Source organism: Enhydra lutris, unplaced genomic scaffold, assembly GCF_002288905.1.
Source record: "Enhydra lutris kenyoni isolate GAN:26980312 unplaced genomic scaffold, ASM228890v2 scaffoldscaffold9, whole genome shotgun sequence".
NCBI lineage: Eukaryota > Metazoa > Chordata > Mammalia > Carnivora > Mustelidae > Enhydra > Enhydra lutris.
The window spans coordinates 16,313,907-16,383,917 of record NW_019154093.1 but is presented as its reverse complement, the minus strand read 5'-3'; the positions used below and the strand labels follow the sequence as shown (position 1 = coordinate 16,383,917).

The following is a 70,011-nucleotide window of genomic DNA, read 5'->3' as shown; positions in this document are numbered from 1 at the left end:
TTCTATGACATAGAAATCAGTTCCATCTCTACTGATCAAAATTCAATTACATTACCATGGCTAGGAATCATTTGCATTGCCATTGGTTTTCTACAAGTTTACCTTTACCCCTACAAAGTTCTGCAGTAGCCTGGTCAATATAAAATCTATAAAAGGTGTACCTTAGCACTGTGGTGAAGGAGCCCCCAATAATTCTCTTCTGCCCATTTACAAGTTCTGGACAACTTTTCTTACTGTTTTTCCCCTTACTAGAATATAAGATTTTAAAAATTAAGGATTTCGTTTATTCATTGTTGAATTATCAGCACCTAGGACTCTGGATGGCACATATTTGGGTCTCAGTAAATATTGATTGAATGAACGAGTGAGTGAAAGATGAGAAGTTTGTTACAGGGACCTAGCAGTTGTAAGATGGAGGGAGATACATGCATAGAGAAAAGGCTTTTTTTAAAAAAGTTCGTGGCAGTTCTTTCTCCCCACCAGTCCTATCCCCATGCTATAATAAAAACACCTTTTCGCACCGAAATAAAGATGGAAATAAAGAGAAAGAGAGAAAGAAAGAAAAAAGAAAGAGAAAGAGAGGAAGAAAGAAAAAAAAGAAAAGAAAGGAAAGAGGGAAGAAAAGGAAATGAAAAAAAGAACTGCTCATGATATTTAAATCCAGATTAGGATCCAGGGAACAGCTCGAATACACTAAACAGGAGGTGTCCCAGAATACCTGTTCTCAAAGGTTTATACCAAATATGGAGTGTCAGGACCACAATCACCATTCCCTGTGAAGGACCCCTCCCAACCCCCAGCCTCCTCAGTTTGCCCATCTATAAAATAAGGGATCAAGAGAGAGAGGGTTGGACTATATCAATCATTCTCAAAATTTTGGTCTTGGGACGCCTTTACACTCTTTAAAAAAAAATTTTTTTCCAAGATTTTAATTTACTTGAGAGAGAGAGAGAGCATGAGCGGGTAGGAGGTGGAGGGGCCAAGGGAGAGGGAGAAGCAGACTCCTCACTGAGTAGGGAGCCCTATGCCTGGGATCACGACCTGAGACCAAGGCAGACGCTTAACCAACTGACCCACCCAGACACCCCCCCTTTTACATTCTTAAAAATTAAGAATTATTAATTTTTATTTGTTTCGTCTATCAATATTTGCCAGATTAGAAATGAAAGCAAAAAAATTTTAATATTCATTAAAAATAACAATAGTAAATCCATTGTATGTTAATATAGATGTCTTTATGAAAAATAGAGTTTTCTAAAGAATTCTTTTTTTTTTTTAAGATTTTTTTATTTATTAATTTGACAGAGAGAGATCACAAGTAGACGGAGAGGCAGGCAGAGAGAGAGAGAGAGGAGGAAGCAGGCTTCTTGCTGAGCAGAGAGCACGATGTGGGACTCGATCCCAGGACCCTGAGATCATGACCTGAGCCGAAGGCAGCGGCTTAACCCACTGAGCCACCCAGGCGCCCCGAAAAATAGAGTTTTCTAAAAGAAGTTTAGTCAGAAGAGTTACAGATTCATTATTTTACAAATCTCTGGCAAATTAATGTCTGGCTTAATAGAAAGTTAGATTCTCATTGTTGTTCTAGTGGAAGTATATGTAAAAAATCCAGCCTCACACAGATAGATAGATAGAAAAGAGAGGGGTATTTTTTTTAAGTTTTTATTTGTGTTTAGAAATCTCTTCACCCAACATAGGGCTTGAACTCATTACCCTGAGATCAAGAGTTACACACTCTTCCCACTGAGCCAACCAGGCGCCCCAAGAGGAATATTTTATTTTATTTTATTTTTTTTTTTTTAAGATTTTATTTAGTTATTTGACAGACAGAGATCACAAGTAGGCAGAGAGGCAGGCAGAGAGAGAGAGAAAGGGAAGCAGGCTCTCCACTGAGCAGAGAGCCCGATGTGGGGCTCGATCCCAGGACCCTGAGACCATGACCTGAGCCAAAGGCAGAGGCTTAACCCACTGAGCCACCGAGGCGCCCCCAAGAGGAATATTTTAATAGCCTAGGTAGATAACTGAATATTCTTAGATGCTATGTCAAAATTTAACATATGGTAGTTTTCTTAAAAGTTAGTGGCAGTGTGGAATCTGAAACCATATCAAAGGACTTTTCATACTCTGTTACAGAGATCCATTGATCTGTCTTGTAGTTAGAATGAATCTTTTACCCAAGCTTGATTCTGTCACATCATACAGTGGTTATTTGGAAATTACCAAGTTCACTGAGTCCTGCTTATCTCCCATATGTTTTCACATTTCGTTATACAATATCAAAAACCACATTTGTTAATATCACTACTAATCTCATCAGAAAAGAAAAGTCTTGAAATATTAGAAAGCTGTTAAGTTCACAGTAATGGGTGCAAGTTTTTCAAAATCCTAATTTGTTTTATTTATTTATTTTAAATAATCGCTATGCCCAATATGGGGCTCAAACCCACAATCCTGAGGTCAAGAGTTGCACACACTACCAACTGAGCCAGCCAGGCACCCCTCCAAATCCTAATTTTACTTGAAAGCTCAATTTTTATCTCTGGCAACTAGTACTATCAATTGTTTTCCTTGAAGTGACAGGCTTACTTTGTTCATTTTTCAAGAAAATGCCATTAAAATATGATTGATTTTTGTCTATTGATCTTATATCCTGAGACCCTGCTAAGCTAAATTATGTTTTGGTAACTTTTCTGGAAATATTTTCACCTTTTCTATGCACGAGGTTATGTCTTCTATAAAGACACTTTTACTTCTTTCCAGTCTGAATTCCTTTTTTTTCTTTTGGATTATTTTACTGTTTATAATTTACAGTAGACTGTTGAATACAGGGGGTAATAGTAGACTGACTTTTTTTTTTTTTAGTAGACTGACTTTTGTGCCCATTCTTTGGGGGGAAACCATTCAGTAGTTCATCATTATATATGATGTTAACTATAGTTTTTTGTTTTTTTTTTTTACAACAGGTGTCCTTTACTAGATTGAGAAAGTTGCCTTCTTTCCTAATTTGCTAAGATTTTTTTAAAAACCATGAATGGTTGTTGACTTTCTTCTAATGCTTTTCCTGCATTTATTGAGTTGATCATATGTTTTTTCTGCTTTATTGTTAATATGTTAATATGTTAAATTATATTGACTGGTTTTCAAATGATGAACCAACTTTGCATTCCTGTAAAAAAAAAAAAGTACAAATTCATGATGTATTCTTCTTTTTATATATTGTTACATTCTTGCATCTGTGTTCATGGAAGATATTGATCTGAATTTTCTCTTTCTGTAATATCTTTGATTTTGATGTCGGGGTAATGCTGAACTCATAAAAATGAGTTTGGGAAGTATCCCTTCACTTCTATTTTCTGAAAGAATTTTTATAGAATTGGTATTCTTTCTTCTTTAAATAATAATAGTAATAACCATTATTATTATTATTTTAGTTTTATTTACTTAAGTAATCTCTCCACCCAACATGTGGCTCAAACTCACAATCTCAGGATCAAGAGTCACATGCTCTTCCGACTGAGCCAGCCAGGCACCCCTCTTTCTGAAATTCTTGTGAATTCAGCCGTGAAATCTTCGGGGCCTGGAGTTGGGTGTTTGGGTGTTTTTTGTTTTTGTTTTTATTTTGCAGGGGTGGAGAGTACAGGGTGAGGAGGAAGGGAAGGTTTTTAATTATGAATTCAATGTCTTTCATTAATACAGGGCAGTGATTTTCAACCAGAGATGATGCCCCCTTCCCCAAGGGACACTTGGTAACCTATGGAGATATTTGGGATTATTAGAACTAGGTGGTGCTTCTGGCATCTAGTGGGTTGAAGCCAGGAATACTGTTGCAAATCCTATCCCCCACCATAAAGAATTTTCTAGCCCAAAATGTCAAGACTGCTAAAATTTGAGAAACCCTGATATAGGGCTGTTTGGATTTTCTAGTTCTTGTAAGTTTTAACAACTTGAGACTTTCAAAGAATTTGTTCATTTCATGTAAGCGGGCACATTTCTTCCTTTTGGTGTTTAGGCAAGGGGTGTCAAACTACAGCACAGGCCAAATTTAGCCTCCAGCCCATTTCTGAAATACTGCTTTATTTTTACACAGCCACACTTTTCATTTACTGTGGTTCCTTTACTACTACAACAACAGAGATGAATAGTTGCTCTAGAGATCATAGGCCCCACAATCCAAAAGTATTTGCTATCTGAATCTTTACAGAGAAAGAGCTACTGACCTGATTTGTATAATCTATAGTAATGTCCCCTCTCTCATCACTGATATTGCTAATTTGTGTCTTCCCTCTTGGGTACCTTTTTTTTTTTTTTTAAGATTTTATTTATTTATTTGACAGAGAGAGAGAGAACGCACAGGCACACAAGCATGCACAAGCCAGGAGAACAGCGGAGGGAGAGGGAGAAGCAGGCTCCCGCTGAGCAGAGAGTGGGATGTGGGGCTCAATCCCAGAACCCTGGTATCATGACCTGAGCTGAAGGCAGACACTTAATGACTGAGCCACCCAGGAACCCCTCTCTTGGGTACTTTTATCAGCCTACTCTAGAGGTTTATTTTATTGAACTCTACAAAGAAAGTTTGTGGTTTTGTTGGTTTTCTCCTTTCTTTTCTATTTCATAGATTTCTTTATAATTTCTTTCTTCCTACTTAATGTGTTCTTTTTATTGCTAACTACTTTTTTTTTTTTTAAGACTGTATTCATCTATTTGACAGAGAGAGATCACAAGTAGGCAGAGAGGCAGGCAGAGAGAGAGGGGGAAGCAGGCTCCCTGCTGAGCAGAGAGCCCGATGCCGGGCTCGATCCCAGGACCCTGAGAACCATGACCTGAGCCGAAGGCAGAGGCTTAACCCACTGAGCCACCCAGGTTCCCCTATTGCTAACTACCTTTTAAATAAATTTTTTAAAATTAAATATCTATTTTATTTACCCATTTCTTTTCTTTTTTTTTTTTTAAGATTTTATTTATTTATTTGTCAGAGAGAGAGCACAAGCAGGGGGGAGCAGCAGAGGGAGAGGAGAAGCAGGCTCTCCACTGAGCAGGGATCCCTATCTGGGCCTTGATCCTAGGACCCTGGAATCCTGACTGAGCCAAAGGCAGATATTTAACAGCTGAGCCACCCAGGCACCCCTTGTTTCTTTCAAGTTCTTATTTATATTATATATATATATAAAATATACACATATAATGTAATATTGGCTTCAGGAGTAGAATTTAGTGATTCATCACTTACATATATAATGCCCAGTGCTCATCACAGCAGGTGCTTTTCTTAATGCCCATCATCCATCTAGCCCATCACCCACCTACCTCCCCTACAAGAACCCTCAGTTTGTTCTCTATCATTAAGAATCTCAGGGCACGGGGCACCTGGGTGGCTCAGTGGGTTAAAGCCTCTGCCTTCGGCTCCGGTCATGATCCCAGGGTCCTTGGATCAAGCCCCACATTGGGCTCTCTGCTCAGCAGGGAGCCTGCTTCCCCTTCTCTCTGCCTACTTGTGATCTCTGTCTGTCAAATAAATAAATAAAATCTTTAAAAAAAAAAAAAAGAATCTCAGGGCACCTGGGTGGCTTAGTCGTTAAGCATCTGCCTTTGGATCAGGTCATATTCCCTACAGTGGGCTCCCTGCTCGGCAGGAAGCCTCCTTCTCATTCTCCCTCTATGCATGCTCTCTCAAATGAATAAATAAAACTTTTTTAAAAAAAGTAATTTTGGGGGGCGCCTGGGTGGCTCAGTGGGTTAAAGCCTCTGCCTTCGGCTCAGGTCATGATCCCAGAGTCCTGGGATCGAGCCCCGAGTCGGGCTCTCTGCCCCGCAGGGAGCCTGCTTCCTCCCCCTCTCTCTCTGCCTGCCTCTCTGCCTACTTGTGATCTCTCTCTCTGTCAAAAAAAAAAAATCTAAAAAAAAAAAAAAAAAAAAAAAAAAGGTAATTTTGGTAAAAAAAAATTTTTTTCTCTCTTCCCTTCAACCACCCCTCCCCTCTTTTCTGGGCCAATTTGATATTATCTCACAGCTCACCTTTTCTTTTTTCATCTATTTTTAGTGTTTTTCTCTTATGTTTCAAGTTTTTATAGTTTCTGCTGCTGTGTCTTCAAGAACATACAAGTATACCTATTCTTTTTCTTCTTCAGTGTGTAATCTTTTCCAGTCTTAAGTGAATTTTAAATTTCAGATATTGGGGTTTTTTTGTTTGTTTGTTTTTTGAGAGAGAGAGAACACTTGAGTTAGGGGCAAGGTGAAGGGGGAGAGAGGGAAAGAGAGAGAATTTTTTTTTTTTTTTAAGATTTTATTTATTTGATAGAGGTCACAAGTAGGCAGAGAGGCAGGCAGAGAGAGGGGAAAGCAGGCTCCCTGCTGAGCAGAGTCTGATGCAGGGCTTGATCCCAGGACCCTGAGACTATGACCTGAGCTGGCGAAGGCAGAGGCTTAACTCACTGAGCCACCCAGGCGCCCCAAGGGAGAGAATTTTAAGTAGACTTGGCGCTGAGCGAGGAACCCATCTGGAGCTCAGTCTCACAACCCTGAGATCATGACCTGAGCCGAAACCAAGAGTCAGACACTTAACTGACTTGAGCCACCAGGATCCCTCAGAGATTGTACTTTTAAGCTCCAAAAATTTTGACTCATTTTATGTTTTCCACTTCTCTCATTATGTTCATTTCCATTAAATCCTTGAGCATATTTTTAATAGTGCTTTCAAAGTCCTTGTCTACTATTTTATCATCTCATCATCATGTGTCTGTCTTTATTGACTATTTTCCTTATGGTCACATTTGCCTCCTTTCTTTTGCATGTCAAGAGATTTTTTAGTTAATGCTTGGTTTTGTGAAATTTACATTGAAGGCTAGATTTTGTTGACTTCTTTTAAAACACCTTGGACTTCGTTCTGGCAGGCAATCAGGTATTTTGTGAATCAGCTTGATCCTTTCAAGGCTCCTTTTTAAGTTAGGGTATAGCCCATCTTTTTTTTTTTTTTTTTTAGATTTTTTTTTTAAATTAATTTATTTATTTGACAGACAGAGATCACAGGTAGGCAGAGAGGCAGGCAGAAAGAGAGAGAAGGAAGCAGGCTCCCCGCTGAGCGGAGAGCCCGATGTGGGGCTCGATCCCAGGACCCTGGGACCATGACCCGAGCCAAAGGCAGAGGCTTTAACCCACTGAGCCACCCAGGCGTCCCAGGGTATAGCCCATCTTGAGCAGCCTCTTTCTAGGGCTAACTTTACCCCTGCTGCTGATGCGCCCTCTTCTGGAGTTCAAGTTCAATGCTCCAGGTGTTCAAGTTCAATAGGAATTTCCCACATTAGTTGGTCAAAATTCAAACAGCTCCCAGCCTTCTGTTAACTTTGGAAATTATTCAGTTTATAGGTACCCAGTAGTTCATTAACTGGCTACACAGAGTTTTGCCCTATTCATTTGCAGCTTAATATTTAGCAACAGAGTCAAGCATCCTTTAAGCAGAATTCTGGAGCTATTTCTCTGGGTAATTCCTCCTTTCTCTGGTAACACTGATGAACCCATTACTAACCATTCACTAAAATCTGAGTAATGAGTTTAGGGATGTTCACCATAAATTTTCAGCTTTGTCATATGTTTGAAATTTTAATGAGATGTTTGAAATAATCAGATTATATACAACAAATACAATGCCACCATTTTATAAAGGTATTTGTGAGATTATACATTACCGTGAAATGGGTTCTAAATCAGCTATGGCTGGGAAATGCTGGCCATTCCTGTAGCTAGGACAACAGATTGAAAGAGCTTCTATGTTCAAGTGGCCCTTTACTGCAGTTTTGCATAGTCCCTCAAACTGTCTCCTTAGTGGCAATGTAAGCTTTCATTTATGCTATAGTATGTATATTCTCCTTCTGTAATTAGTATGTTATCACCTTCTTCACCTAACTTTTGATTCATTTATTAGTATGGATTCATGAATTATTATATTCAGTGAGTTTAAATCCAGACTATCATATATTTTGATGCTCCCATTGTTCTAGATTTGGCTAGTGGCATTTGTGTACTTCTGATGTGCCCCCATTGTTCTTTGAGCATTTTCTTCTTTCTGCAACAAACAACAAAACGTTCCAGGCTTATCTTGTACTTTGCCAGCCCTGGAATCATCCATTTCTCCAAGGAGCCCTGGTTCCTTTTATTAGAGAGTGAAGCCCTCTTTGTGGGCTGAGCTAGAGAAATATGTATTCCCTACATATACACTGGTCTCTATATTTACTTACATTGTAAGCTATTTATTTAGTCTATGAATACCTCACCACTGCTGTGTTCTTTCTGGTTTTTTTCCTTTCCCCTATTTGTAACTCTGTTCTCTGCTAGCATCTATTAACTTCCAGTATATTAACTTACCAGGTGACTCCCCACCATTGTACGTATGTAACCAATCTCCCATTGTCAGCACTGCCTACCCAGGTGATTTTTTTTTTTTTTTTAAGATTTTATTTATTTATTTGACAGATGGGAGATCAGAGAGAAGCAGGCAGAGAGAGGAGGAAGCAGGCTCCCTGCTGAGCAGAGAGCCCGATGTGGGGCTCAATCCCAGGACCCTGGGATCATGACCTGAGCTGAAGGCAGAGGCTTTAACCCACTGAGCCACCCAGGCGACCCCCAGGTGTCTTTTTCTGACCCTTCTTGGAATCCAGTATCCTACCCCTCACAAACCTATATCCTTCTCACTCCTTTTTAAAATGTGTATTTTTCAGGGACGCCTGGGTGGCTCAGTTGGTTGAGCAGCTGCCTTCGGCTCAGGTCATGATCCCAGGGTCCTGGGATCGGGTCCCGCGTCGGGCTCCTTGCTCCGCAGGGAGCCTGCTTCTCCCTCTACCACTCTGTCTGCCTGTGCTCTCTCTCTCTCTCTCTCTGACAAATAAATAAAATCTTTAAAAAAAATAATAATAAAATAAAATAAAATAAAATGTGTATTTTTCAAAAGCAACCTTGAGGGGTGCCTGGGTGGCCCAGTTAGTTAAGCATCTGCCTTCAGGTCACATCATGGTCCCAGGGTCCTGGGATGGAGCCTGCTTCTCTCTCTGCCCCTCCCCCCATTCATGCACACACTCTCTTTCTCTCACTCACTCTCAAATAAATATGAATCTTTTTATAGAATTTTTAAGATTTTATTTATTTGAAAGACAGAGATCACAAGTAGGCAGAAAGGCAGGCAGAGAGAGAGGAAGGGAAGCAGGTTCCCTGCTGAGCAGAGAGCCCAATGTGGGGCTCAATCCCAGGACCCTGGGATCATGACCTGAGCCGAAGGCAGAGGCTTTAACCCACTGAGCCACCCAGGCGCCCCTAAAAATCTTTTTAAAGAAAAAAGCCACCTTGGGGCACCTGGGGTGGCTCAGTTGGTTAAATGGCTGCCTTCTGCTCGGGTCATGATCCGAGGGTCCCACATCAGGCTCCCTGCTCAGTGGGGAGCCTGCTTCTCCCTCTCTCTCTGCCTGCCTGTCCTCTATCTCTGTCAAATAAATAAAATCTTAAAAAAAAAAAAAAAAAAAAAAAAAAAAAAAAAAAAAAAACCACTTCTGTGGTAGGAGACTTTCATATGGACTGGGTATCCAATGAAATTAAGCCATCACTGTTTATTTTAACTATGATAATGGCATCAAGGTAAATTTTTTCAAAGTCCTGATCATTAAGAGTTACATACTTGCAGGAGCCTAAGTGGTCAATCGGGTAAGTGTCTGACTTTGGCTCAGGTAACAATCTCAGGGTCCTGGAATGGAGCCCCGCATCAGGCGCTCTGCTCAGCGGAGAATCCCCTTGTCTCTCTGCCCCCTCCCCAGTACATTCTCTCTCAAATAAATAAATTAAAAAAAAAAAAAAAAAGACACATGCTTGCTAGGTGATGGGTACATGGGAGCTGATTATTGTTCTACCTAGTCTTGTGTTTGAAAATTTTCAAATTAAAAAAAAAAGAAAAGAAAAGGAAGCTGCAGGTCTGCAGATCACTGGACTTTATTAAGAGGAATCACAGCTAACTACATAGAAGTTACTTGCCTAAGCCAAAATCCATGAGGTTCACAGTTACACTTATAAGGAAGAAATGGCATGGTCAAAACCATGAAATATCCTGATGCTCGGGTGATGAAGGCTGGGGTGAAGTAAGCACATTTATTTCAAGCTGTTGAAGAGTTTGTGGGCCACCTAGATGAGGGGAAGAAAAGATGGTCATCAACTGCAGCTTTAATGTCATAGCTTACAAGGTCCTTCATGACCTTGAACACTACTGCGTCTCCTCTCTCCATAGCATTCACACACACCCATACCCCTCCTGAGCCCTAGTGACTACCTTCAGTTACCTGAATTCGATCTCCCTTCTACCCAGAACTCTCTACTTTTTAAAAAATCTTTTATGTTTCTTTAGAACTTAGTTTACATGTCATTCTTTGTAAGCCTTCTCTAAACAGAACTCCTATCCCCACATAAATCTGTCCCTCCTCATTCTTCCCCATAGGAACTTATACCTCCCATGTCACAATTTTTTTTAATGTAACAAATATTTATATAACATCTACTATATGCCAGCTACTCTTCTAGGTGCTGAGTGAGCTACAATGGAAACCAGGCAGTATTTCTCTTAGGAAACGTAGAGACTAATAAGAGAAATGTAATAGACACCTAAGGTAAACCTCTGACAGTGATAAAAGCTCTGAGGAAAATAAAAAAGGGGTTGGGGGTGGGGGGAAACAGCAGCTTTAAATAGAGGATTAGTGAAGGCCATCCTGAGAAGGTTATACACAAAGAGTTAAGTATTCTACTTGTCTCCTATGCTGGTTCAACTAAATAAAGGAAGGGACTGTGCCTGTCTCATTTCTACATTTCAACCCAGTGCTAGGCTCATGAAAGTATTTGAATAACATACAATTTACCATTTTAACTAAGTAAAGTCTATGACAAAACCCCGAGATTAAGAGTCACAAGTTCCACTGAATGAGCCTGCCAGGTGCCCTCATTTTAACTATTTTGAACTTTGTATTTCTGTGGCATTAACTCATACTGTCCAGCAATTATCAAGTTCCAGAATTTTTTCATCTTCCCAAATTGAAACTAAGTAATTCCCCATTTCCCCCTCCCTGAAGCCCCTGGCAACCACCATTCCACTGTCCATGAATTTGATTACTCTAGGTACCTCATAAGTGGAATGACATATTTGTCTTTTTGTGATTGGTTTATGTAACTTAGCATGTCTTCAAGGTTCATACAGGTTGTTACACATCGTAGTTTCTTCCCTTTTTAAGGCTAAATGTTTCATTATAGGTATATACCACAATGGATAGTTGGATCGCATCTACCCTTTGGCTATTATGAATGCTACTATAAACATGCATGCACAAATACCTGTTCAACTGAACAGTCTCCGTTCTTTCGGGGTATACAAGCAGAAGGGAAATTGCTGGATCATATAGCAGAGTTTAATTTTTTAAGTAAAGTGCTTAATTTTTTTCACTGCCAAATAATATTCCATTATATGGATATATTACATTTTATTTACTTACAACTAATGAACATTTATGTTGTTTCCACTTTCTGGCTATTATGAATAATGCTCCTATGAATATTTGTGTACAAGATTTTGTACAGACATAAGTCTTCATTTCTCTTGAGTATATGTACCTAGGAGAATTACTAGATCATATGTTAACTTGATGTTTAACTTTTTTTTTTTAATGAAGGTTTATTTATTTATTTATTTATTTGACAGAGACAGACAGCAAGAGCAGGAACACAAGCATGGGGAGTGGGAGAGGGAGAGTTGGAGAAGCAGGCTTCCCACCGAGTGGGGAGCCCGATGTAGGGCTCAATCCCAGGACCTTGGGATCATGACCTGAGCTGAAGGCAGACGCTTAACAACTGAGGCACCCAGGTGCCCCATGTTTAACTTTTTGAAGAACTGCCAGACTGTTTTCTATAGGGCTATACCAATCTACATCCCCAACAGCAATTTCTCCATATTGACAACACCGATCCGTTTTTTTTTTAATGATATGGAGAATTACAGATGCATGTTTTGTTTATAAATTTTCCTTCTTTCCACTAAAATTATGTTGAAAAAGAAATATAATGCCTTTATTCATATTTTATATTAAATGTATTTGGATTCCATTTTTGTTTTAAAATCTGATAGTATATATGAGAAAACATGGTTATCTCTAGGCAGTATGATTTCAGTTAGATTTTTCTATCTTTATAAAATATCCTCCTTGTCACAACGTGTTTAATGGGGTGGGGGTATATGTACATTTGTGTATTTCCACTCTATATCATAGAATTAAAACACCTATACTGGAAGTTGTTTTTTTTTTTTTTTTTTTAAAAGAAAGCTCTACACCCAATTCAGGGGCTTGAACTTAAGACGCTGAGATCAAGAGCTGCGTGCTCTACCAACTGAGTCAGCCAGCATCCCTGGGATTGTTGAAGCATAAAGTTGGTAGAGTGGAGATCATTAACTTTTTTCAGGGGGAAAAGAGTCATTTATTTTTCCCTTTTGACCCCCTTCATCCATTTCTCCCTATCTTTTTGATTACACCCATCCTAGCAGGTATGAACTGGTATCTCATCGTGGTTTTGATCTGTATTTCCCTGAGAGCTAATGGTGTTAAGCACCTTTCACATGCTTATTAAGCAGCCAATTGTTTTAATTAACATATATTATTTGTCCCAGGGGTACAGGTCTGTGAATCATCAGGCTTACACATTTCTTCACAGAATTCACCATAGCACATACCCTCCCCAATGTCCATAACCCAGCCGCCCTATCCTACCAATTGGTTTTAATATAAGCAATCATCAAACTTTTGCCTGCTCTGCAATTTATTTAAAATATCTGTCATATGTGGGGCACCTGGGTGGCTCAGTGGGTTAAAGCCTCTGCCTTCAGCTCAGGCCATGATCTCAGGGTTCTGGGATCGAGCCCCACACCGGGCTCTCTGCTCAGCAGAGAGCCTGCTTCCCCCTCTCTCTCTGCCTGCCTCTCTGCCTACTTGTGATCTGTCAATTAAATAAAATTTAAAAAAAAAAATGTGTCATATGTAAGTGAGTCAAATTTACTTAAAAAAAAAAAAATAATAATAATAATAAGGAGGCACCTGGGTGGCTCGGTCCATGGTCCTGGGGTTGAGCCCTGTCAGGGGTTGGGCTCCCTGCTCAGCAGGGAGTCAGCTTCTCCCCTATCCTCTGCCCCTTCCCCTGCTCTCTCTCTCAAATAAATAAAATCTTAATAAAAAAAAAAAAAGAAAAGAAAACTTTTTGGACCAACTAGCACATACAAGACATACTGGAGGATATAAATGATTTTAAAGAATAGCCTGTTGCTTAAAGGTACAAACTCCAGCTTCCCCAATGTTTTGCAGTCCAAGTTGGGACATCATTTCTCTTCTTTAAGCCTCAGTTTCTTATCTGTAAAATGGGGCTAATGAGACCTATCTCCAGGAAAGTAGCAGAATTAGGTGGATTATTTATGTAAAGTGCTCGGCACCGTACCTAACATATATGGGCCAGTAAGTAAATGCTTGTTGCTGGATCTGCCCCTAGTATGGAGAAGCTGTCAGCACCAAGTCTGCCTGGCCACTAAGCTTTCCCCTCCCTGATTAGGCTGACTTACGCAGTGGTCCCTTGCATGCAGGAAGTCAAAGAGCTCCTCCGTGCAATCCTCCTCTGTCTGTGACCTGGAGGATACACGCTGGTCACACATCTCTAGCCGCTCCCGAGCCTTTACACATTTCTCCAGCTGCTCGCATTGCTCTCTCACTGTTGTTAGGGGATCCTGAAGAAGAAACACAGAAAAGAACGGAAATGGGGGTTTTAGGAGGAGACCCACAAACCATCTGCTTTGATTAACAACCACCAAACCAAGGTGCTGCCTCTGAATTACCGTGCAGAAGGCCAGCTGGCAGAGCCACAATGCCGCCAGAAATGGGAGAATGGGGTCTCCCATTCAATTCTGATGCTAAGTAGTAGGGGAAAGTTTCACATTCCTGCCTTCCAAGGTTGCCAGTATGCACTGAAAGCCTCAGTCCTATCTGAAAAACAAGGTGGTAAAGGAAACCTAGCCAAACTTGAAGTATATCTATAGGAGGCCTTACATGTTAACACAGCATTTGGGGATATGGGATGTCTGCGAATCTGAATTCCCCTCATATGACAGCCAGGCCTATGTACCCTAGCTGCCCAGCTAGAAAGGCAATGTTAACATGGAGAAGGACTGTATAAAAGTTCCTTCCTGAGTCCTTTATTAAACCGCAAAGAGCAGACAGATAATTGAATACCAGGCCCTCAAGATGCTGCTCTGCTCCCTGACACCATGACTGAAGAAGCTCCAAACCCAGAAAAAAGACTCAGCTTCCCAGGCCCACACCCACCAAACACTCCACAGCACAAGAAGTATTAAAGGCTTTTTCCATTTCCATTCTCTTCAAGGTGTCAAATAAAGACTCCTTAAAATGCCCTTAGAGTTTCATTAAGTTCAAACTTCCTTTTACTGAGATGGTTCCAAACCTTAGACGGCTCTTACCACTAATTCCTCCTCCTCCTCTTCCTCCTACAAAAGGAAAACAAGATTAATGTCAGCAGCAACTTGGGACACATATTACTAATCATACTGATGTAATTACTGAGGATAAACACTGTATTAGTTGTTTTAAATTTTTCTGTTATTTTATGATGCTTTCGCATTTTAGGGGCTTTGCTAATCCGGGAGAAAGCCCCTGCCAGGGGATACACCCTTCATATGTGAACCAATCAATCCAAACCCCTATCACCAATCACTTCCTTTATCTCCTAAACTAAACCAATTATTGCTCCTGCCCTAAATACCCTATGGGCCAAGTACCAAACAGCTAGAGACCACACCTATATCCCAGAACCCACAGAAATTACCCAAATAATCCAATCCTAAACTTGCCAGAGCTTGCCTATCCTGACTCACCCACTCCTTCCCTCAGAAACCAAGAGTCTGGTTTCCCTTGCTCTTTCTGGTGGTGGGGGGGGGGGGGGTCCAGGCCCTTCTCCAGGTGGCTCTGATTGGTGTGGCCATCCCCGCCTTCTCTTGGGACTCATAATAAACTCTTCTTTCAAAAACAGTTGTCTCCAAAACAAAACAAAAAACAAACCAAAAAGCAGTTGTCTCCATGCCTGTAAACTTACCATACCTAATTAATACAAACCCTGAGTACAAGGACACACTCCCTTTCATTAGCAACAACCTAGTGTGTAGGACACTGAAGTTTATAAAGTAGGGCACGTGGGTGGCTCAACTAGTTAAGCCTCCACCTTCAGCTCAGGTGGGGATCCCACCGTCCTGGGATCCAGCCCCATGTCCAGCCCCACATCGGGTTCCCTGCTCAGAGGGAGTATGCTGCTCCCTCTCCTCCTGCTCCTCCCCCTTGCTTAGTTCCCTCTTGGTTTCTCTCTCAAATAAATAAAATCTTTAAAATAAAGTTTATAAAGTACTTTCATATCTGTAATTTGATTAATCACAACAGCTCCTTAAGGGCTCCCAGTTTAGAGTTAACAACATTAATTAGATATTTTCTTTCTTTGTTTTTAAAGCTCTACGATGATGAACGTGGAGCTTGAACCCACCACCCCAAGATCAAGAGTCACATACTCTATCGACTGAACCAGCTGGTGCCCCATTGAGAAATATTCTGATACAGATTCAAGCTGATATTCACATGGAACCTATATAACTTACTTTGTTTGAAATTCTGGTAGGCACTAGTATTATGAGAAACAGCTCAATTTAGTACTTACAAAGTACTAAGCAAAGTTAAGAGGAAAACTAACATTTTTTCTAGACTCTGAACTTGAACTGGGAATACGAAAATGGCCAAACCTAAACTTTTCTTTAGCCAGAGCTTAACTAGAAATGGTTAGTTTTTAGATTAGTTTACAGTCACTGCTTTTTGACTTGCTGAACTCCCAGAACTCCTAAGTAGATTATCAGCATTAAGTCAATCAAAGGTCTAGAGTACGCACTCCATTCACAAGTTTTCAAACACCAATTCCCACCTATCTACTTCTGATTCAAGCATACAACCTCAAATTTAGTTTCCTTTCTTCCAAGGAGGGCAGTGTAAAAAAGTCCCTGTGGGAGCATCATTATAGGCCAAAATCTGGGGCACAGGAGAATCTGATCAATATTTTAACCTGTCAAGAGTAAGCTGTTTGCCTGCCTGCACGTGCACATACCCACATCTGGGGGAAGAGAAGGAAAAGGTATATAGGAAAATAAAAAGAACTCAGCAATCCCTCATGTTTTCAAAATTCCAACAACACAATCTGCTTCATTCTCTACCATGCCCTTTGCGGAAGAGACCAAACCTCATGAAAGCTGGGAGGGCTAAGGCAAGTTCAACTATAATTCACGCTATTTATTCTCGCAATTAGCAAAGATCTCTTCTAAACATGAAGATTTGGGGGATGTCAAGCTCTAGTTTTTCATTAGTTTCTTAACCTTGCTCTTTAAAAAAACTCATACTGAAAAAGTTTTTCCAAAAAATTGAAATCATTTATTTTGCCTCAGAAACCTGAAATTAGAATCCTAGAAGCAAGACCTTTGTATCATTTCCCTATTAGCAATGCTACTACATTGATCATTTTGATAATTTTGTGTCAAAAGTATCATGGCATGTTTTGGAAAAACAACTCCAAATACCAAGTCTGAATATGGACTACTTCATGTAAAATTTCCAGTCAATGACACAAACCAAGGTCACACTAAATAAAAAGAATGCCCAAAAAGTATACGTTCTTCATAAAAGGTCTCAGTTTTCTTTTTTTTAAAGATTTTATTTATTTATTTGTTTGATATACAGAGAGAGGACAAGCAGGGGGGAGCAGCAGAGGGAGAGGGAGAAGCAGATTCCCCACTCAGCAGAGAGCCACATGCAGGGCTAGATCCCAGGACTCCAGGATCATGACCTGAGCCAAAGGCAGATGCTTGACTGAGCCACCCAAGCGCCCCAAAGACCTCAGCTTTCTTAATTTTAAAACTGACTATTTTCTTTTTTTCATCTGCTGTGGTGAGCCCTACTGAACTTTCCGGTATACTTCCTGCTGAACTTCCTGAGGCTGGCTCCATTTTGTTCTGGTCCCCTTTCTGAAAATAGTAAGACTAGGGAAAAATCATAGGATAAACTAGTTTCCAACTATTCGGAACCCATAAACCCGGAACAGCTGCCTCGAAGTGACTAGAGAACAAAGGATAGGAAATGTGATTGAAAACCAAAAGCTAGATAACCTCTAAAAAGCTGGGTAGCACCGTGGCTAAGTCTTGGCTCTGAAACCATGCTGCTTGGGTTCAACTCCCCCATCCATGATTAAAAGTGTGGTCCTTAGAGAAGATATTTAGCCTTTCTATACTAGTTTTTTATCTGTAAAAAGACCACAATAGTACCCAATACTTCTTCGTAGGACTATCGTCTGGCTTAAATGAATTAGTCATATAAAGACTTGGAATAGTAAGCAGTCAATAATTATCATACCGGTATTCTTATTCCGGGATAGAGCTCCCTCTTCCATCATCGCAGTTATACTGGCATATTCCCCAAATATACCTACCACCCCAACTCCTACCCAAAAAAAGAAACCACTTCTTCACAGAAACTAGCGTTAAGGCCAGATCTACGGAGCCTCCATCGAAGATGTGGCATCATTCCTGACCTGAGGGGAGAGAAGCACTATGACCGGTCGGCTTGACCCCTACACCTATCAAACCAGGGTCTTAGGTCGTCTGGTTGGCTAAAAATATACTGTTTTTACAAAAGTTTAGGCGACCCAGCATTTTCGCTGTTACACCTTCACCTCATTCACAGAATGGGGAAACCAAGCTCAGAAAAGGGGTGGTCATCTACTCGTCCAAGATGAGTAGACAAATTCTGGGGAAGGGTCGAGGGAACTAGCAATCGTGACCGTGAAAACTCTAGGGGCGAACCTAGGGCCAACAGGGCCCGGGTGTGTTTTGGCGGGGTAGGTCTTGAGCCTCAGGGCAGTGAAGAGAGTCGAGTCGGTCGCCTTTCCTTACCTCCTTGGGATCTCCGGATCCGGTCAGCACCTTTCGCTCGTCCTCCAGCCCCATGACCTGCTACGGTTCTGTACTCAACACCAGCAGCAACAGCGGCACCTATTCCACTTCAGATCAAGAAGGACTTGTAAGGGTCACTCAGCGGATATCCGGCGATCTGGCCGGAAGTGCGGCAGACTCGTCGTAGTCGCGAACACACGCTCGGATTGGCATATACTACCGTCCAAACGCAAGGGATAGGGGGAGCTGGTATTTGCACCTGAGGAGGAGTTGCTAAGTAATGTCCCTTTATTCGCCCCAGTGTCAACTTCATCGATCTGCACATTTATTTTAAATATTGGATTCTAGGAGACTTGGAAAGAATGCGGATTTATTCGATGTTCCTTTAGCGCAGTTCCCGGTCTTACCCACATCGCTGATGAAACCGTCCTAACTGCTGACCTTTTCAAGATGGCGGTCCGCGGGTGCCACTCTCGGGCTCGCGCACCTCCCCAAGATGGCGGCGCCCGAGGCCTGGCGCGCCCGGAGTTGCTGGTTCTGTGAGGTAGCGGCGGCAACGACCATGGAGGCCACGTCCCGGGAGGCGGCGCCAGCGAAGAGCTCGGCCTCGGGCCCCAGCGCTCCCCCCGCCCTGTTCGAGCTGTGCGGGCGGGCGGTGAGCGCCCATATGGGGGTTCTGGAGAGCGGGGTGTGGGGTAAGTCGCGGGGTGAGGGGCTACCTCTGGCAACGAGCGGAGGCGGCCCAGCGGCCGGGGGGCGCGGGGGGCGAGGCCGGGAGGCCTGGGGCAAGGCCCAGCCCGGGGCGCTGGAAGCCACACCGTCGGGTCGGAACATGAATTCCGTGCCTGACCGGGCTAGACAGAGTAAAGGCGGGGACCAAATCGGCAGGTGGACGCGCACTGCGGCCTGGCTGGGGGGCGCGGGGGGCGAGGCCAGGAGGCCTGGTCTGGTGCCAGACTGGCTGGGCCCGGGAGACAGAAGCTGGAATGACGGGCCGGCCGCGGGCACCGAACTGACGCTCGGGTCGGGCCGGGCTGCGGAGTCTCGGATGTCGAAGCGACGGGCAAGGATGGCCCTGCTGCTTGGGGGCGGGGGCCGAGCTTGGGAGGCCCGGCCTAAAGCAAGGAGTCCAGGCCCGGGGCCACCTAGCCTGACTGACGCGCGGGGCCTCCCGTGTCTGCTTGACAGACCGCGGGTACCGAGAATCCGGAGACTATGCTGATGGGCGAAAGCAGCCCAGTGGATTGGAGAGCGAGGGGCTGGGGGAGAGGCCGAAGGGCTTGGGGCGCCGAGGCCTGTCGGGCGACCCAGGGTTGAAGGGAGCGCACTGACGACCGGGGCCTCGGGTGCCAATTTGCTGGAGCGCTGGACTGACGGGCAGGGCAGGGAGCGCTGGAGGCCACTCGGATTGGCCTGAGCGGAGGAAGGGCCCGGAGCGGGTGAAGAAGGGAGGCTGGAGCGGGTCAGCAACCGAGGGAGGCTCGAATGACGGACGGGCGGGAAGGGCCAGGGAGGCCCCAGGCGGAGCGACGGCCCGGGGATCCCGAATGGGAGGGGGCGCGTCGCCGCTAGGAGGCCTCGGGCTGAGTGCAAGCGAAAGGAGGCCCCGGGCCTGAAAGCTGCCGGGGACCGACGGCCCGGCTCGGGCTCAGGGTGCCCAGGCCGAGCGGCAAAGGCGGGCCCGCGCCGCCGGGCCGAGGGGCCGGGGAGGACAAGCTGACGAGGCCGGCCGATGGGCCTGGGATTAGGTCGGGCCTGCGCGGGCAGGGTCGCGCCGGAGAGGAAGCCCGCAGTGGTGGGCACGCGGAGGCCCGGCTTTGGGGTGGGCGCCGCTGGACCCAGATCGGCAGCTGATGAGAACAACTCGGGTCGGCCTTGTGAACACTGATGGGGAGCGTGAAAGAGAGGAGAGTGAAGGGTCTGGGGGGTAGGCCTGCCCGCATAGGGGATGAGGGAGGCCTTGGGCCCGACAGACGGGTGGTGTGAGGGGGTGGGGTCCAGAGGCCAGGGCTGAAGTTGAGTGAGGAGATCCAGGCCGGGCCTAGGGCCCAGGGAAGCGGGAGGGAGTGGCAGGAGAGAAGGCCTCAGGCCTTGAGGGGGTGAAGGGGTGGGGTTCTGGAGAAGGCCTCCGGAGTGGTGGTAGTGCCTTTGCCAGGAGGGAAGCCCCGGTAAGGTCAGGAGAGAGGGTTTGAGGTCCTGGGATTGGGGATTTGGGGGGGTTGCACCCTGAGGAGGTGGTTGTGAAGAAAAGGCCCTGAAGTTTGGGGGGAGGGGGTTGGGCCTCCAGGAATAAGCCCCAAGGCTGTGGAGACTGGTTAAAGAAGGCCCAGGGATGTGAGAAGGCCCTTGGTGAGGTGGGGGTGGGGCACTGATCCTGAAGAGGCCCAAGTGTCTTCCTGCAGTGGGGAAGACTGTTAGAAGTCCTCAAGCTGGTAGGGGGAGGGGATTGTGGAGGCCCTGTGCCCACAGCTGAAAGGAGAAGGGTCAGGCTGACCCATGGGAAAAAGGAGTAGTCTCAGTGGAACTGGGCAGGGAGCTCAAAAAAGACCTCAGAAAAATGTGGAAGAAGGCAGAGAAGATTGGCTGTATCAGCCTGGAGCTTCTAGGATGCTAAACTTGGCTAGGAGGGAAGAGGACTGGGAGTGAAGGCCCGGAGTTGGGAAGAGGAAGCATTAAAGGTGTAGGCTGAAAAGAAGAAAGGAAGAGCCTGGCTTAAGAAGAATGGAGAAATGAAGAGAGGAGATTGTGGATCATAGGGGATGAGACTCCGCAGTGGCTGTGAGAGGGGATGGCTAAACAGAGAAGATTGGAGGGACAGAGGAGAAAGAGCTCCTATGGGCCTAGCCTAGGTAAACAGTCACAGAGAAAAAGCTGAATCAAGTTAGGCCTCTTAGAAGAGCCAAGTAGGAGGCCTGCTAAGAAGTGCTGTTTTGGAGGAAGGTCTCAATGTGGGCTAACAGCCAAGAAAGGCTTCCTGGAGGTGGTGGACTAGGGTTGCTTTGTGTAGGGAGAGAGAAGGGTAAAGTGAGTAGAGGGAGCAGGAAAGGAGAATACAATGAGGAAACAAGTAGAATAGATATGTTATACCTTGAATGCCAGGATATGGAGCTTGGACTTTATCCTGAATTTAATAGGGGCCTACATTAATGTAATAGTTTAGGGAATTAATACTTTCATTCAGCAGGTACATTGAGTACTATGCACAAAGAATTATATCAGACTCTTGGACATCAAGATTTAATTATTCTACAAGTAAAGATAAAGGGAGATCCTAGAAGTTTTTGAAAGATTTTCCTTAGATATAGTATACTCTAAGATCTAAGACTTGTTCTTGGAAGGACAGAGAGGCTATTGACAGATAAGAATAATAATAGACAACATTTAATGAGCTTCTTATGGCCAGGCAGTTCTTAAAAAGATTACAAGCATGATTTTCTTTAATTTTTAAATGATTTTCTTTAATTTTGATAACAATATTGTGAGGTAGTTATTACTACCTCCATTTTAAAATTGAGGAAATGGAGTCTTAAAGATGTGAATTTGTCCAAGTATTCATAATTAATAGAATCAGAATTTCACCCAGTTTTGTCCAATTCTAGAGACTGAACCATTTAGCCACAATATTGTAAAGCTTCTCAACCTAGACATCAGCAAGAAAAGTTTTGTTTTTATGATATGTTCAATTTAGAGTTAGGGCCTAATTATTTCTGTTGTTCATAGGAAAGGACTAGTTCAGGATATTGCAGGGGCCCAAAGAATGGGAGTCACCAGCCTGGAAGAGTGGGAAGGGAATTCAGGAAAGGCTTAATAAAGGGCACATGCTACTTGAAAGATGAGTAGGTGATATGCTGAAAATGGCAAGGACATTCTTGGTAGGGAGCAGCTCAAAAAAGGCACAGAGGTAGAAAGCAGTGTAATATGTTAGGTAAATGAGAAAAGTAGTTTAGTATGGCTCAACTAGAGGAGGCAAAGCTGGGAACTGGAGAAGTTCGTAGGGGCCAGATTATGATGGACGTCTTTAGGACACATATCCAGTAGGACCTTTTAAATGCAGTAAAATGATTAAAATGGTTCATTATGCTAGGCAGAAGTGAACTGACCAGCTCCTAAATGAGCATATCAGCTTGCTTTTTTGTCTCACCCTTGAAGATGTGAATGCCCCTGAAATTCCAGCTGCCACCGAAGTGGCTGAAGATAAGTAGACTAGAGTTTGAGTTAGACTTAGGTTAGCTTCTGTAGGTTCCATTTGCCAAATGAGAAGTCAGACCTTCTGTTTTCCTTTCCATTAAGATAAATAATGCTTGGAACTCTGGGAGAAAAAAGTAAATTTTGTGTTTTGGTTTTTGTAGCCCTCCCAGGCCCAATACTTCAGAGCATCTTACCTCTGCTCAATATATATTACTTGGAGAGGATTGAGGAAACTGCCCTCAAGAAAGGTAAGTGTCTTTCTCACTCTTTCTCAGTCAGTGATTGTAAGCAAGGCACCATGATGTCTTCAGGTAAATATTACACCTGATACCCACATAGAACTTCAAGCTTTTCAAAAAGTACCCTCATACCTACTTTCTTACATGATTCCTCAGAGTGTCCAGTGAAACACAAAGCAAGTAATGATCCCAATTATACTAATAAAAGTGAAACCACAGGCACACCACAATTAATAGCTAACCCAGACTAAAGCCCAGATCTTCTGAATCTTCGTTTTTCTGTTTTACCATGCTGTCTTCCAAACCTCTCATTGGACAGATCTGTTAACAGCTAACATTTATCTAACTAACCCTGATGTGACAAGTGCTGTCCTGTGCACTTTACCTGGAGAAACTCATTTAATCTTTTCAACAACTCTATGAAATAGCTATTATCTACATTTTGCAGATAAGGAAACTGAGGTACAAAAAAATTAAGTAAACTTGCCCAGGGTCACAGAGCTAGAGTGTGGTTTGTTGATACTTAAACCCAGGCTGTCTTTAGAGCCAGCACTCTTAACTAGTCTGCTCTATTGCTCCTGTGAACCCAGAGAACGACAACATTAAAGGCTGATATGCTTCACTCATGGTGGCCCAAGAGCAGCCAAGTAAATGTGATATTTCTCCCCACAGGCCTCTCCACTCAGGCCATCTGGCGCCGACTATGGGATGAGCTGATGAAGACAAGGCCTTCCAGTTTGGAAGTAAGTTAAGGCACCAGGTAGAACTCTGGCCTGACTTTGCTCAGTGGAAGTAGGAATAGCTTACAAACACAGACTGGGTACTGGTAAAGTGCAGGGACAGGGATGGAGTGAATTTGGGAGGAGATGGCTTGTCACAGGGTTCTTGGCTCTGATGGCTTGTCACAAGGTCTTTCCATTTGGCATTTGTCACTGACTTGATTGCTCACCATGTTTGCAGGTAACACAAAACAGGGAAAGGTAGTGATCACAATGGATGGCAGAACCCAGATTCATAGATGTCTGGACAGGGCTGGAGCAGTGGTCAAACCTGACAAATGAAATTTAACAGAATAAACCAGTTTTTCACTTAAGTCTAAAAAATTCCAGTTGTATGACCTCAGGGTAGGAGGTGGAGGGGTCTGGCTTAGCAACAACTTGTATGAAAACGATTAAGGGGGTTTGGTCAACAATGTGCTAAAGCTACTGATATAATGACTCTACTCTGAGCTATGTGAATCAATGTAACTATAATATAAGCTGAAGGACAAGGGAGATGATAGGCCTGCGTGGCTCTGCAGTGTTCAGGCTATCCTGGAATATGGAGAAAGAAGTCAAGGCCACATCACGTGAGTCACATTTGGAAGACTGGAGATGTTGTTCCTGAAAAAGAAGAGCTGGGAACATGAACTATTGGAATATTTGAATGATTCTCACATAAAAGAGGGATTGATAGACTTGTTCTGATAGAAGCTAAAGAAGAATAAATTTCTGCTAAACTGAATGTAGAATTTATAAGCTCTGAGCTTATTGGTGATGAAACAAGCTAATGCCAGAAGTAACCTTCCCATCTCTGAGTGTTCAAATAGAGTCTAGATAACTACCTGACACAAGGGTATTGTAGAAGAAAATCAGCATTTTAAGAGAGGTTGGACAAGATGACTTTAGGATTCCTTTTAACCCTGAGATTCTGTTATTCTTTGGTTCAGATATAACTTGCTCTTATTTAAGCAGAATTTCTTCTGCTGTTCCATAACTAGGGTGCAGCTCAGATTGAGTTCAATAAACATTTACTAAACTTCCCACATACCAGGTCTTATGTTAGGTATTGGAAGCACAGACACAGTCCCAATCTCTCACATTTAGCGGGGAAGCCTGCAAACAAATACATTGTGCATGGTGGGGAAAGTGGTGTGGAAGTAGCAAGGAGGTTGAGGTAGAAGGGAGCATGACAGTCTTTCCTGGGAAGTAGTATTTGAACTGGGCTTTAAATGGTGGATGAGGCCAAATGATAAGAAGACAAGTTCTTATCAGGAGATTTAATTTCTGGGGATGCACTGGATTCAGTAAAATTCAGCTCCATATCCTTCAGCTTTCCACTTCCAGATCTGGACACAACTCCTGAAGTTCAGTAGGATAATCCTAAGGCTCAAGAAAGTCCTCAGGCACTATGTACAGGAATTAGGCCTTATGAGGAAGAAAAGTGAATGCAAGATTAGAAAACACTAACAGTTTCCTGAAACTTAAAAGTGTATGAGATTCACTTCGAATCTCAACCATCCCAAGCAGTATGGTGGACTAGCAGATGATGGAGATCGGAACATCATCTTAGAGTAAGCTTTTTTCCTCCAATATTATCTCAGGCTTTCTGGTAGTTTGTTATCTTTTCTTGTCTCAGAGCATTTCAGAATGCTTGGGAAGCCCCAGGCTTGGTAACCTAACAGTCCCCTAGACAGAGGTCATTCCAAAGGATGCCTTCTTCTTTTTTACATGACAGTAACCTTAACTTCATAATTCAGAAACACTTATTGAGTGCCTGTTCAATTCCAGGCACTGTGCTAGGTTCTAGGGATACAGTGGTGAACAAGATAGAGATAGCCCTGATTGCTTATAAAGAAATAGAATTTCAGGGACGCCTGGTGGCTCCGTTGGTTGGGCAGCTGTCTTCAGCTCGGGTCATGATCCCAGTGTCCTGGGATCAAGTCCCACATCGGGCTCCTTGCTTGGCGGGGAGCCTGCTTCTCCCTCTGCCTCTGCCTGCCACTCTGTCTGCCTGTGCTCGCTTTCACTCCTCTCTCTCTCTCTCTCTCTCTCTCTCTCTGACAAATAAATAAATAAATAAATAAAAGAAATAGAATTTCAAACAGTGTAGTACTACTGTATGTGTATTAAGAGATCTGTAGAATAAAATAGATATTCTTGAGACAAAGCAATGGGGAAATGAAGGCTTATTCAATAAAGGATTCTCTGGTTATTGGTTAACTATTTGGAAAAAAAAAAGAGCCTCATTTTACAATATACTCAAATAATTTCTATATGGATTAAAGATTAAATTGTAAAAAGTAAAAGCACAGAAAAACTAAAAAAAGAATAAAGGTGATTGTTATTTAATCTCAAGTTGGAGAGTGTTAATTATTAAATGGATAGAATCAAAAAAGCAAGCATGGACATATTTGGCCATATAAAATGCCAACACAATTTAAAAGGCACATAAACTAAGAAAGAATGTTTGCAACAATATTTGGAAAACAAGAGGATAGAGGGAATAAGAAAAACTATCCTAGTAGAATAAGATTGGGACAAGTCACAAAATATACAAAAATCTTCAATAAAATATATTCAATCTCAATAGTAAAAAAATGGGAAAGTATATAACTCTTAAATAAGTATATTATATACTTATCATATAAAAATAAGTATATATAATATAAAATAAATATATATTTATATACAATATATATTATTTGGCTAGAAATTCTATTTCCTAGAATTTATAGTATATAAAAATTGAAATACTCATGAAGATTTATTTCAGGATGTTCATTACAGCAACTTAATATCAAAAAGCTAGCAACAGTTTATTCAATATGCAGGAATTATTGATTATAGTACATTCCTATTTTTAATAATAAAGTCATATTCTGCAAACATCTAAATACATGGTGGTAAAAATGTGATGACATGGTGGCATGATGTTTTAAAAGCCCAGCATTTGAAACTATTCAGAATTGTCTCACTGTTATAGAAACAATTATCTGTAGCTATTCACATTTACAAAATAACTGGAAAGAATGGGTTTACAGATTTTGTTTATCTTTCCACAAACAATGTTTCTGTTATCAGAAAAATAGTGGACAATAGTTTATGAACATTTGCTGCTCTGTTTAGTACAAGAAAATGTTTAGCCTTCCCTAGTTTGTACACCTACTTCCTCCCCAACTAGTCCCTGAGCCACCAGGCTATGGATGGGCCAAGAACTGTGTTGGTAGGCAAGTGTCATTTCACCTCTTTGGTGGTGCCTCATTTCCCCTACTCTCGCCCAAAAGAATATGTTGAAATCATTGCATTCCCTGAGCAATAGTGTACAAGTCCACAAAATAAGTGCCTTGAACTATTAGGTATTTTTCAGCTTTGAAGTTTAGCAGAGATTCTTCTAAGGGGTGGTGATGGAATAAAATGCAGTGAACTACTAGCAGCTCATAATTGAGATAGTTGTAACTAACTTTACTCATTTAATCCTTACAACTCTGATGTAGATCGGTTACTTTCTGACTTTACAGATGAGAAACTGAGGCAGAAAGAGGTAAAGTGGCTTGTCTGAGGTTATAGTTAGTGAATAGCAGACCCAGGATTCAAGTTGAGGCTTGAACTTAAGGGCTGTGGAGCTTATGCTCCTAATCACTATGTCATGCTGTTCTCCCTACAATTGTCACCTGTCTGGGGTGTTCCAGTTTCAAATATTCTCTTCCACTGTCTTCATCAACCAATAAGATGTATGGAAAAAAAAAAAAAAAAACACTAAGTTACCTAAACTACATATTCCATACGCCATATGGTCAGAAATAGCCACAGTGTCCTGGTTCATATCTTTGTCCATATTTTAGGCCTAGAATGTCTCACTTGTGAAGTTAAAGCTTTGCTAGATTACCTGCAGGTGTTTTCCAAGGCTGTGAGCGTGGGCCAGCGAATGTGTAGGAAAGTGTTAAGAGGTAGGATTCGGGAATACCCTCTCTGCTTCCACTCGAGGCTGAATGGAGATTTTGTTGCCAGGTATTTTTTCCTGGTCCCCCAGCGCCCCCAAACTGTTGCTGGTGAGAGACGTCCTTCCCTCTTTTTGCTACCATGCAGTTAGTTCAAACATGAAGTCATTCCTAATTATTACCACAGCAGGCAGTGTTATGGGGAATAGCCAGGGCAAAGGGAATGCCACTTTTGCTGAGAACTACAGGGGTCCAACTCCTACCAAGAACCTCTGATATAAATTAAGGGTCCCTCTGGTATGAGGGAATGCATAGAGGTAGGGTAAGTACCAAAGAGAAGCATCCCTTAGTTTTGGGGAACCTCAGGCCCCCACTATCTTTTGCTTCCAGCTGAAAAAGCACCCTGCTTACCAGGCTCTGCCTCCATCAAGTCCATTTCACATTGCCCATCTGGACTAATTATCACCATTAGCAGTAACAGAAATAACATTTTGTATTTTACAGTTTATGAAGTGCCTTCACTTGCACTGTCTCATTTGATCTTCACAACAAACCTGTGAAGCAATTGATATTATCCATGTTTTACAGATGAAGAGGTTCAAGAGGCCTGAGTATAGTGGCAGAGATGACACCTGTGTCAGTCAGCATGTTGTGCCTGAGAGAATGGGGACTTAAAAGTCTGTGTGTCCTCTGGTGGTTGGGGGCGGGGTAAGCAGTAATTGCAAACCTCCTACATACATCAGAATCATCTGAGGGAGGTTTAAAAACACAGACGCATGGGCCTTACTGCAGATGCAACATAAGAGAATTCCCAGATACCTGGCATATGAATTTTCAAAAAAGAAAAGCTCCACAGTCAATTCTGATGTGCGCCAAAGGTTGAGAAATACTTGGATTCAGAGTTTTTCTTAAGTGTTCTGGAATACTGTGATAAAGTCTCATATGCATCAAAGCCAATAACTACTGCCTTGGAGAAAACTAACCTAAGATTTGGACCCTGATCTCCAGGAATTTCTAATCTGGTTGGGATAAAACATGTACACCATGAGACAGGCCTACCAACAATTAAGACCTGAATAATTGGAGTAGCAGAGGAGTCCCACAGGAGACAGGGAGCAGAGTAGAAGGGGGCATACAAAGAGACACTGAGATGAACAGCCTCAACAAGAGTAATATGTTAGGGGGCGCCTGGGTGGCTCAGTGGGTTAAGGCCTCTGCCTTCGGCTCAGGTCATGATCCTGGGGTCGAGCCCCACATCGGGCTCTCTGCTCAGTGGGGAGCCTGCTTCCTCCTCTCTCTCTCTCTCTCTCTGCCTGCCTCTCTGCCTACTTGTGATTTCTGTCAAGTAAATGAATAAAATCTTTAAAAAAAAAAAAAAAGGAGTAAAAATGTTAGTAGGTCCTCTCAAGAAGCCAGCAATGAAGAGCATTTCTGGCAGATATAGGAAACGGCATAGAAGGCAGGTTTGGGTCAGTAAGGTGATCATTTTGACCAGAGCAAAGCGTTCATGTGAGCAAGATGTGGGAGATAAAGCTTCTCAGAGGCCATATTGTGCCAGGCCAAGGAACTTCAGATTAGCCCTCAGCTGTGGAAAGATTTGGGAGGGGGATGTGGTTAAAGCAGAAGGTAATCAGATATGTTTTGCAAAGATGAATCCAGTGGATTTGCACGAAGTTTGGGAAGGGGAAAAGGAGATGGCGGGAACAATCAGGAAGCTAATGAAGTGGTCAGGTGTGAGGTGGTAAGGGTCTGAACAAAGGTGGTAATGGTAAGAATGGAAAGTTGGGATCAGGTTCTAGAAACAGACATGGAAGAAGTTACAGGATTGTTTCACTTGAATGGCAGGCACTATAGCAAATCTCTGGAACCAAATTTCCTGGGTTCCGTCTCAATTCTACCACTTACCGGTATAACCACAGGCAGTAACCAACCTTTGTGCCTTGTTTTCCCTACCTGTAAAATGGGGCTAATGGTAATACCTCAAAGATGTGAACATTAAATGAATTAGTGCAAATTATTTAGAATGTTGCCTGGCTCAGCAAATAGCCATTCGAAGGGAGGAACCAGGATGAGGATGGTTCAGTGGGTATCCTCTTAGTATCACAACTGTCTGGCATGTTCTCTGCTTTCAGAGTGTGACCTGTTGGCGAGCCAAGTTTATGGAAGCCTTTTTTTCCCATGTTCTACGTGGGACCATTGATGTATCTTCTGACAGGCGTCTCTGCGACCAGCGCTTCTCACCTCTTCTGCACAGCTCCCGCCATGTCCGCCAGCTCACCATCTGCAATATGCTGCAGGGTGCGACGGAGCTGGTGGCCGAGCCCAACCGCAGGGTTCTGGAGACCCTGGCCAGTTCCCTGCACACCCTCAAGTTCCGCCACCTGCTGTTCTCTGATGTGGCTGCTCAGCAGTCACTCCGGCAGCTTCTGCATCAGCTTATTCACCATGGGGCTGTCAGCCAAGTGTCGCTCTACTCCTGGCCTGTGCCCGAGTCAGCCCTTTTCATCCTTATCCTCACCATGAGTGCTGGCTTCTGGCAGCCAGGCCCTGGCGGCCCACCTTGCCGCCTCTGTGGAGAGGCCTCCCGAGGCCGGGCCCCATCCCGAGATGAAGGGTCCCTCTTGCTGGGCTCACGCAGGCCTCGCAGGGATGCTGCTGAGCGATGTGCTGCAGCCCTGATGGCCTCTCGGCGGAAGAGCGAAGCCAAGCAGATAGCCAGAGCTGCACCTGCCACCCGGGTAACACGCCGGAGCACACAGGAGAGCCTGACAGCAGGTGGGACAGACCCCAAGAGGGATCTGCACCCTCCGGCAACTTCCCATGAGGCGCCTGGCACCAAGCGGCCATCCTCTGCTCCAGCCACCAGCTCCTCTGCCTCTGCCTCCTCTTCCACATCCTCATCCAAACGGGCTCCAGCTAGCTCAGCCCCACAGCCTAAGCCCCTAAAGCGTTTTAAGCGAGCTACAGGGAAGAAGGGTCCTCGCACCCGTCAGGGGTCTGGTGCAGAGTCTGAAGACCTGTATGACTTTGTTTTCATTGTGGCTGGTGAGAAGGAGGATGGGGAAGAGATGGAGATCGGGGAAGTGGCTTGTGGAGCTCTGGATGGATCAGATCCCAGCTGCCTGGGGCTTCCAGCACTGGAGGCCTCCCAGCGATTCCGCAGCATCTCCACCTTGGAGCTGTTCACAGTTCCGCTGTCCACAGAGGCAGCTCTGACACTGTGCCACCTGCTGAGCTCCTGGGTATCTCTGGAGAGCCTCACACTCTCCTATAATGGTGAGTGTCCTGCAGGGGCAGGGATGGGTCTCACAGCAGCACCAGCCGTGTGCCCAGCCCTGTGGAGGGGAATAGGGAGTGTGATCAAGCAGCTGCACATGAGGCCCTGCCTGCTTCACAGTGGGACAGAAAGCACACACCTGAAATAGGGGCAGACTTCCATTGCTGGGGGCAAACATGAGGTCTGTAGGCTTGATTTAGAGTTGTAAGCAGAGGTTCCTGAGAGGCAGTGAGGGCCCAAAGAAGGGGTACATTTTAGCCATGGTAGGCAATCCACAGGCAGGTGGGAGCAGTGGAGTGTATTCAGGGCCCAGCCAGGGCTAAGGTTGGGTCCCCCCAGTCCTGTCAAAGCAGCTGTACAGACAAGAAGGTATAGAACACATTTTTATCAGACCAGCAATCTATGAAGCAGTCCTCAGTTCTTACCCATGCCTGGCTGTGCCCAGGTAGCCGAACTTCAACTCTGGGCAAATCCACCAATCTCCGTCACTTGCTGAGCACAGATGGAGAAAATCACACAACTGTGCAGACTGGTGCTACCATACATTCAGTCTTCAATCTTGTATGGATCCTATGTTTGCAACATTAGCTCCGATTCCTCTCCACTACTTCTACATGTTTTCCCCTTTCCTTTCTCAGCAGAGGACTTCACTTCCTACTTCAGAGAACATAGAAGCCATCACACATGAACTTCAGCTTGTTAACCAACCCAGAATTCTACATCTACACTCATCCTTTTCTCTTTCACAATGGGAGATGGCCATTCTAACTAGGGCTAACTCTATTACCTGTGCTCTGGACCCATATCCTCTTGCCTTCTTAGGAAAGCTTGTTTCTCAAATGCCTTAGTAATAACTAACTTTTATATACTGCTTAATATGTGTCTGGCATAATTTAAGTATTCTGTTAATTGGATCCTTACAACAACCCTATTGAGGTCAACTGGCTTACCCAGGGTAACCTCACTAGTAAACTGTAGAGCCAGGATTCAAACCCAGGCAACCTGATTCCAGAATCCCAAGATTTTAAACTCAATGTTGCCTACCTTCTCCAAGGTCTTCCTTGTCACTAAGTCCAATACATACTTTTCAGTCCTCCTCTTCTATTAATTCTTGGCCGCATTTGCTGCTATGAGACAGCCTTCATGAAATACTCATTTTCACTACCTCAAAAATTTTTTTTCTCCCTTTCTGGACATTGTTATCAATGTTCAGAGTTCCTCAGAGCTCTGCCATTTTACACATACGTCCTGGATGGTCTTGTCCATTCTTTTGGTTTCAAAAGCCAACTATGCTGAAGAATCCTCAATCTATGATAAGGGTCCACTCCAGATCTTTTTCCTAAACTCTAGAACCATTTCAGCCAGGTGACTACTAGATATTTCATAAACCAACCTGAATGCATCTTCTCCCCTCATGCTTGATCCTCCTATTCTGTCAGTGACCTTACAGCTCTCAGCTGCCCAGAAGACTGCTGGGCTCTTTCTTTTGCACCACATCTGTTTTTAAGATCTCTCAAATCCACTTATTTATCTCCACATCTTAATTCAAACTACTGTTCTCACTTGCATTCATCAACAGTTCCTCCCATCTACACCGTAGCCCCAGCATTTTTTTTAAATGCAAAGGCCATTCACTCACTTAAAAACCCTTCAGCAGTTTCCTGTCACATTCTTAGTTTACTTACAGGTCATTCGTGTTCTCACCCCTGCTTACCTTCGTAGTGTCATCTTGAACACCCTCTCCCCTCATACTTTACACACCAGTCCCACTGAGTGTTTTTCAGTTCTTGGAACCTGCCACTCTTCTTCCTTCGGGCCTTTATATATATTGAGCTCTCCCTGCCAGTCACTCCTCTCCCTCTGTTTAGCCTATCTCGTGTTCTTCAGGACTCAACTGGAAAGTCTTTACTGTTAGAAGCTGGACTGGGTACCAAGTACTCATCCTTTGTGTTTCCATAATACCCTACTTCCCCAGCTCCCCTCACATTTTTGTTGTCCATCAGGCTACATAGCCAGGAATGAGATCTGTTGCTCATCACTGTCTAGCAAAAACTATATTTACTAGGTACTGGTTAAGGTATAGTGGGAGGAATGAGTCCACAGGAAACCTGCTCAGTCCAAGGGGAGATAGTATTTGCTTTGTGGCATTAAGCCTTTGCTCTAACCCTTCTGGATTCTGTTCACTTTTGTAGGGTGTGGTTACCCTTTTTTTGCTCTATTCCCACCCAGTTAATCCTTTAAAGTATTCCCTACTGGGTCATTGTCACTCCACTGCTTAGATGTTCCATGTGACCTATAAGAAAAGTCCAGAGACTGCTGCTGCCCTCTGGGCCTGTCATTCAGCCTGCAGCACAAAATGCCCCCCCCCTTCCTGTTACTATCTTCTGTTTGTGACTGCCCTCACTGATGCAGTCACAGTAGGGCCATGGCCCAGTACAGTAGACATCAGTTTGCTGGTTACCTGAGGAGAAAACAAGACAATGAATGGTTGAGACAAAGGATTTTAACTAACCTGATCCAAAGCTCAAGAAATTTAGCAGTTATCAACAGAAATATCTGGAGTTGTCTCTGAATGTCACTTCTACTGACACTCCCACATGACTGACCTAACTTCTTTCCTGCCATAGGCCTGGGCTCTAACATCTTCCGCCTGCTGGACAGTCTGCGGGCCCTGTCAGGCCAGGCTGGATGCCGCCTCCGAGCCCTGCATCTCAGTGATCTGTTCTCACCACTGCCCATCCTGGAGCTGACACGTGCCATTGTGCGAGCCCTGCCCCTACTGCGGGTCCTCTCTATCCGTGTGGATCACCCCAGCCAGAGGGACAACCCTGCTGTGCCAGGGAATGCAGGGCCCCCTAACCACATAATTGGAGATGAAGAGATACCAGGTGAAGCAGTGTGTGTGTGTGTGTGTGTGTGTGTGTGTGTGTGTGTCCCAACACAAATGTGAAGGTGCATTTGTGTCCATGCAAATGTGAAGTTGAGGAAGGTGGGACAACCTCTGATTCAGGCCTGGTAAACTCATTCCTCAAAAAGGGAATGAAATCCATTCCCTCTTTAGAGCCTGCAGTTCAAAGATAACCATGGCCTGAAGAGGGCCCAGACCACTTATAAACCCAGTAGGAAGTGACCGTGGCAGATTAGTCTCTAGAAAGACAGTCTAGGTCATTCTTCTTTATATTCCTTTAGGTCCTGTTTCCTATGTCACCACTCTGCACACACTTACTTGCTTGAGTAGTCTAGTCTTCCTGGACTAAAAGTTCCAGAAGGGCAAGGACCAAATCTCATTTAGTGCTGTTCCCAGAACCTAGCACAGTACCTAATGTGAAGTGTATACTCAATGACAAGTAAATGAATCGAACTTTTTAGTGAATCTCTAAAGAACAGGATGGGACCTGCTCGGGGATAAGAAGGGAGATGGCCAGCGATAACCTTTTCTTCCTACCATATCCAGAAAACTGCCTGGAACAGCTGGAGATGGGATTTCCACGGGGAGCCCAACCAGCCCCACTGCTCTGCTCTGTACTGAAGGCCTCAGGTTCTCTGCAGCAGCTGTCTCTGGATAGTGCCACCTTTGCCTCTCCCCAAGATTTTGGGCTTGTGTTACAGACACTCAAAGGTAGGACCCAGCTAGAATGGTAAAGGGAGGGCAGGAGACCTTGCATCATTCTTTGGCAAAGTTAAGGTCTATGGCCTCTGCCCCCACACAGAGTACAACCTGGCCCTGAAGAGGCTGAGCTTCCATGACATGAACCTGGCTGACTGTCAGAGCGAGGTGCTCTTTTTGCTACAGAATCTGACTCTTCAAGGTAAGTTCTTCATCCAGAACCTGGGGCATTCCTGGATCTTCACTGTGGCTCTGCCACTGTTTCACTGAATGAGCAAGCCACTGTTCTGTTCTCGGCCTTACATCTTCAACTATAAAATTGCTATAGAACCTGCATGATCTTCCTTCTAAAAGGTCCCAAACTCAATTCCTCCTATACTAAACATGGGAAAATTATTAACTTTTAGAGTGCCTCACTTAAATTTTTACCTTTCAGTGGCTGGCAGAAATGGCGGTGGTTAAGGATAAATATGCTGTCAGCCTCCCCTTATCGACTTGCCCCTAATGCCCACTCCTGCAGAGGGCAATTAGTGGATGGGGGGGGATTAAATGGAGAACCATTCATGTAGAGAACCTCCCAACTGAATATCTGGGCTCAGTCTCTTGTCTGAATCTGATTTAGTTCCAGTCTTGCTTGGGGTCTTGGAAAATTCCCTTCTTTCTGGGCTTCTATAAAAACGTTCACACCTCTTGCTAGGGCCAATTGGGACGGGAGGGGGAGCACCAAGTCCTAATGATAGCCATCAGAATTTATTCTAATTTCTCTTGACAGAGATTACCTTCTCCTTCTGCCGTCTGTTTGAGAAGCGCCCGGCCCAATTTCTGCCTGAGATGGTTGCTGCTATGAAGGGCAACTCCACACTGAAGGGCCTCCGGCTGCCAGGGAACCGCCTGGGTGGGGGCAGGGCCCTGGGAAGGGACAGGGGGAAGGAGCCAGTCCTTGGACTTAGAAACTCAGTGGATGAAGGCATAGGCCTCTCCACTGGGAACATGGGGGTTGGAATATAGTTGTGTGCCGGAGCTTCAGGAGGCTGGGCTTCTCTCTACCAGAACTGGATTGGAATACGCTTGTTCCCTGTTGGGTGGTTACAGACATTCTCCCCTTCTCCCCAGGGAACGCTGGCTTGCTGGCCCTGGCAGATGTTTTCTCAGAGGACTCCTCCTCCTCTCTGTGTCAGCTGGACATCAGGTACACGGGAAGGGGGAAGGGACAAGGGATGGAGCTTCAGGGATATAGGGATTAGTTAGTTGTTTCCTGGGTGTCTAATCTGTCTCACCCCTACCAGTTCCAACTGCATCAAGCCAGATGGCCTTCTGGAGTTCGCCAAGCGGCTGGAGCGCTGGGGCCGTGGAGCCTTTGGTCACCTGCGCCTCTTCCAGAACTGGCTGGACCAGGATGCAGTCACAGCCAGGGAAGCCATTCGGCGGCTCCGGGCCACTTGCCACGTGGTTAGCGACTCGTGGGACTCATCCCAGGCCTTTGCAGATTATGTCAGCACCATGTGATGGGGCCCATGCTTCACAGACCCATGCTCAGTACCATCAGCTTGCAGGGGCTGAGACATGGGCTGTGACATGGGCTGCCCAGAACTTCCAAACACCAACTCTGTCTTTCTCTTTCTGCCACCTTTTTTTCTCTTTTTTCCTTCTTCCCTTGCACTGAGGTCCTGGTGGCCTTGATGGGGCTCAGCAAAGGTATTCCCAAAACTGGATGTAGAGCCTCTGGGCCCCTTACCCAGTACTCTGGGAACCCTGGGCCAGGTTATAGTGCTCCTCAGTCACTGAGGACAGCTCCCCGCCCCCTGCCCAAGGTTCCTGCTTTCCTTCCCGAAGCAGGCACCCAGGCTTTAGAGAAGTTTAGGAGTGTCCACTACCAGGCCTCTTCTCCGCTGGGCTTACCATGCTGCTCCCAGGCCTCAGTCCCTTTCATACCTTTATTCCTTTCTTTTTTTTTAACCAAAAAAGTTTTTCTTATAAAATAAACTTTGGGCAAACATCATGTGGCCCTCCTTGATGATTTTTGTCCCAGAGAACAAAATTCAGTAGGGTCCTATGGGGCAAGGAGCCCCTTTTCCCTGTCTCCTTCCTCTAACAGCTACACCCAGACCAACTGGTTTATCAGCGGAGGCCCCGCTGCTCTTCATGAGAACGCTGGTGGAAGACGAATGTGATGGAAGTGGAGGCAGCATCCCAGGCAGCCTGGAGTACCTCATCCTTGAGCCCCCGTTTATCAGTGTTATGGTTCCACTGAGCCAGGTCTGAAGTACAGTCAGAACCATCAGGGGGTGGCCGGACCTGGTGGTTGTTGACACAGCGGCGGCAGCGCAGCCTGGGGGCAGAGGACAGAGCTGTGATGACTATAGAGCCCATCTCCATGCTGTGCAGGGAGTTCAGAGGTAATGCCAGTAAGGGCACTCCACGCACCTGTCATGAGTGTCGCTAAGGCTAGCCTCATCGAGAGTAAACAGCTCCTTCAACTCCCCCAGAGAGAAGTGCCGCTCCACGTCCTGCTCCTCATCCACCACACAGCTGCTCAGTGCCTTCTTGTGGCTCTGGCGCTGAAAGATCTTCTCCTCAATGGTTCCGGCCTGGGGTGCAGAGACCCGGGGTACATGGCTAAGTCATCCCCAAACACGGGGCATGAAAACCCAGGAGTTGAAATTATAGCCACCCAAGAGAAAGAGAAATAAAAGAAAACCCAAAATCCTACAGCCACACATCTGCTTAGCTGAGCCCATTTTCCCAGTCTATTTCTTGAGAACATGACTCGTACATGTCTGCTCACCCAGGATATTTTCTGTACAAATGGAGGGTTTCATGGCCTGGCTAAATTCCTTCAGAGTGAGCTGAGGTTTGCAGCAGCTTCACCAGAGCTCCACACCAAGCCCAGGTCTCTCTCACTCAATAAATATCATTAAGGTATCCTAGGCCAGGCCCTGTGCATGAGGATACAAAGAAGAATCAAATATAATCCCTATTCTTGAGCTCACAGGCTAGTGGGAGAGACAAAAACTAATTGGTACAATAATAAAAACCTGTATAGGATACCCAAGGGCCCAAAAGAGGGATGGTAGTAGAGAGGAATGTTGGGAAGCTTGAAAGATTATCCTCAAGTTGAATTTTAAAACATGAATAGATGGCCTACAAGGAAAGAGAGAAGGGAAAGCTCCTAGATCCCACGTAGGAACAAAGGAATAAGCCTGGCCTATTAGAAGAGTGAGAACTTGAGCCTGTCTGAGGGACAGTGGGAATGTAGAGTGGGAATCTCAGCTGGGATTGAGAGTCAGCAGAGGTCATACTGGAGAAATAATGGATGCCAGGCTGAAAGAGCTTGGCACTGTCCTGCAAGTGATGAAAAGCAAAATCAGAATTTTCGCCAAGTTTATTCTGGAAGCAGTATATGAAGAACAGATTAAGACCAAAGGTAAAGAATTAGGAAGCTGCTGCAATATCCAAGTGAGAAAGGACTGTGACCTTAGCATGGGACAGAGAGAAGTTAAAGAAATTTCCAGAAAGTAAAAATAACAATTTGTTTTTAGGAAACAGAATGGTCCAGTAGGATGATACCCAGGTTTGGGATGGTTGGATAATGGAGCCATTAAATGACAGAATTCAGAAAGAAAATGAATTTAGTCCACCATATATCCAAAGTGTTCATAAAACAGGCAAGTGGAATTGTACAACAGGTAATGGCAAAACAGGTCTAGAACTCAGGTAAGAGATCCAGGCTAAAAATTTAGAGATTTGCCAATATAATGAGTGTATGTAATCACAAGAGGTGGGAAAACCAGAGTGGAATTTCTCGAGAGAATAGAATTTTAAGGATTAGTGGTAAACAGTGTCAGATTCACAGGAAAAAAAAACCAAGAGTTTCTTGTTTTGTCAATTAGGAAGCCAGTAGTACATTCAAAAACAGGTTCGGTGGCATAAATGGTCTGATGAGTGAGTAGAAGATGAGGAAGTGAAGTTAGTTTGTAGTTTGTATGTTAGCTTTGGAAAAATGTGACTATGAATGAATGGAAAGTAACCCAAAGTAGTAGCTACAATTGGATGGAGGCTTAAGAAACTGTTTTCAGATGAGAGCTACTTGAGCATGTTTGTAGACCCAGGGAAATAAAGGAGAAATTAATCAACTAAGGAAAGGAAAGAGTCTAGGGCAAAGCTAGAATGATGAGCCCCCAAAAAGAAGGAAATGATCTTCCTCTGAGATGGGAAGAGAAGAGCCAGGTATAGAGATTTACAAAAGAGAGGCTAAAAAAGTCAAGCCCGGTAGCCTACGTTTTCTCTTTGAAGTAGAAGATAAGGTCTCTGCAAAAAGAATGATAGACAGGGTTAGGCAAGAAACTTGAGGGAAGTGGTGAAGGCTAGCAGTGATATGGTCCAGTCCAAAATGGAATATGTATTGGTGCATGGGTGGTTCAGTGGTAGAATTCTCGCCTGCCAAAATGGAATATGTGAATTTGTGCTAGTTTTGATCTATACCTGCAAATTGTACATGGTGCAGAACCTGAAAATAGTTGTAATGATCCAAGTGGAGAAGATTTTATGGAAAGAGTGGCTGAAAGAATACACAGTAAGAATCAGACCAAACAGAAAGAGAAGTCGAGCCAGACTGGGGGGAGGTGGGGTACTAGGGACATTAGTTTGAAGCAGATGTAGGAGGTATGAGAAAGCTGGAAGGACAAGAAGTGAGACTAGAAAGATAGCTATTAATGTTTGGAACTATGTATAGTTTTGGCACTATTAAAGTTCTGGAGTGTGGCCCTGGGAGTAATTAAATGAGGGGGAGTTAAAGAGCTCATTAGGAGGTCAAGGAAACATGAAGGCCAGAGTGCTAGAGAACTGCATGGTCCCTGAAGTCAAGATGATCTAGGGGAAAAATGAAGACTGCACTGGTATCCAAAGTCATCAATGAATTAGGAAAATGGCATAGAATAGAGGAGTGTAACAAGGAAAAAAAGTAGTCAAGTGAGATAACATGAGCTTTAAAAGAGAACTATAGTGTGGATGGTCTGAATGATAACTGAGAACTTGGAGAATGCCAATACCTCTTCGCCCCATGGGACACATGGAATGTGAGAAGATTACAAGGCAAGTGGCATGGCAGAAATCAGGCATGAGGCAAAGCAGGTGTCCTGGGAAAGGAAGGTGATCACAGGAGAGTTTGTTAACCATTGAACAGGTATCCAGATGGCATAGTAAAGGTTTTGAAGGAATGGGGTGGAGAGAGGAAGAAAAAACAGAAGAATAAAGGGCTCTGGCTAAGCTGCGTAGCCTGGCCACTGCGAGAGGCAGAGGGGCCAACGGGAGGTACTGACAACCCAAGATGGTCCTGAAGGTCTTCTTCTATGACCCACCCCTACTATGACCACTGTCACCATCCTTACAGACAGCAGGCGATAGATATAGCATGTCTTCTTTTGACCGTCACGCCAGACCCGGGCCATGGCTTGTTCATCATTGGCCGGGTTCCAGTCAGGGTCAAACATGACCAGTCGGTTAGCCCCGATGAGATTGAGGCCACAGCCACCAGCTTTGCTGCTTAGCATGAAGACAAAGTCAGGGCTCTGGAAAGAGAGGAAGCAGGAGAAAAAGAACCTCTTACAGCCTGAACTGGAATCCTATTCAGTCCAGCAGACTGTTCTCTCTCACACATCTGTACTCTCATGCTGTAAGGACAACCAATTTGTCTCCTTGCCAATTTCCCAGCCCAGCCATCACTAACTTGCCGAACCCCACCACACTCACCCGAAAAGGGGGAGAAAAAAAAGAGACCCTAAAAAAGAGCACCCTTATAGTTTCTCTACCACCCCTTGATTCTGGTGTTACTGCATTGGTAGTGTAGGAACAGGGGCTGTGTATTTACCGACGGATTGTTAAAGCGCTCCACGACCTTGGCTCGCTTCTTAATGGACATTGTGCCATCCAAGCGGACATATAAGTACCTGAAGGGGAATCCAAAGATCAAAACCCAAAAAGGAAGCAGAGCCCTGCTACCAAAGGAACTGAACCATGCTTGAGGCTACTCATCTACAGCCTGAGGCCCTAAATTCACAAAGGGATGAGCAGGGAGCTAGAGGCCAGAACTCTGTCCTCTGGAAGTACCTGGGGCAGGACCAGGGGCTATTGTGCTTAGAGATGGAGCTGGGACCATCACAACAATAAGAGAACAGATATTTTCTGGGAAGCCCCTACCATACCCGCGTCTTGGCCCATATGCACCAGTCAGAACACCTACTCTGCGTAGCAGGACGGTCGGGGAGACACTGCTTTGGCAAACTGATGAGGCCCTTCCCTACCTTCGGGCCCGGCAGAGCTTCTCGAAGAGATCCAGTGTCTGAGTGTAATTGGACACCAACACTACTTTGTCACTGCTGCGGCTTCGGGTCACTGCCAGAATGTAATCAAGGACCAGCATCTTACCTGGAGAAATCAGCAACTATTAGCCCCCAGCAGGCCATCCCTATGCCCCAGGAGTCTTACTCCTGATACCATACCTTGAGACAAGGATACATATAGCACAGAGACAATCTCCCACTCCTCCTCTCAGAGGAACGCAAAGACTAGCTTACCTGACAGCTGGGGCTCTAGAGCCTTGGAGCTATAACCAGGGGGAAATATTTCCAAAGCACCTTCAAAGCCATCCTCCTCTTCCACACACTTGTCATAGATTAGAGCTGGATCTGGGGGCGGGGGGACAACCCACAAGCAAAATGCAAAATGCCAGCTATAGTGCTTTCGGAAGTTTCCACTTCAGTGCTCATTGGAACCCCCTCTGGAAGCCTATCCATCAAGACCTTCCTCAGCACCAGACTTGCTTGGCCCCAAATCCCACTATCTTAGTCAGTTCCATCTGGGACCATATTGCTCACTAGTGTGCTCTCCCAACAAAAAGGGAACTATACCAGAGAGGGCAAGGTTTGTTATTTTTCCTCCTGTCCAACATTTTATTTGCACATATGTGTGTGCACATACTCACACAGAGTCCCATATACCCCAAGCATTGAGTAAGGGCTGGGCAGGGAATAAGCCAAACTTTTCAAAACAAAGGGTCTGGTTTACAGAGTACACAATGTAGGGTTCATACCTCAGGGAGGGCTAGAATCACATGTGGCCTTTATGAGGACTCTAGACAAGTCTGGAAGGTGTCTGAACCATACGGGAACCTACCCTTGCCTTGCTCACTCTCTCAGAGGACCCCAGGACATGGACCCAACTCACGATTACAAAGTTTCTTTAGTAAGGTGATGGAAGAAAGGGAAGACACAGTCATCTTGCCCTCACGCAACTCTTCGGCTGGCTTGGCTTGTCTCAGAAACCTCTTGTACAATTCAGTCTGAAGGGGTGTCAGCCTGAAAAAAGGCAGCTGGGTCAGTGGGAAAGGCTGTGGACCATACTTCTGCCCTGAAGACACTGTGAGAACCCAGCCATGCCTCACGGCCTGAGCTTTTTTTTTTTTTCTTTCTTACCACACTCACTCTACACCCCTCAGTTGAGCTCCGTACCTACAACAAACCACCTGCTCCATCTTCACAGGCAGGTATTTAGACAGGATATCAGATGTCCTCCGTATCAGACACCTGGGAAGACAGGTAAAAAGGCAAGAGGCTGGGAAAAATGCTGTGCTAGCTACTGGAAAAAAAGCCACCACCCAAACAATCCAAAAGATTATCTCTCTTCTGTAGTATCAAATGTCAGAGACCCATCAGCCCTATGGCAAATATATCTTTATGAGAGTCTCAGTCATGGAACAAAGACCCTTTCAAACAATCTAGCTTTTGACAATGCTTTGTCTTCCTCTTCAAAAGTTTAGCTGGTCCTCGGGACGCCTGGGTGGCTCAGTTGGTTAAGCAGCTGCCTTCGGCTCAGGTCATGATCCCAGCGTCCTGGGATCGAGTCCCACATCAGGCTCCTTGCTCATCAGGGAGCCTGCTTCTCCCTCTGCCTGCCATTCTGTCTGCCTGTGCTTGCTCTCTCTCCCTCTCTCTCTCTGACAAATAAATAAATAAAATTTAAAAAAAAAAAAAAAAAAAAAAAGTTTAGCTGGTCCTCAAGAGAAGGTCAAGACTTCCCCACTGAGCCTGGTGTTCAGACAGGGAAAGCAAGCTGCAAACCACTAAGTCCTTAGGGGAGTTTCTGCTTATACTTGCTCAAATACCACATGGTCCAAGGTTCAGTGAAATTAAGCTCATACCTCCTGGCAGACCAGGATGGACAGGGATCAGGCACCTAGGGAGTAGCTCCTGAGAACTAGGAGTAGAACCTAAAACACAGTACTCTCCTTCCTACCATCTAAAAAAAATTGGGAAGAGGAGGGGGCAGGACTCCAGGATATAAATCATCAAGTGTATTATCTACAACAGAGCAGTCCCAAATGTACTTGTCCCCTATGCGGGCCCTATGGAAAAGCCCTCTTAGTCTGGGAGACACACCTATCTTTCAGATCTATTTCTACCTGTCAGAGTAGGCTATGGGGCCTGAGACGGGAAGCCTGGTGCTTTAGCTCTGAGATTAACTGACAGAAAGCGTCTGAAGTACTAACAATGCTCCAAGGCATATTTTGCTCAGGGAGTCTGGCAACATCAGAAAAGAGCTTCCTCAATAGGGTGCAAAGCAACCCAAAAACAGATTACAGGGCCCTGGCCAGGAAGAAAGCAGGGACCTGACCTGCAAGACACCTCCATTTATTCAGTGGCTCTGGAGAGGGCACAGGTCCCACTCCCTAGAATCCTAGCCTTTACAGGCCATGGCCCCAAAGGATTAGATTAGACATTAGGCCCCAAAGGATGGTTTAGGAGGCAATTCTGACGGCCTAACTTGGGAGAAAATCCTGAAGAAAGGTGCTGCTGCCCAGCCCAGCCCCCTGCCCTACCACTACCTATTCACAATGCTGGTGAGCTCCCGCAGCCGCTCCTCTCCTAGCCGTCTGTCCGCCTCACTGGCAGCTGCATCTCGACCCTTCAAAATTGGCAACTCAAAATGCTTCTTGAATTCATGGGCAGTTCCTAAGACAAGACAGAAGGGAAAATTAAAGCACTAAAGAATGTAAAAAAAAAGGGGGGGGACGGGGGGGAGTCTCACTCTTTACTGTCCTCGCTTCTAGTCACTTGCTGTGCCAGCCACATGCTCCTCCGGGGGCCCCTGATAGCCATGCTGCAAAAAACTGAAGAAATGAAGGACTTGCCGCTTACAGCCTGGCAAAAGGATGTTAAATCTGTCAAAATCAAGAAACGTAGGGATAATGTGAAGGTTAGAGTTTGACCCAGAAGATACTTTTAACCTTGGTCATCACAAAGAGAAGGCAGAGAAACTAAAGCAATCCCAGCTCCCAGGTTTGGCAGTGAAGGAGCTGAAATGAACCTGGCACACTGATTTGAACTGTATTAAAATTTTTTTAATTAAAAAAAAAAAAAAGAGGGGCACCTGGGTAGCTCAGTGGGTTAAAGCCTCTGCCTTCGACTCAGGTCATGATCCCAGGTTCCTGGGATAGAGCCCTGCATCGGGCTTTCTGCTCAGCAGGGAGCCTGCTCCCTCCTCTCTCTCCACCTGCCTCTCTGCCTACTTGTGATCTCTGTCAAATAAATAAATAAAATCTTAAAAAAAAAAAAAAGAATGTAAAAAAGGAATGATTAGCCCACTGCCAATAGAGGCAGACTACTTTGTTTCAGATCACCTTCCTGTCAAGAACAAAGCTAGACAAATTATAGGCAATCTCTGTTTGAATGGATCAGAGAGCTACCAAAGCAAGTGGGGACTTGAAAGGTCACATAGATTAAAACTCAAATATATAACTAATTACATCAAATATAAGTGGACCAAGTAATCCAATTAAAAAGACAATACAATTGTCAGACCGGATTTTTTTTTTAAGGCCCATCTATATGCTGCTTCTAGGAGATGAAGCAGCATGTCTCAGCATAATGAAGTACAGATACATGCCACAGGGCGGACAAAACACTGTACTTAGTAAAAAAGGCAAACATAAAGGTCACATATTGTATGATTCCATTTATATGAAATGTCCAGAATAGGCAAGTCCATAGAGAGAGAACACAGACTGGTGGTTATCAGAGTTTGAAGGTAAGGAGAAATAGGGAGTGACTGCCTAATGGGTATAGGGTTTTCTTTTGGCCAGGAATAAAAAAAAGTCCGACATCTCACAAACGAGGATCTCAAATGGCCAATAAACATATTAAAAGGTGTTCAGCTTTATTCAACATTAGGCAAATGCCACCAAAATGAGTAAAATTTTAGGGGAGCCTGGGCGGCTCAGTCAGTTAAGCTGCTGCCTTCAGCCCAGGTCATGATCTCAGGGTCCTAGGATCAAACCCCATATCGGGCTTCTTGCTCAGTGGGAGCCTGCTTCATCCTCTTCTCCCCACTCGAGCTCTCTCACAAATAAATAAATAAAATCTTTTTTTAAAAAGTGACTAAAATTAAAGATTTCTCTTAAGATAAATATCGGTGATGATACAGAGTAGAGGTCAGCAAACTACAGCATGGGCCAGGCACCTGTTTCTATTTATAAAGGTTTTATTAAAACACAACCATGCCCACTCATTTACATTCAATGGCTGCTTTCATGCTACAGTAGCAGAGCTGAGTACTTATAACAGAGACAGTGTGGCCCAAAAGTCTAAAATACTATCTAGCCCCTTAAGAAAAAATGTGCTGACCTCTGATGGAGCAACACTGGAATTACTAGCACAATCGTTATCTACTAGAGCTGAACACATGCATAACATATCACCCAGCAATTCCACCTGTAGGACAGAGAATGCGTATTTACACAAGAGAAATGCACACCATGCTCAAGTAAAGACATACAAGAATGTTCACAGCATCATTGCTCAAAAGAATAAAAACTGGAAACTCAACTATCCATTAACAGAACAGATAAATAAATTCTGGTATATTCATGAACATGGAATAGCACTGGGGCACATGGGTGGCTCAGCTGGGTTAAGCATCCAGCTCTTGATTGCAGCTCAGGTGGTGATCTCAGGGTTGTGGGATGGAGCCCAGCATTGGGCCCATGCTGGGCGTAGAACCTAAGATCTTCTCTCCCCATCTCCCTCTATCCTTATGCTTCCCTCTTTCTCTACCTCTCTTAAGAAGAAAAAAAAAGGAATAGTATACAAAGAAGAAAACAAACTACTGCCATGAGCAACCACATGGATGAATCTCATAAACATAATGTTGAAAAAAAAAAAAGAAAGAAAGAAACCAGATGTCAAGGAATATATACTGTATTAGGAATATTGTATTAGGAATATACTACTATATAGTAAAAAATAGGCAAAAACCACTCTCGAGGGGCGCCTGAGTGGCTCAGTGGGTTAAAGCCTCTGCTTTCAGCTCAGGTCATGATCCCAGAGTCCTGGGATCTAGCCCCACATCGGGCTCTCTGCTCAGCCGGGAGCCTCCTTCCCCCCCCGCCGCCTGTCTCTCTGCCTACTTGTGATCGCTGTCAAATAAATAAATAAAAAATCTTAAAAACAACAACAACAAAACAATCTCGAGTTTCAGAAGAGTGTTTACTTCTGGGGGAAAAGGAGAGAACAGTGATGAGAAGGAGGTGCTGCAGGGTGCCTGGATGGCTCAGTTGTTAAGCACCTGCCTTTGGCTCAGGTCATGATCCCAGGGTCCTGAGATCAAGCCCTGCATCAGGCTCCCTGCTCGGCAGGAAGCCTGCCTCTCCCTCTCCCACTCCCCCTGCTTGTGTTCCCTCTCTCACTGTGTCTCTGTCAAATAAATAAATAAAATATTTAAAAAAGGGGGGGGGCGCATGCTGCTAGGGGCGCTTGGGTGGCTGTTTGTTGAGCATCTGACTCCTGTATTTGGCTTGGGTCACAATATCAGGGTTGTAGGATCAAGCTCCACACTGGGCTTGCACTCGTCTGCTTCTCTCTCCCTCTCCCTCTGCCCCTCCCCACTCTAATAAAATTAAAAACAAAACAAAACAAAACAAAAAGAAGGGGTGCCACAGATATGGTGGCAGTAATTGATCTGATAGTGGTTACACAAATGTGTTCGCTTTATGAAAATCTTGCTGCTTAGCTGGTTCTTGACTAAAGTTATCTTCCTGAGCACTGACAAGTTGGGGTAGCACTAGCAAACCCTCCCACAGATACTTATGTGCTAGAACTACCCACCTGTGGTTGCCAGAGGCTGAGGGGAATGGGACAGGGGGAGTAATTGTTTAATGGGCAGAGGTTCAGATCTGCAAGATAAAAAAGTTCTGGAGATGGACAGTGGTGATGGTTGCACAACAATGTAAGCACATTTAATGACACTGAATTGCACATTAACAAGTAGTTTAGAAACAAAAACTGCCCACGACAGTCTGCTCTGAGGCCAAAGCTCTTGCGAGGCAGCTAGGATGTGATGAGCAAAATGCCTAGAGGTAGTATTTCCATGCCCAGCTCATAGTGACACATCATGCATAGCCCTACCACCTCTGTGGTAGGAAAACTGGCCGGTGTGGGCCCTGCTGAGTTGTTCAGTAGAAACAAGGTCTCCAATGGCTAAGCTACTCCCTGACAAAAGGAGTCTTCCTCCAAGAGTGCCTAGTGACCTACATATAAGTAGCATTCTCCCCTTTCTCTCTTCAGCTAGAGTTACACTCCCAAGGCCAAAGCAAGGCTCCTCTCCAATGTAGCAGAAAAGGCTGGTTTCTTACCCAGAATGCCTGAATTAACAAAATGTACCAAGCTGAAATACTCAAGGAGATCATTCTGGATGGGAGTCCCGGAGATAAGCACCCGCCGGCTGGTGTTCAAGCTGTCCAATGCCTGGTATGTCTGATTCTCAGAGTTCTTAAGTCTGTGACCCTGCAAGGAAATTAATTCTCACTTAGGCCTGGGCATGATGTGGCATCCCTAATGATAGCAAAGTTTTGTGTAGACAGGAAAAGAGGAATCATAAACATTACAGATCCTGGGGCCTTGGGAACCAAGCAGGGCACAGCAAGAGGGAGAACTGACCTGCTTATTAGGGAAAACAGATCTTCAGTTTCCAGACCATCAGTGCTATATTCATAAAGCAAGGATTCCCTGGATTCCATTACCTCCCCTCCTTTTCCCTGCCCCAACCTTCAGAGCCTTAGCAGTCTGCTTACCCTCTTCAGAGACATTCAACCTTGTTCTAGACCCATGTTTTCAGGGAATCCTCCCTCCCCATCAGCCCAACCAGCCCAGAACCTACTGAGCCAGATGCCTTCTGGATTGGTGTAGAGGCCATGTCTAGGCTGTCAGAGCTAAAGGGACTTAGCCCAGCCTCATCCTTCCCTCACCCTGCAGAATCCACAGCTCATACACCTGAAGAGCCTCTCTTTGCTTCCTTTTGCATCTGTTCCCCAATCCCTATTCTCCCTGTCACTCACCACTCCATACACACCATTTTTTAAAGGCTTTTTCGAGAAAGTTGTAAAGGACCCTATGGTCCTCCCACTTTCCCCAAGAACCACACAGGCAAGATCAGGCCTGTGCCTCTTCTACCTGAAGTCCCCATTTTGGTCCATACTGGGCAAGGCATTCAAAATGCAAACACCCGTGAAAGAATGAACAAACAAGTCAGCATGCTCCCCCTCTGGACAGCCTTGTGCTGTGCTATGCAATCAGACACAGAACCTCCACTGACCCTCCTGCCTCCAGAAACAAGTCCAAGCTCATTAGTTTAGCACTTCTCAATAAGGCCCCAGGTAACTTCTCTGACAAGTCTCCACAGCTTGTCTTAGTCCAAGAAGTTATAACTCCTTCCCACTCCTAATGCTGGATTTCCTTAGGCCTCTCTGCCCATGTCATCCCTCTGCCCATAATTCTTTCCCACAGGCAAATTCCTCAGATGTCACCTCCTATGCAAAGCCTTCCTCAAGGACCACAGGCTGTCAGTCTCTCCCACTTCCACACTCCTGTGGCACCCTGTAACATAATAGCGGTTTACTGAATCTTTTCAAAGTGCCAGGCACTGTATTAATAAGAAGCACTTCCCTATAGTCTCTTCTATAATCCAGAGAGCAATCAACTAAGTGGGAGTTTTAGAGAAAATGAAGTTCGAGGAGGTGAACAGTTATCCTAAATCACACTAGTAGAAAGTAGCAGAACTAGAATTTTTTTTTTTAAGATTTTATTTTTCTATTTGACAGAGATAGAAAGAGAGAGAGAGAGCACAAGTAGGCAGAGCGGCAGGCAGAGGGAGAGGGAGAAGCAGGCTCTCCACTAAGCAGGGAGCCTGATATGGGGCTCCATCCCAGGACCCTGGGATCATGACCCAAGCTGAAGGCAGCCGCCTAACTGACTGAGCCACCAAGGTGCCCCCCAGAACTAGGATTTGAACTCAGGTCTATGTGCTTCCAAAGTCTGGGCACTGTACTATACCCTGCAGTTCATGTACCGCTATATGTACTAGAATACTAATCACACTCTACTATACTTAATCTCCTCAGCTAGACAGGAACTTCTTAAGGCAGAGACCATGTCAGACTTGCCTTTATATAACTTGGTGCAGAAGACAGAGCCCCACACAAAGAATTGCTCAGTAAATGTTGGTTGAATGAAATGAACGAATAACCACCATTGCCATTAAAGAATTAGACCTAGATGGGCACCTGGGTGGCTCAGTGGGTTAAGCCGCTGCCTTCGGCTCAGGTCATGATCCCAGGGTCCTGGGATCGAGTCCCACATCAGGCTCTCTGCTCAGCAGGGAGCCTGCTTCCCTTCCTCTCTCTCTGCCTGCCTCTCTGCCTACTTGTGATCTGTCTGTCAAATAAATAAATAAAATCTTTTAAAAAAAAAAAAAAAAAAAGAATTAGACCTAGAATTTTCAACTTTAAAAATGCCTGGATGTTGTATACCTAAAACTAATACCAAGTTATACGTCAATTACATCTTAATTTAAAAATAATTTTTAAGACATCCAAAACAAATAAAGAGATAAAAAAATGACTAGAGGCTCCAAGGTCCAGCCCTGAAACAGAGAAGGCTGTGACTCTGGAGCCCACGAGGGAAATGAAACTTTTGAGGAAATTACCTAAAAGACCCTGCGGAAATAGGTGTCAACAATTGGGTCCCTCTCAACTGAAGCTCCCTGAGGACAGGCATCATGGGACCCCCAGGACCTGACACATAACAGGCACTTAATAAATAATCTAATAAATGAGCTGAGTTAACACAATATCCCTGTGGGTCTCTGTGGAAGGGAAAGTCAATCCCAGCTCCCTGTAGGAATACCCGGTCTCCAGAACCACCTCCTCCCACCATCATCCAGAGACTTAAAACCCAAACTCTCTGGGGTGTCTGGCTGGTTCAGTCAGAAGAGTATGTTACTCTTGATCTCAGGGTCATGAGTTTGAGCCCCAGCTGGGTGTAGAGATTGTTTAAAAATAAAATCTATTACCTTTCTTTTTTTTTCAAGTAGGCTCCGTACTCAGTGCAGAGCCCAAACTCATGACCCTGAGATCAAGACCTGAGCTGAGATCAAGAGTCAGATACTCAACTGACTGAGCCACCCAGGTGCCCTAAAAATAAAATCTTTTTTTTTTTTGTAATTTTTTTAGGGGCGCCTGGGTGGCTCAGTGGGTTAAAGCCTCTGCCTTCAGCTCGGGTCATGATCCCAGGGTTGTGGGATCGAGCCTCACATCGGGCTCTCTGCTCAGCAGGGAGCCTGCTTCCTCCTCTCTCTTTGCCTGCCTCTCTGCCTACTTGTGATCTGTCAAATAAATAAAATCTTTAAAAAAAAAATTTTTTTTAAGATTTTATTTATTTATTAGACAGAGAGAGAGGGAACACAAGCAAGGGAAGTGGGTGAGGGAGAAGCAGGCTTCCCACCAAGCAGGGAGCCCGACACGGAGTTTGATCCCAAGACATGGGATCATTACCTAAGCCAAAGGCAGATGCTTAATGAATGAGCCACCCAGGCGCCCCAAAAATAAAATCTTTTTTTTTTTTTTTAATTAAAGATTTTACTTATTTAACAGAGAGAGAGAGAGAGAGAGAGGGAATACAAGCAGGGGGAGTGGGAAAAGGAGAATCAGGGAGCAAATCAGGGAGCCCTACGCAGGGCTCAATCCCAGGTCCCTGGGATCATGACCAGCACCAAAGGCAGATGCCCAATGACTGAGCCACCCAGGCACCCCCAAAATAAAATATTTTAAAAAAATAAAAATAAGCGGCACCTGGGTGGCTCAGTTGTTACATGTCTGCCTTCAACTCAGGTCATGATCCCAGGATCCTGGGATCGAGCCCCACGTCGGGCTCCTTGCTCAGCGGGAAGCCTGCTTCTCTCTCTCCCACTCCCCCCTGCTTGTATTCCCTCTCTCGCTGTGTCTCTATCAAATAAATAAATAAAATATTTTAAAAAAATAAAATAAAATAGGGGTGCCTGGGTGGCTCAATGGGTTAGGCCTCTGCCTTCGGCTCAGGTCATGATCTCAGGGTCCTGGGATCGAGTCCAGAGTTGGGCTCTCTGCTTAGCAGGGAGCCTGCTTCCCCGTCTCTCTCTGCCTGCTGCAATGCCTACTTGTGATCTCTCTCTGTCAAATACATAAATAAAATCTTTAAAACAATAAATAAATAAATAAATAAATAAATAATAAAAATAACAGCCAAACTCTGGCAACTCAGCAAATCAAATGTTTGGCTAGATGAAAGGCTATCAGAGCTCTTATTAATAAACTGCTGCTGAATTTCTGTTCTGGCAGAGTTCTCCACTTATCCTTTTTTTTTTTTTAAAGATTTTATTTATTCACTTGACAGAGATCACAAGTAGGCAGAGAGGCAGGCAGAGAAAGTGGAGGGGAAGCAGGCTCCCCGCTGAGCAGAGAGCCCGATGCGGGGCTCGATCCCAGGACCCCGAGATCATGACCTGAGCTGAAGGCAGAGGCTTTAACCCACTCAGCCACCCAGGCGCCCCTCCACTTATAAAAACAAAAAATGATACCACGATTAAAAGCCACTTTTCTCTCTGAAACATGAGCCCTGAGTAGCATTCTTGTTTTTTATGCATCTTCCCAGCATGTTTCTTCTGACTTGCTGTGTGTTCTAGATCTTATAAAGGAACATATATGGGTCTGGATAAGGCACACAGGGCCACTCCTCCCATACCTAAGCCACGCTTCCTACACCAAGTTTTGGGTTATATCCAAGACCATAAGGGATAAGAGCCAGGTCTTAAAATCTCAGGCCTGGGGGCACCTGGGTGGCTCAGTGGATTAAGCCGCTGCCTTCGGCTCAGGTCATGATCTCAGGGTCCTGGGATCGAGTCCCGCATCAGGCTCTCTGCTCAGCAGGGAGCCTGCTTCCTCCTCTCTCTCTCTGCCTGCCTCTCCGTCTACTTGTGATCTCTCTCTGTCAAATAAATAAATAAAATCTTTAAAAAAAAAAAAAAATCTCAGGCCTGGATTCAGGTCCCAGCTCACTAGGTCCTGGCAGGGAGCAACTGGGCAAGTCATCACACTTCTCCTAACCTCTAAAACTGAAATCAGATGACAACAATGTCAATCCCTTGCCTAGTCATACGCTTTACAAAATACTTCCGCAGATCTTCTCTCTTGATCTGGATCGTGTCCCTTTCAGGTAGACCTGTGCCATCCACTCACTATAGAAGTAACTGAGTTTCTGAGCAGTCTCACCTGCACAATATGTTTATAAGTGGCAGAGCCAAGGCTGACCCCAAGTCTTCTACTTTGCCCTAACTCACATTACTGTAAGAATCAAAGATTTTGTACACAGAGTTATTATGCAGCACTTCTGTGTGCCACCAAGAAGCATCAGCTAGGGGGCGCCTGGGTGGCTCAGTGGGTTAAACCTCTGCCTTCAGCTCAGGTCATGATCCCAGGGTCCTGGGATCGAGCCCCGCATCGCATCAGGGTCTCTACTCAGCAGGGAGCCTGCTTCCCCCTCTCTCTCTGCCTCCCTCTATGCCCACTTGTGATCTCTGTCAAATACATAAAATCTTAAAAAAAAAAAAAAAGAAGCATCAGCTAGGAGGGAGCACAGTGGGTGCTGGGAGCATGAAAGGCTGGGGCGGCATCTTCTCTTTCCAGGGTCTGAACAGGACAGACTGACAAACTCCTCCTAGAATAGACTGAACTATCTTTCAGGACTGGCTTCCTCATGTCTCTGACAATTGACAAATTGCTGACAAAAAAAAAAGGTAGAGGAGTAAAAAGGAGGGCCAGGATGCCGCAGTGTGGCCCAAGAAGCAGCCTGCCCTTGCCTGCAGCGTTAGCTCAGAAAACAGGACGGAATGAAAAAGGTAAGAAACACTACAGAGCACAAGAAAATCTAGATGGGCCAGGGCCCTGAGCTTTTTGGGTTATCACACATATAACCCACCTCAACCTGCTAAATCCTTTACTCCTACCAGAAGGTACAGCCCATCAGTGTCACAGGTTGGTACCCATGCCTGACAATGATGGACTCTTTATTAAGGACAAAAGCCCAACTGGGAAAGAAATCATAACTAGCAAGGATGGCATCCCAAAAGTAACCCTTTCTTCTCTGCAACCTCCCAAAAGTCCCTCAGATACTGAGCTAATCTGTAGTTCCCATAGCACAGTCAAGCTTGCCAATCAGTTGACAAATGGGACCAAGACTTTCAGCCATCTCTGCACTAAAGCCCCAGGGGTGTGCAAAGTGGCCTTCACTCTTCCCAAGAGGTGCAAACAATGGTAGCAGCCTCAGGGTAGCCAAGCACCCTGAAAACCGGGAAAATTCTTTATACCGGGAAGTTCCCAGCTACCCTCATTCCTTTCTAGATAGTAGCATCTCTACCACCACTCACACATAGTGGTGGAAAAGGCTAACAGTAACCACTACCCCATTTCCCTTTGTCCCAGAGAGTCAACACAGACTACTCTAAGGTGTATGGACTGTCCACGTTGGGCTTTCCTACCTCTGTGTTTCTGTTCACTTGCATCCCCCCACACTACAACAAAAGAAGTCTTATGACAATTACCAGTCTAATGACATACTAGCACTGTGATAAAAGCTTTCCTTTCTTCACCTCATTTACTCCTCACAATAATCCCATGAAACAAGTATGATTAACCCACTTTACTGACTCAGAAACAGAGGATCATGTGGTTAAACAAACTTGTCCAAGATCATTTTACTGGTAAGTAGAAGAGCCAGAATTTGAATAAAAGTCTCTGACTCCAGAACCTATTCTGCTAAAACACTGTACTGTGTCTCCCCAGCCATCCAAATCCCTCTCGTCCTTCAAAGTCTTTCCTTGGTCTAAGAATACTGTCTGGCAAGCAGCCCACAGTACCTGACCCTCCTTGCAGGTCTAAGCACTGCTTAATCCCTATTGGCAGGTTGGTGTCAAAGGCTCTCCCTCTCACTTGCATCCTCTAGGGCAACAAGTTCTGTCCTTAATATTCCCCAGTGACTGGGGCGCCTGGGTGGCTCAGTCAGTTGGGTGTCTTCCCTTCCCCGCCCCCTGACTCATCTCATTAATGCTCTCTTTCTCTCTTAAATGAATATATAAAATCTAAAAAAAAAAAAAAAAAAAAATTCCCCAGTGACTGACACAGCCCTTGGATGGCAGTTCTTAGTGAGGAGATTTCAATACTTTCTTCTACCACCCAGACTGCTGAGAGTTAAGTACCTCGTCACATATGACCAGTCCAACACTCCCTTTCTGGAGGACTCCAACATGAAGGCGGAACGTCTCGTAGGAAATGATGAGAATGGGAGAAGGCACTCGGGCTCCACGCTGGTTCATGAATACTTCTACAGCAGGAAACATGTCAAGGGAAAAAATCTTAGACTATCTTTAAGAAAAAAAGTTTGACAGTTCTTTAATGTAGCCCGGAAAGGACTACTTCCACTATTTTGCATGGGAATTCTCTTCCACCCCCTCATTACCCTCAGCCTGCTGGCCATCAGGGCGCACACACACGAGAAAGGAGCGAGTTGTATGAAGAGCATGGCCAACTGTTAAGGCTCCATACCCAGCTTTTGGTCTATCTCTTCCTTAGAGCCTCCGTCAATGGCCAGAGGTTGGATCCTCCCTCCAAGCCATTTCCCAACTTCATTGTACCAGTTCTTCACTAGGCTGGAGGGTGACACCACCACTGCCTTGTCAATTTCTGGTTTGCACTCTGGACTCTGGCGCAAAAGCGTCCACATCAGTGTGATGCACTGCAGCGTCTTGCCCAGGCCCATCTCGTCAGCCATGATGCAGCCGTGGCTGCCTGGGATGCGCCGACTGGTGACACACTCCCACAGGAACTTCACTCCCTGGGGAATAACAGCACTCAGACCACTTTGGCATTCACACGGCTGCTGCCCTAGGATGGCAGCCTCCAAGCCCATATGTCTTGCCCCCCAGCTCCCTTTACCTCTCTCTGATGAGGCCGCAAGACCTTACTGAGGACAGGATCAACAACCACATGGACAGGGAGTTTTTCCCTGAGGAAACACAGCAAAGAAAACATGGAGCTCAGACAAGTACAAGGGTATGCCTCCAGGAAGTTGTGTCCTGCTGACCCAGAGGCCACAGAGGCAGATGCCTAGGAGGGCCTTTGTGGCCTGATAATCAAACCACAGCACATTTTGCTCCATGAGTTAGAAAGTGAGGAGAGGGTTCCCTATGTCATCAATTCCTTCTGCTTCCCTGAACAAGCTTGGCAGGAAGGGTGAGGAATCTCCATCAACTAGACGTGCCCACAAGCTCTTCCCCACACCCTCTCCTTCTCTACCTACCCACTCTCTGGATGGTGGAGCAGCAGTCATGCCCACACTCTGAAAACATGCCAGTTCCAAAGGAAAAAAATCACACCAAAATGCCCTCTGCCCTTCCAGGTATGTGCACTTAACAGACCTACTCAAGAAATATCAATGTAGGGGCGCCTGGGTGGCTCAGTGGGTTGGGCCTCTGCCTTCGGCTCAGGTCATGGTCTCAGGGTCCTGGGATCGAGCCCCGCATCGGGCTCTCTGCTCAGCACTGAGCCTGCTTCCTCCTCTCTCTGCCTGCCTCTCTGCCTACTTGTGATCTCTCTCTCTCTGTCAAATAAATAAAATCTTAAAAAAAAAAAAATATCAATGTACATACTTGTCAAGCTTCAGCTGGTCATGGGCACTCAGTGGGGGAGGCTCGTACAAAACCAAGGCACCTTCTTCCAAGGGGTCATGGAGGGCCCGGCGGACCCCAGCCCTTTTGACGCCCAATGCCCGAAAGCCCAGAGGACCTAGAAACCAACAATCTGTCATCTAAGTATCTATATCAAAGAGATCAGCATGCCCAGCTCAAAGGCCTATCCTTCACATAACCTTTCCCAAGCTTGCATATGACCTTCTCTCTTCCAGAACCTCTTCAATCCCAGCTGCATACTTCTATCTGACCATTATCCCAGTCTGCCTTAAATCAGGGTTCTTCCCATTTTACCTCTCCCATTTAACTATAAACTTCTGGAGGGCTAGGTCTTGTTCATCTTAAGTCAATCCTAGAAAGGTCTAGAACCCAAAGGGGCCCTTCAAGACACAGAGCTCTTGAGAGTTGGTCTCTTCCCTCCCCTGCCCCAGTTTAAGCACAATGTTATGTCCTACGCAGAGCCCAGGCTTCATGCAGTCTGAGTGAATTCGGTAGCATCTCATTTCTAAGGTTGACTGTCAGAGGCCATCAGCCACCTGGGTTCACCAGGAGCTACCCAAGCACTGCCATATCTCCCACAAGGTGAGGGGCCATTAGTCAAGGCAGGCCTTGCTGAAGCTATCAAACACAGTCTTCATGCAGGCCCCTACAGTGTCACCCCACATACCGCCACCACCAGCCTGGCATCTTCAATTTCAAGGTAAGCATGTATTAACAAAAGCAGAGGTATTAAATTATTCAGACACATTCATACATGACTGATTAAAAAAAAATAGGAAAGTCTCCATTTTTACCTTGATAATTTGGAATGGGGATTTTAAAAGGCTTTGACAAAATGCTTCGAATAAAGGCTTCCTAAAAAGAAAGAGAAGAAACAGGGATTCAGGATGGATTAAAGATGTTATGGGTAATATTTTTTTACAAATGCAGTCTAAAATGCCTATCTAGGGGCACCTGGGTGGCTTAGTGGGTTGAGCGTCTGACTCTTGGCTTCGGTCAGGTCTTGAGTTCCACATCGGGTTCCATGTTCAGTGGAGAATCTGCTCGAGATTCTCTCCCTCTCCCCCCACCACTCGCACACACTTTCTCGCTTTCTAAAATAAATAAATCTTTTTTTTTTCAAGATTTTATTTATTTATTTGACAGAGAGAGACAGCCAGAGAGGGAACACAAGCAGGGAGAGGGAGGGAGAAGCAGGATTCCCAAGCGGGGAGCCCCATGTGGAGCTCAATCCCAGGACCCCAGGACCATGACCTGAGCCGAAGGCAGATGCTTAACAACTGAGCCACCCAGCACCCCTAAAATAAATAAATCTTTAAAAAATATATTTAAAATAACAACATGCCTATTTAACGATAATACACTCAGAGCATTATATTTTGATTACATCTTACTCAGATGCATCTAGAACATAAGGAGAGGTGCTCCATATTAGGTTATTAGGTTTTATACCACAGCTTTCACCTTTGAGGCTTTACATAAGATTCTACAAATACTCCGAGACAGCAGAGTGCCATTAGCAAGTGCCCAGCCTCAGTCGTCAGCCACGAGGCTTAAACCTATTCCTTCACAAAAGGCCACCCCAACAAGGACAATTAACTATTCCCTATGGTACAAAACCTTAAGAAGAAAGCATCACAAACTTACCCAAACCCAGTACTAACAGAGAACTCCAATATTTGGATTCAACCACTCACCTACAGGACTACATCTTCCCAAACATTGCTTCCCTCACATTGCTTCTGTCACATCAGTGCTGCCTACTACATCTAATTTCCCCATCGGCCACCTTGGGAACTAACCAGACCTTCAAAAAGTAGTGGTAGTAGCACTAATAGTAACAGTATTAGTAAATAATATTAACAGCAATAAAAATGGCAACAGGAACGATGACTAACAGTGCACACCAGATGCAGAGCTAAGCGCTCACAAGATGCCTGCACTCAGGCTGCCATTGAATCCTCACCACCAGCACTCTGAGGTCCTGGTATCTCCATTTTCCAGATGGGCATATTGAGACTGAGTGGTTAAGTCACTTTCCCAAGTCACAGGGCCATCATGACAGGTGCAGGACTTCCCTCATTCCAAGACCCCTACTTGTAACCAGTGGGTAGTGCGGCCTCCTAATCCAATCTGTTTGATGATAGCCATATGGATTAGCCCAGAGTTAGCAGCTTCACATCAGAAGGCGTGAGAGAGGGAACAACATGAGAAAGAGGACATTAGCGGGCAAACAAATCACCAAAATAACCAAGTGGGACAAGGGTGACAAGAAGCAAACATACATAGCTCCTAGAGAAGGGTGGCCTTGGTGCCTCCACCTCAGAGCCTATAGGAAGCCTCTGTGCCAACACCTCAGCCTGGAACCAGCACTGGGGGGTGGGGCTGGGCCAGAAGAGCAGCCATCGGGGGTTCAGAGTGCCAGCTCCAGGGCGAACTCTGACAACTCCCAACACTCCCAACAAAGTCCTGGTCTTCAGGTCTATATATCCCTGAGCTCTCTGGGGAATTACAATGGCCGGTGAACAAAACAGGAGCTGAAGCCTGAGAAAATAAGAACAGAAACCCTAAAGGTAGTTTTAATGGGAATACATTAGTGGAAAAAGAAATAATGAAAAATACTCCCCTCGAGCAAAAAGGCAGTTTATGAGGGAAAAAAGCAAACCTGTCTTGCCCTGAAATTTTAACTTTTATTCTGACCCATTTCTATAAAGATTATAAATTTCTAGAAACTCAGTGTACTTTAAATAGGAAAAACATAATGAATATATTTGACAATCCACTGGAAGGTAGGAAAAAAAATGTGGAGAACTGAACTTCAACACACTAAACCACATGATGGGGGGATTTAGAGAAAGGCCCAAATTCTTTGTTTATTTGCATATTTCTTTACAGCTGAATAGAATCTTGTACTATTTTTAATTATCATGATTATTATAATTATGAATAGCAATGATAAGGAAAAACTTGTATATGAACAATGCTAACACAAAGCCATCCTTAAGTCAAGAGAAGAAAAGGATGGGGTGCATGGGTGGCTGCTGGGTGAACATCTGACTCCTGATTTCAGCTCAGGTGGTGATCTCAGGATCTTGGGGTCAAGCCCCCAGCACCATATTGGGCTCCATACTCAGCAGAGAGTCTGCTTCTCTCCCTCTGTCCTCCCCCAGCTCTCACAGGCATGCACTCTCCCTCTCATAAATAAATAAATGAGAGAGAGGGAAAGGAAGGAGATGGATTCTAATTTCCTTTCTAATTTGGCTTCAATTCTAAACCTGAAATATTATTTTCAGGTGTTTTTTGTTTTGTTTTGTTTTGAGTAATCTCTACACCCAACATGGGGCTTGAACCTATAACCCTGAGATCAAGATTCTTATGCTCCACTGAGCCAGCCAGCTGCCCCCCCAAAACTAAAATATTACTTTCAAAATTGTCAATACAAATGCTAGATTTGAGGTTCTGAGTAGCCAAGAATTTATGTTCCAGATTTAAAAAGCAAGACTTTGAACTGCAAGCTTGTGTTACCAGTGTGGGAGAATGTGAGCATCCCTGGCCAAAAACATGAGGACACAGCCTATAAGACATGCAGTGACCAGTCTCTGGGAATCTGGTCTGATAAAACTGGCAGAGGCAGGGGAGGGGGCATGCGCTCGCTTTATTTTGTTACTGCAAATTTATACCATCCCTTCCTTCTGGTAGAAGAAGGTCAGAGCATCCTTCCTCCCCACCAAGGTCAAAGTTTCCCTCTTCCAGAGATTCACTCTATCAGTTCTGCCTGAACTCTCCTACATCTCAACCTTTCCCTCTCCACTAGCTCTCTCTTACCAGCATTTAAAACATACTTAACTATTTTAAAAACAAAAATTCCTTTGGGATGCCTGGGTAGCTCAGTGAGTTAAGTGTCTGACTCTTGATTTCAGTTCAGGTCATGACTCTCAGGGTCCTGGGATCAAGCGCTATATGTGTGTATCGGGGGCTGGGTGGGCTCAGCGGGGAGTCTGCATGAGATTCTCTCTCCCTCTCTACCCCCCACCCCATGCACACTCTCTAAAATAAATTAAAAAAAAAAAATTCCTTTGACCTCTTATCTCCTCCCCTTCAAACTTCTAGAGTGTCTGTCTCCCCTTTCTAATCTTCCACTCCTCTGAAATGACTCTAGCCAAAATCACCAATGGCCTACATGACCTTAATTCCAGTGGACATGTTTCTGTCCTTATCTGGCTAGACAGAGCTGGCCACTCTTTCCTCTCAAATATTCTCTGCCTTCGACTACCATGACGCCACCTTCCAACTATTCCGCCTCTTTAGGACCTCATGCTCAGTCCTCTGAGGAGCTCTTCTTTCTCTGCTTAACTCCCTTAAAGGTAAGTGTTCCTCAGGGCTCAGGGTTGCACCTCAGTTCCTCTAACTACGCTCACTGACACTCCAATACACTTTGGAGGGGTCAAATATCATCTCTATGCTAAGGAGCCCAAATATATTTCCAGCCCCTACTTTCCTCCTAGGCTCCACACCTACCGTATTTGCAACCATCCCCAAGCCCAGTCCTACAGGACGGCAGACTCATCACCCTTAAGGCTAAGTGCTCTCATCTACAGGGCTGCATATATGATTTTGGTGGGCCTGAGGCACTTTTGTCTTTAGGGTCCCGTCTATCTAGAACATTGCCCACTCTCTCCATCTGACTGACTCCCCCTATCCTTGAGGACTCAACCTAATCGGCATGTTCACCAACCTCCAGACTGTTAGACCCCCTTTTGTATACTCGCACTGCACTTACATTTATGACATAACTTACATAGGACATCTTGAATGAATCCTAAATAAAGAGTCGCATAGTATCACACACCTTTTTTTTTTTTAATTTATTTATTTATTTGTGAGAGAGAGAACACAAGCAGGGGGAGAGGCAGAGGGACAGGGAGAAGCAGGCTCCCCGCTGAGCACAGAGCCTGATACGGGGCTCGATCCCAGGACCCTCGGATCGTGACCTGAGCCAAAGGCAGACGCCTAACAACTGAGCCACCCAGGTGCCCTTACACACTTTTTTAAAAAAGATTTATTTGAGTGGCCCTTGAGTGACTCAGTGGGTTAAAGCCTCTGCCTTCGGCTCAGTTCATGATCCCAGGGTCCTGGGATTGAGTCCCACATCAGGCTCTCTGCTCGGCGGGGAGCCTGCTTCCCCTCTCTCTCTCTCCCTGCCTCTCTGCCTACTTGGGATCTCTGTCTGTCAAATAAATAAATAAATAAAATCTTTTTTAAAAAATTATTTGAGAGCTAGAGCATATATGCAGGGGGAGGGGCAGACAGAGAATGAATCTCAAACAGACTCTTCATTGAGCTCAGAGATTGATCTCACCACCCTGAGATCATGACCTGAGCCTAAACCAAGAGTTAGACACTTAACAGACTAGCCACCCAGGTGTCCATTTTTTAAGGCTCAGTAAACAATTAAACAGTGTATTACTTAGGGAATTATGTATATATAGTTCAACTATCAAAAAATGGATGATGAAGATAATTCAGGACAGTGGTTACCTGTCAAGATGGGAAAAGGGATTATAACCTCGGTGATGTTCTAGTGCAGGATGGTGGGTTCACGGGTGTTTATTCTGTGTTTTCTATCTCATACGTTATATACATATTCCTTTGTATTTATCAAGTATTATGTAAAAATGTTTTAAAATGTTTGGTAAGGGGACGCCTGGGTGGCTCAGTTGGTTAAGCAGCTGCCTTCAGCTCGGGTCATGATCCCGGCGTCCTGGGATCGAGTCCCGCATCGGGCTCCTTGCTCGTCAGGGAGCCTGCTTCTCCCTCTGCCTCTGCCTGCCATTCTGTCTGCCTGTGCTCGCTCCCTCTCCCTCTCTCTCTCTGACAAATAAATAAATAAAATCTTTAAAAAAAAAAAAAATGTTTGGTAAGGGCCGCTTGCCTGCCTCAGTGGGTTTAGCATCTGCCTTCAGAATAGGTCATGATCCTGGGGTTCTGGGATCAAGCCACATTGGGCTCCCTGCTCAGCAGGAAGCCTGCTTCTCCTTCTGCCTGCAAACTCCCCCTGCTTATGTGTGCACTCTCTTGCACACTGCTGAATAAACAAATCTTACAAAAAAAAAATTACAGGGGCGCCTGTGTGGCTCAGTGAGTTAAGCTTCTGCCTTCGGCTCAGGTCATGATCTCAGGGTCCTGGGATTGAGCCCTGCATCAGGCTTTCTGCTCAGCGAGGAGCCTGCTTCCCCAACTCTCTGCCTGCCTCTCTGCCTACTTGTGAGCTCTCTCTCTCCCTCTCTGTCAAATCAATAAATAAATAAAAATCTTAAAAAATAGATAAATAGGGGTGCCTGGGTGGCTCAGTGGGTTAAAGCCTCTGCCTTCAGCTCAGGTCATGATCTCAGGGTCCTGGGATGGAGCCCCACATTGGGCTCTCTGCTCAGCAGGGAGCCTGCTTCCTCTTCTCTCTCGGCCTGCCTCTCTACCTGTTTGTGATTTGTCTGTCAAATAAATAAATAAAATATTTTAAAAAAATAGATAAATAAAAATGGAAATAATAATAAAAAAGTACATTTTAGGGGCACCTGGGCGGCTCAGTGGGTTAAAGCCTCTGCCTTCGGCTCAGGTCATGATCTCAGGGTCCTGGGATAGAGCCCTGCATCAGGCTCTCTGCTCAGCAAGGAGCCTGCTTCCCTCTCTCTCTCTCTCTGCCTGACTCTCTGCCTACTTGGGATCTCTGTCTGTCAAATAAACAAATAAAATCTTTTAAAAAAAAGTAAATTTTAAATAAGCAAATAAATAAATAAACAAAATGTTTGCTGAATGCACATATAACTAATGCCCATTACATATTCCTATCACCTTACTGCCATTTTTCCTTCAAAATGTCCCTGTAAAGTAAAAACAAGACTCCTGTGTCTCCCTAACTCTGCCATGGTACTTGACACCAGATGTGTGGCGTTTCCACACACAAGCAATTATTGAGCATCACCTGCGTATCCTACAACTTAATTCTAACATTACCTACCTGAAGATAGCATCAGATGCCACAGGTTAGGGGCTCAGTCCCATGGGACTGCCGCCCCCCACCACTTCAGAGGTCAATCCCAAATCCAGGTTGCTCCCTGTGCTTGGGACCAACAGGCTATAAATTGGAGGGTCCCAATCCCCTCCTGGGATTCAATTAATTTTCTAGAGCAGCTCAACAGAACTCAGGAAAGGTTTACTTACTAGATTACCAATTTATCACAAAGGCTTTATACTAAAGGATATGTAGAGCCAGATGAAGAGATATATAGAGCGAGGTCTAGAAGAGTCCTGAGCACAGGAGAGTCTGTCCCTGTGGAGTTTGGGGTATGCCTCTTCCTCGTGGATGAATTCTTGTTCACCAGCTCAAAAGCTCTCCAAACCCTGACCTTTTGGAGTTTTATGGAGGCTTCAATACATAGGCACAAATGATTAAACACTGGCCCCTGGTAGGTTGGTTCCCCTGGCAACCAGCCACCAAGGTTAGTTGCTTTACAAATGAATCTCATTAACATAAACTCAGGTGTGGTTAAAAGGGGTTTTTAATAAATAGTAAAAGACACCTTTACAGGGCGCCTGGGTGGCTCAGTGGGTTGGGGCCTCTGCCTTCAGCTACGGTCATGATCCCACGGTCCTGGGATCTAGCCCCGCATCGGGCTCTCTGCTCAGCAGGGAGCCTGCTTCCTCCTCTCTCTCTGCCTGCCTCTCTGCCTACTTGTGATCTCTGTCAAGTAAATGAATAAAATCTTTAAAAAAAAAAAAAGACACCTTTACTGCTTTATCACTTAAGGAGTTCCAAAGGTGGGGCACCTGGGTAGCTCAGTCAGTTAAGTGGTCGGTCTTGCGCTCAGGTCATGATCCAGCTTTAAAAAGCAAGAATTTGGGGGCACCTGGGTGGCTCAGTGGGTTAAAGCCTCTGCCTTCGGCTCAGGTCATGGTCTACAGGGTCCTGGGATCGAGCCCCGCATCGGGCTCTCTGCTCAGCAGGGAGCTTGCTTCCCTCTCTCTCTCTGCCTGCTTGTGATCTCTGTCAAATAAATAAATCAAATCTTAAAAAAAAAAAAAAAAAAAAAGCAAGAATTTGAACTGCAAGCTTGCGCAACTAGTGTGGGAGAATGTGAGCATCCCTGGCTAAAAACATGAGGACACAGCCTACAAGACTTGCAATGACCAGCCTCCAGGAATCTGGTCTGATAAAACTGGCAGAGGCAGGGGAGAGAGCATGCTCTCACTTTCTTTAGTTACTGCAAATTCATACCATCCCTTCCTTCTGACAGAAGAGGGAGAGCATCCCTCCTCCCCACCAAGGTCAAAGCTTCCCTCTTCCAGAGATTCCCTATCAGTAAATTCTTAGGAGCGCCTGGGTGGCTCAGTTAAGCATCTGCCTTCAGCTCAGGTCATTCCAGGGTCCTGGGATAGAGCTCTGCATTGCCCTGCATGGGGCTGCCTACTCAGCAGGGAGCCTGCTTCTCGCTACCCCTCCCCCTAGCTCGTTCGCGCACACAGGCTCTCACTCTCAAATAAAATCTTTTAAAAACACACACACCAAAAAAAAGAAAGAAAGAAAGAAAATTCCAAAGGTTTTTGGAGCTCAGTGTCAGAGCTCAATACCACTGTCCTCAGAAAGTTTGGTGGAAAAAGCTTTGGTGAAGCTAAGCAGAGGTGACTACTCTGTAATTTTGGGCAAACTACTTAACCCCTTGGAGACTCAGCTTTCACATCTTAAAAAAATGAGTTGCATGAGATAACGCATAGAACATGCTGTAGGATTACACTGGATTTTACTAGAGGAAACATGTGGAAGCTGTAGGACTTTGATACTTCTTAAAGCCATATGCTAAGTGAGAGACCGAACTGGCATAAGGGTCCTGGTTCCAACACCCTACCGCAGCCTTCCCTTTCCTATACCCTCATGTCCTCAGGAATCTGAGCAACCTGAGATCTGGTGCCCAAATAACTATAAACAACAGAGACTCCAAGCCGGACACACATCCTGAAGGAAAGAGGCCAGGCCCTTAAGGCTGAAGGCAGACCCCAAGCCTCCACCAAAGTCTGACCACTGGCTACTCTGTAGAGCACTGAGGGAGTCTTCAGCAGGAGAAGCCTCCCTAGACAAAACAAGAAAGGTGCCTCCATAGGGCATACACATTCACCAGCAGGGTGCAATTCTGACTTACGTGTTGACTACTATCCAGACAGGGTGGTCGACTGGTTAGTTGAATCAAAGGTTTCCGAAAAGGAGACAGGAAACACTCCTGGCTCTGAGTCCCACTGCTGGATTTCCGTTTCTTGGGAGTCTAGAAGAGTATTGGGGAAAGTGAGTCAAGTCTGGAAGACCAGAGTTCGCCACAATGGCAAATAACATTTAAAATGCTTATTAAGGGGGCGCCTGGGTGGCTCAGTGGGTTAAGCCTCTGCCTTTGGCTCAGGTCATGACCTCAGGGTCCTGGAATTGAGCCCTATGTCAGGCTCTCTGCTCAGCGGGGAGCCTGCTTCCCCCTCTCTCTCCGCCTGCCTCTCTGCCTGCTTGTGATCTCTCTCTCTGTCAAATAAATAAATTAAAAAATCTTAAAAAAAAAATAAATAAAAATAAAATGCTTATTAAATGCCGGGCACTGTGGTAAACTCTTCACATATATTATTGTGCATCATCTTCACAGCAGTCCTATGATAAACGTTTATTATTATACTTATTTAGCAGGTGAGAAAACTGGAAGCTAATGAGGTTAGAGACCTTGTCTGATCTGAAGAGGGGCACTGGATGAGGGGAATAAAGTGAGCCACACCATGGCAGGGAGGTCACTAGCACTGAAACCATTTTCAGGAGCAAAGAGCACCATTTATGACCCAGCTGCACCAAGTGCTGCCCCAAGTTCAAGTCTGAGAGCCTTGTAAGTAGCAAGAGGCAGCCTTTTCCCTCACAGGAAGAGGAACCCCCGACACACCAGCAGCATTGCAACTACAGAGCAAGACCCCACGGAACCACCGGCAAGCTTGTAGCAGCTTGCCAAGGTATTTGAAGTGTCAGTGATCCTACAAGAAACACCTGAAACACCAGCCCCTTCACCTCTCAAATACAGCCCCTGCCCAAAATTGCCTTCCAGACCTTTAGTGAATCCCTTCCTCCAAAGTTCCAGTGCCCAAGCCCTTACTTCTTGAACTGCTCTCTTTTAAGTATATGCTTTACTATCCTATTGGTTTTTGTATACATAGGTCCTACCCACAGTCAGCCCCAGAAGGCCTCAAAAGCAGGGAACAGAGCACAGGATGCAATTAAAGTCAAACATACTGCACTTGAGTATGAACAGGGACTAGAAGGGCATCCCTCCTCTAATTTAGAGCTCAGGGCCCTAAGGCAGGCCCTACATACTCTACTGTTTTGTCATACTGGGCAAAGGACCAAGAGCAAAAGAACAGGCAGCTAGTTGCTATTGGGGAGCCATTTTTTTCCCCAAGGGAGCCAAAAGGCCCAACCCAATCCGCTCTTTTACTTTGGAATATGCTTCTCTACCAGAAAAATTAAGGCTATATTAACCTCTAGTAGGCACCTTGAGGACAAAGTTTTTGTTTTTATCTTGTTCAATACCTGACACATAGTAAGCACTAAGTAAAAGTTTACTGAAAGAGTTTTCTGGAAGTGACCAGGTTCATTCCATATAACCCCAGAAACCAAGTCCAAGACTCCCTTCTGCCCAAACAGTCCTCCACCCTACCTGTCCCATCCCCTGGAGGGCAGGGTACTCACCACTGTCCAAGGCTGCCAGTCTTCATCATCACCAGATCTGCCTTCCGGTTTTCTCTTGGCCAGCTGGCTAGGAGCTAAGCTCTTCCTCTGTAAGGGGAAAATGGAAACAGCACTTCCAGAGACCCCACTGCCTGAACCCATAGGCCGAGACACAAGGCTACCCGGTCTCCCTTAGGCCCATACTTACCATCCTGGGCTCAGGAGCATAAAACATCAAGTATCCATCAGCCAAAGATCAAAGGAACCCAGCAGTTGAGAACGCAGAACGACTGTTGCTGTATTATTGAAAGCATGAGCTAATTAAAGAGGGAGGATGGATGGAGAGAATCCAGCTAGAGGCTGGAGTTTGGGCCCAAACTGTGAGAGTGTTGGTCGCCAGTTAGTCGAGGCCGAAGAGCAGGCCAAAGAGGAAGTAGCCAAGCAAAGGTGAGTAAAGCTCTGGGATGGGGGAGGGGGCGGGGGAGAGGAAGATGGAGTACCAAACTGGGTAGAGTGGAGTCGGGATAATGGTCCCAGGTGGACGTGAAGGCAAGGGGTAGTTGCGGCTGGGGGGTGGGGAAGAAATCACAGGCCAGGGGAGAGGGGTCGGGGTGAAAATCCCAGTCGTGGGGAGGGGAGACGCCCAATCCGAAGGGGTTTTTCCCGGGTCTGGAGCGCGGAAGCCAGGCCCGGACTCGGGGAGGTCGAGCAGGGGTCCAGGTAGGACAAGTAAAACACCCGGGCTTGGGAGAAGAATACCAGGAAGAGCTGGAAAGAACAGCAGAAGTGAATCCCAGCCCTAGCACTCCAGCTTCAGCATTCCTCTTCCCAAAACGCGCGTTAACAACCGCCAGGAGTCTCCGGACCCGCCAGGCCCAGTGAATCGAACCTCCCGCGGTGCTGCCGCCCGCACCGCCCATTGGCTGCGTTCGATGCGTTCGGCGCTCGCGACCCCAGGAAGGGGGCGGGCCTAGTGCTCCAGTCACTGCGGAGCCGGGGCGCCGAAGTAGCGGCTAAACGGACCTGCTAGGAGGTGGGACTTAGGAGGATGGGCGGGGCCAACAGTGACGGAGCGGTTGGGCGAGGTGGGCGGGGCAAGCCGGGCAGACGCGCTGTTGAAGTGATATTTGCATCCGACTGGGCGGTGGAGGAGTTGCGGCCAGTCTGCGGAAGTTTAGGGATTATGAAACACCGCAAGTGTCTGCACTTCCCCTGTGCTGGGGCTGGAACTGTGATGCAGCGTCGGAGTCAGATCTCACCCACCCCGAGGGTGGCAGGAGTCTTTGGCCCCGGCTACCTACCACCAGGACTGTTCTGGCAGTGACAGCGCCCTCGGGGGACGTGATTCTTTGATCCGGGATTTCTTGAAGAAAGCTGCGTTTCTTAGGCAAAATCATGTTGGTGGAAGTGTGATTCTTGGAATGGAGACTTAATGACTCAATCTCTCAACACTTCGCTTTCTTCATATCTGAAATGTACATTCTAGGGACGCCTGGGTGGTGCAGTTAAGCCTCTGACTCCGATGGTGATCTCAGCCTCTGTGCTCAGCATGGAGTTTACTTAAGACTCTCTCCCTCTGTCCCTCACCCCCTCCCTCCTTCTCTCTCTCTCTCTCTCTCTCTCTCTCTTTCTCCCTTTCTAAAATAAATAGGGGCGCCTGGGTGGCTCAGTTGGTTGAGTGTCTACCTTCAGCTCAGGTCTTGATCCCGGGGGTCCTGGGATTGAAGCTCACATCGGGTCCTTGCTGGCGGTGGCGGCCGGGGAGCCTGTTTCTCCCTCTCCCTCGGCCGGCCTGCCTGCCTGCTGTTCCCTTTATTTGTGCTCTCTTTCTCTCTCTCACTATCTCTCTTTCTGTGTCAAATAAATAAGCAAAATCTTTAAAAAGTAAAAATAAAATATAAATAAAGTACTCAGGACAGCGCCAGGCACAACCTAGGTGCTTACTAAGAGTAAGTGTCAGGGGCGCCTGGGTGGCTCAGTGGGTTAAAGCCTCTGCCTTCGGTTCAGGTCATGATCCCAGAGTGCTGGGATCGATCCCGGCATCGGGCTCTCTGCCCAGCAGGGAAGCCTGCTTCCCTTCCTCTCTCTCTGCCTGCCTCTACCTGCTTGTGATCTCTGTCTGTCAAATAAATGAATGAAAATCTTTAAAAAATAGTAATAATAACAGTAAGTGTCTACAAAACATTTACTACCAAGTGCTTCCAAGCTTCTGAGATACAATAATTTATTTAGTACTCACAACTATGAGGTATGTTTATTTTTGTCCCCATTTTATAGATGAAGAAACAGGCTCAGAGAAACCAGTAACGTGTCTAGAGTCACACCTACTGTATGGCTCCAGGGTCACTGTTCTTAGCCACCTTGCTGAGGAGGGTCAGAGCCAGATTTGGTGGGGCCTGAACCTTTTGTTAAGTACTTGTTGGAACCCTCTAAAATTAGGTGCACATAGGGGCACCTGGGTGGCTCAATGGGTTAAAGCCTCTGCCTTCGGCTGAGGTCATGATCCCAGGGCCCTGGAATAGTGCCCCACGTCAGCCTCTCTGCTCTGCAGAGAGCCAGCCTACTCCTCTCTCTCTCCCTGCCTGCCTCTCTGACTACTTGTGATCTCTCTGTCCAATAAATAAATAAAATCTTAAAAATAAAATAAAATAAAATAAAATTAGGTGCACATATTAATATTAGGTTAGAAATGAGGAAAAGAGTACCCAATCATGGAATCTTGGAAGTTTAGGTGCCTTTCCTCTGAAATTTCTCTAGGCAATTGATTAGAAATGCTTCGTGGTACAGTCTGGTTTCTCCCCAGTTAGAACACTGATTACAAATCTCTAGTAACTTTCAGCACTCCCAGGGTTTATGCGGGTGGGCCCTGACTTACCCTCAGCTTCCTGGTAAATAAACCTGCCTCCGATGCTAGCTATTATTATTTGGGTGGTGGAGAATAAATAATGTTTTATTTACTGATCTTTTTAAAGATTTTGTTCATTTATTTATTTTTGAGAGATAATGGTGGAGGAGGGGCAGAGGGAGAGAATCCCAAGCTGACTCCCTGCCCAGTGCTAAACCTGATGCTGGCTCCATCTCACAACCCTGAGATCATGACCTGAGCCAAAACCAAAAGTTGTACACTCAACCGACTGAGCCATCCAGATGCCCCACTTACTGATCTTTTTTATTTTTCTAAAGATTTTTATTTATTTATTTGACAGTGAGAGACACAGAGAGGAAACACAAGCAGGGAGAGTGGGAGAGGGAGAAGCAGGCTTCCCACCAAGCAGGGAGCCTGATGTGGGCTCAACCCCAGGACCCTGGGATCATGACTTGAGGTGAAGGCAGACACTTAACTACTGAGCCACCCAGGTGCCCCTGATCTTTTTAATTAAATGTCTTATTTTGAGATAATTGCAGATTCAAATGCCGTTGTGAGAAATAATACAGAGAGATTCTATATACCCTTTCCCAACCCCTAATGGTATCTTGTAAAACTATCATACAACATCACAACCAAGGTATTATCAATAATACAGTCATGATACAGAACATTTCCATCACCACCCAATGATCCATCATGTTGACCTTCCATAACCGCATCCACTTCTTTCCCACCTCTACCCCTTCCTTACTCCCTGATATCCAGTAATCTGTTCTCCATTTCTATCCTTCCATCATTTCAAGAATGTTATATAAATAGAATCATATAGTATGCAACTTTTTAAAATTGGCTTTTCAGTCTGCATAATTCTCCAGAGATCCATCTGTATTGTTGCATTATGTGTAACAATTTGTTCTTTATTATTGCTGAGCAGTATTCTATGGTACAGATGTACCTCAGGTTATTTAATTACATCTGGGTTGTTTGCAGTGTTGGCTATTATGAGCTGCTATAAGCATTTGTGTGTAGATTTTTGTGTGAACATGTCTTCATTCTCTGGGATACAGGCCCAAGATGGCAACTGTTAGGTTGTAGAATAGTTACATGCGTAGTTTCTTTAAAAACTGACAGGGGAGGGGCGCCTGGGTGGCTCAGTGGGTTGAAGCCTCTGCCTTCAGCTCATGATCCGGGGGTCCTGCGATCGAGCCCCACATCGGGCTCTCTGCTCCGCGGGGAGCCTGCTTTCTCCTCTCTGCCTGCTTGT

At 45.3% G+C, this 70,011-nt stretch overlaps 3 protein-coding genes across 7 annotated transcripts; 1 reads left to right on the top strand and 2 right to left on the bottom strand.

Moving 5' to 3' along the window:
- Positions 1-9,939: 9,939 nt before the first annotated feature.
- On the bottom strand, positions 9,940-18,249 carry LOC111142816 (cytochrome b-c1 complex subunit 6, mitochondrial). 4 transcript variants are annotated; one of them, XR_002640287.1, is made up of 5 exons: positions 18,032-18,180; positions 14,519-14,545; positions 13,880-14,027; positions 13,610-13,771; positions 9,940-10,152 (listed from the first exon to the last, which is right to left on the bottom strand). XR_002640287.1 is itself a non-coding variant. In XM_022496137.1 (4 exons), the coding sequence occupies exons 1-4, from the start codon at positions 18,083-18,085 to the stop codon at positions 10,120-10,122; spliced, it is 276 nt and encodes a 91-aa protein (XP_022351845.1). In that variant the 5' UTR covers positions 18,086-18,249; the 3' UTR covers positions 9,940-10,119. The 4 variants fall into 4 exon arrangements, 3 of the variants coding, with proteins under 3 accessions (XP_022351845.1, XP_022351847.1, XP_022351846.1); XM_022496137.1 differs by lacking the exon at positions 13,880-14,027 and having other exon boundaries at positions 18,032-18,249; XM_022496139.1 differs by lacking the exons at positions 13,880-14,027; positions 14,519-14,545.
- Positions 18,250-18,272: 23 nt separating this feature from the next.
- On the top strand, positions 18,273-36,051 carry LOC111142772 (leucine rich repeat containing 41). 2 transcript variants are annotated; one of them, XM_022496066.1, is made up of 10 exons: positions 18,273-18,726; positions 22,381-22,467; positions 23,131-23,201; positions 29,290-30,433; positions 33,062-33,322; positions 33,889-34,053; positions 34,145-34,243; positions 34,814-34,936; positions 35,155-35,230; positions 35,328-36,051. In XM_022496066.1, exons 1-10 carry the CDS (start codon positions 18,528-18,530, stop codon positions 35,545-35,547), a joined length of 2,445 nt encoding a protein of 814 aa, XP_022351774.1. In that variant the 5' UTR covers positions 18,273-18,527; the 3' UTR covers positions 35,548-36,051. The 2 variants fall into 2 exon arrangements, with proteins under 2 accessions (XP_022351774.1, XP_022351775.1); XM_022496067.1 differs by having other exon boundaries at positions 18,551-20,880.
- A 104-nt stretch (positions 36,052-36,155) lies between these two features.
- On the bottom strand, positions 36,156-66,408 carry LOC111142773 (RAD54 like). Its single transcript, XM_022496068.1, has 18 exons — positions 66,087-66,408; positions 65,900-65,986; positions 64,332-64,451; positions 55,935-55,995; positions 55,102-55,237; positions 54,389-54,458; positions 53,999-54,287; positions 53,653-53,777; positions 46,724-46,874; positions 42,920-43,046; positions 41,547-41,621; positions 41,263-41,393; positions 40,614-40,724; positions 40,341-40,464; positions 39,908-39,986; positions 39,429-39,608; positions 36,466-36,629; positions 36,156-36,370 (listed from the first exon to the last, which is right to left on the bottom strand). Exons 1-18 carry the CDS (start codon positions 66,111-66,113, stop codon positions 36,160-36,162), a joined length of 2,268 nt encoding a protein of 755 aa, XP_022351776.1. The 5' UTR covers positions 66,114-66,408; the 3' UTR covers positions 36,156-36,159.
- Between the last annotated feature and the right edge of the window lie 3,603 nt (positions 66,409-70,011).

Coding starts and splice junctions, on each gene's coding strand:
- LOC111142816 (XM_022496137.1), bottom strand. CDS start 18,085: ATGGGGCTGGAGGACGAGCGAAAGGTGCTGACCGGATCCGGAGATCCC. Junction 14,546..18,031: donor GATCCGGAGATCCCAAGGAG/GTAAGGAAAGGC, acceptor TTCCTTTTGTAG/GAGGAAGAGGAGGAGGAGGA. Junction 10,153..13,609: donor TGCATGCAAGGGACCACTGC/GTAAGTCAGCCT, acceptor CCCCTCATCTAG/GTGGCCCACAAACTCTTCAA.
- LOC111142772 (XM_022496066.1), top strand. CDS start 18,528: ATGGCGGCGCCCGAGGCCTGGCGCGCCCGGAGTTGCTGGTTCTGTGAG. Junction 23,202..29,289: donor CAAGGCCTTCCAGTTTGGAA/GTAAGTTAAGGC, acceptor CTCTGCTTTCAG/AGTGTGACCTGTTGGCGAGC. Junction 34,054..34,144: donor TGTGTTACAGACACTCAAAG/GTAGGACCCAGC, acceptor GCCCCCACACAG/AGTACAACCTGGCCCTGAAG.
- LOC111142773 (XM_022496068.1), bottom strand. CDS start 66,113: ATGTTTTATGCTCCTGAGCCCAGGATG. Junction 54,288..54,388: donor TGCGGCCTCATCAGAGAGAG/GTAAAGGGAGCT, acceptor GTTATTCCCCAG/GGAGTGAAGTTCCTGTGGGA. Junction 36,630..39,428: donor ATATCTATCGCCTGCTGTCT/GTAAGGATGGTG, acceptor TCTGCACCCCAG/GCCGGAACCATTGAGGAGAA.